This window comes from Hylobates moloch, unplaced genomic scaffold, assembly GCF_009828535.3.
Source record: "Hylobates moloch isolate HMO894 unplaced genomic scaffold, HMol_V3 SCAFFOLD_5, whole genome shotgun sequence".
Lineage (NCBI taxonomy): Eukaryota > Metazoa > Chordata > Mammalia > Primates > Hylobatidae > Hylobates > Hylobates moloch.
This window is the reverse complement of record NW_026652280.1, coordinates 117,971,171-118,024,474: the sequence shown is the minus strand read 5'-3', so window position 1 is coordinate 118,024,474 and position 53,304 is coordinate 117,971,171. Positions and strand designations below refer to the sequence as shown.

The 53,304-nt window shown below is 49.2% G+C and overlaps 2 protein-coding genes and 1 pseudogene across 6 annotated transcripts; 2 read left to right on the top strand and 1 right to left on the bottom strand.

The window, feature by feature from the left end:
- Nucleotides 1-725: 725 nt before the first annotated feature.
- GNAT2 (G protein subunit alpha transducin 2) lies at nt 726-17,161 on the bottom strand. The gene is made up of 9 exons (XM_032155100.2): nt 17,031-17,161; nt 9,934-10,104; nt 7,641-7,683; nt 7,215-7,356; nt 6,020-6,177; nt 3,682-3,810; nt 3,344-3,473; nt 1,316-1,469; nt 726-916 (listed from the first exon to the last, which is right to left on the bottom strand). Exons 2-9 carry the CDS (start codon nt 10,049-10,051, stop codon nt 726-728), a joined length of 1,065 nt encoding a protein of 354 aa, XP_032010991.1. The 5' UTR covers nt 10,052-10,104; nt 17,031-17,161.
- Nucleotides 17,162-17,291: 130 nt separating this feature from the next.
- Nucleotides 17,292-29,488, top strand: AMPD2 (adenosine monophosphate deaminase 2). Of its 5 annotated transcripts, none has more exons than XM_032155096.2 (18): nt 17,292-17,733; nt 22,763-22,893; nt 23,121-23,251; nt 23,614-23,682; nt 23,773-23,881; nt 24,176-24,362; nt 24,624-24,765; nt 24,878-24,967; nt 25,223-25,352; nt 25,533-25,727; nt 25,814-25,945; nt 26,072-26,235; nt 26,541-26,667; nt 26,759-26,922; nt 27,229-27,349; nt 27,666-27,839; nt 28,118-28,228; nt 28,378-29,488. In XM_032155096.2, exons 1-18 carry the CDS (start codon nt 17,724-17,726, stop codon nt 28,585-28,587), a joined length of 2,397 nt encoding a protein of 798 aa, XP_032010987.1. In that variant the 5' UTR covers nt 17,292-17,723; the 3' UTR covers nt 28,588-29,488. The 5 variants fall into 5 exon arrangements, with proteins under 5 accessions (XP_032010987.1, XP_032010985.1, XP_032010986.1 ...); XM_032155094.2 differs by lacking the exon at nt 17,292-17,733 and adding an exon at nt 17,987-18,731; XM_032155098.2 differs by lacking the exon at nt 17,292-17,733 and adding an exon at nt 19,796-19,811.
- Nucleotides 29,489-48,727: 19,239 nt separating this feature from the next.
- Nucleotides 48,728-49,453, top strand: LOC116469647 (60S ribosomal protein L7-like; annotated as a pseudogene).
- Nucleotides 49,454-53,304: the final 3,851 nt, after the last annotated feature.

Below are 53,304 nucleotides of genomic sequence, written 5' to 3'. Positions count from 1 at the left end.
ATGGCAGCTTTTATATAGGATTTATTTCTGTGACCCTAAGCACAAGGCAGGCTTTTTTTTTTTTTTTTTTTGAGACCGCTCTGTTGCCCAGGTTAGAGTGCAGTGGCGCGATCTTGGCTCACTACAACCTCTGCCTCCCGGGTTCTAGTGATTCTCTTGCCTCAGCCTCCTGAGCAGCTGGGATTACAGGCGCTGCCACCATGCCCAGCTAATTTTTGTATTTTTGGTAGAGACAGGGTTTCACTGTGTTGGCCAGGCTGGTCTCAAATTCCTGATCTCGTGATCTGCCCACCTCGGCCTCCCAAAGTGCTGGGATTACAAGCGTGAGCCACTGTGCCCGGCCTGCACAAGCAGTTTTTATGTGCCTTCCCTTCAGTTATGTCCGTGCTCCTCAGAATAACCCTGTAAAGTAGGTAGGGAAGTCATCTTCGTTTTATAGTTGAAAGACTCAAGACTCAGAAATAAAGCATTCACATTTTTCTATTAAGTTGGAAAACCAGTACTGGAACCTGGGGGGTCTTCTAACTACTGGCCTGTGCTCTTTAAGCTGCAATAGCTATCCCACTTTGAAAAGAATGTATGAAACACAGTTGCAGTCATGTATACTCCATCTCCAAAGAATGGATTCATTCTTCATGTCATGGTATATTGACTATAATTTTCTGTTTTTAATTACCCAGATTCCAAACCTGTTTATAGAACTTATACCTGAGGAATGGTGAGGATTAGAAGAGGCCACAGTCCTTGAGGTTTTCTTTGATGATAATATCTGTAACTGCATCAAACACAAATTTGACATTCTGTGTATCTGTAGCACAGGTCATGTGACTGTAGATTTCTTTGACATCTTTTCGCATATTAAGGTCAAGGAACTGGCTCTTGATGTAATTCCCCGCATCATCATAGGAGTTGTTACCTGGTTTTCCAGAAAAATAGTGAAAAAGTAGAATAAATGTACCCTTGTTAGTTGCTGACTCACTTTAGGTGATTGACTTGATCCTTGAAATGTTGTTAGACAACAGCAGTGGGGCCTATTTTTGGAGGTTCTCTATTGCACTCCAGTGTTTCTCACTTTAGTTGAAAAGAAATTGAGGAGAGGTGTCTCTCCACCTTTGGTTTTCAGTAGTTATCATGTGAAGTCAGTGGCTCTCCTGCATCTAATGCCTGCTGTATTCCAGAGTATCTGAATTTAAACCCTGTAACTGTGCCCAAGGTTCTCCCTTAAGTTCCTTTATGTCACCTTGGCCTAAAAAATGAGACAATTGCCACTCACTACTAAAAGGCATTATTATTATTTCCAGCCCCTGACACTTACCATCATACTCTGGAAAACAAATGCTGAGATGGACTTTCTTGATTTTTTCCTCAAAGAGGTCCTTCTTGTTGAGAAAGAGGACAATGGAAGTAGCCGCAAAGAACTTGTGGTTACATATGCTGTTGAACAGATGCAAAGACTCATGCATACGATTCTAGTAAGAGGAAACACCATTGGAAATATCAGATTTGGCTTACAGAATATCTACCTACTTCCTGCTCTTGTTCCCCTTGGAGAGTCCAGTGCTCCAAATGTAAAAAGCAAGACAGAGAACAGCTTATCTCTTTTTAATGTACCAGAGTAAAGCCAGACAGATGTGGGATCGTTTTAGTTCCCTATCTTTCTAATAGCTGTGTGACTTGTGGAAAATTATTGAGCTTTTTCTGAGTCTGTTTTCCTGTCTTATAGGGTTATCATGAAAGCTAAATGAGATTGTATATGTATATTGTCCATGATAGTAGCTGGCATATAGGTCTATAATATGTGTAATGCAGATCTTTAGCAGCCAGGGTGCAACTGAGAACTTTACATTTTATAAGTAGTGCTGATAATGGGTTGAAACAGGCCCAAGTTAGCATGTGCCCATATGCATCTCCAGGATGATTTTGATAGACTTCTTTCATGGGGTCCCAGATCTCAGTTTGGGCTACTTTGGTCCTGCTGCCACATGGTGAGGGTTAGAGAATTTCCCAGTGCCATACCACAAGCATTTCTGCTCTCTCATTTCCTTCTCTGATTGCTACTTAGCGAGAAGTCGTCCTACATATCTGCAGAGGCTGCCCATTGCCCCAGCCCAGCCTGCTTTTAGGGAGCAGGTCTTTAGGGTTTTGAAGTATGCTATCAGCTGACTTGAGTTCAGTCTGCTTATCTAATAAAGCAAGAACAATCCCATTTGTGGCTTTTTCCCCACAATACTCCTGTAAAACCCTTTAAGGTCTCATAGACTTGTTTTATTAATGTCTCATAGACTTTAATAAACCTCATAGACTCATAGACTTTAGGGTTAAAGATGGAAAGTCTTATAGACTCTAATCTTTAGGGTTAAAGATGGGAAGTGAATAGGTCTGTAAGACATTTTGATTAGACAATATTCAGAGTGCTCTAATGTGAAGTTAAAACTACCAAAGGGAAGGGAAGAGAACAAGCTGTGGCAAGGGATAGGAGTATCCCTTTCATCAGCAAGCTGTGGACCTCCATTTGTAAGCAGATGCTTGGGTGAAATTAACGTTTTTCATGCCTCTAACCTTTCCCAAATTCAGAGAAGGTCATCAACAAGCTGTGGACCTCCATTTGTAAGCAGATGCTTGGGTGAAATTAACGTTTTTCATGCCTCTAACTTTTCCCAAATTCAGAAAGCAGATGCTTGGGTGAAATTAACGGTTTTCAAACCTCTAACCTTTCCCAAATTCAGAAACTGGCTGGGCTCTAACACTTGTCCTGTAGAACTCCTGTCCTACAGAATTCTACAGGCTAAAGAGAACCACTCTTGGGTAGTCTTCCAGCTGCCAATTTAATTGGCATGAGAGAAAGCTGGTCTGCAAGTCTCTCCTTACTCCTATGGACAGTACATTTTTAGCCTTCTAAGTGGGGTTACTAGTTCAACCCTTCTATTATGTTGCAATGAAGATTCATATCGTATGTTATTTTCTCTGTTCTGTCATTTTCATCTCCTTCTTTAGGCAATTTGGGAGAGTACTAAGTGTAACTCCTTTGCTTTGCCTAGTTGATGGTCCCTTATCTCTTTGCACTCAATTCCTCTTATGAGCTTTGTGATGTCCAAGTGATACTTAGATGTCTAATTTGAGACCAAGCTCACTCTCAGTAAATTTGGAGCTCTAAAATGCTAATCTAGAACCTGCAGAAGAAGTGGTTTTTCTAGAATTATTTGCATGAGACATTGATTGGTCTGCTGGAGGGCTGCTAGACTGAAATTACCTAAGTTGGGGCAGTAGAGTGACACAAGGCTTAGAGAAAGGGTCATGGGGAGAACTTGTTCTACCAAAGCTGCTTGGTGCAAAGGCCACTCACCACTTCATCATCTTCCACCAGCACCATATCATAGGCACTGAGGGCTGCACAGAAAATGATGCAGGTGACTCCCTCGAAGCAGTGGATCCACTTCTTTCTCTCTGATCTCTGCCCTCCCACATCAAACATCCTGAGGGAAGAAGCAGCTATTTTCATAGGTATGCCCAACATGTGACCTATATGCCTTTGATGGTCACCCCATGAAGTGGGAGAGGAAAACGGGGAGAAGCAGAACAGTAATTTAGATTAGGCTTCACCAAAGGCCAAGAAGCCTGCCTGTGCCCCTTTTCAGGGTTCCACACGTGTATCCGAGATGCCCCAGGGAACCATGCACTTACCTGAAATTCAAGTCTTTGACGGAAAACTTGGTTTCAATGATGCCCGTGGTTTTGACTCTGGATCGGAGCACATCTTGCTCACTAGGGAGGTACTCAGGGTCTGTAATTCGTTCTAATTGGTTCAGGTAGCTAGAGAAAAGTGACTAGCATCAATGACAAATTTTCCACAGACGAGGCTAAGAGACGTAAAAGGTATCTTACCCAAAGTCACACAGCTAATTTGGTGATAGAAATCAGGACTAGAAGCCATATTGTTAAATTTAGGATTCTTTCCTTCAAACCTTCATATGTCATTAACTAGAGGAAATGGAGGATGGACTGAGGGACAAGCCCATTTGAGGCAGGAGTTCCAGTGCATTTAAATCAAGTTAGATAAGTTTTCCTTGGGTTTACCCTGACTGCAAGCTTTTGTAGATTTTTGAATGAGATTTAGTGGTTTCAGTGGGTGCTAAAAGTTCCATCAAGAGGCAGTAAATTGAAAGAGACTTTAAAGACATGAACCAGTGCAACACATGGACTTTGTTTATATCCTGAATCAAACTGGGGAGGAAACATTCGAGATAACTGGGGAAATTTGAACACCGACTTGGTGATATTGGATGCTATTAAGGAATTGTTAACTATTTGGGTATGATTATATTCTTTTTATAAAAGGGGTCAATATTTTAGAGATCCATAATGACATTTTTAGGATGAAATGATACCTGGAATTTGCTTCAAAATAATCCAGTAGGGAATGGAGGTAAAAAGAAATAAGGTTGGCCATGAGTTGATTACTGTTGAAGGTAATTCATTATTTCTACTTTTGTATGTTTGAAAGTTACCTTAAAAAAGAAAAAGTTTTTTTTTTTTTTTTTTTTTTTTAAAAAGGCAGCTGGGCGCGGTGGCTCACGCCTATAATCCCAGCACTTTGGGAGGCCGAGGCAGGCAGATCACAAGGTCAGGAGATCAAAACCATCCTGGCTAACACGGTGAAACCCCGTCTGTACTAAAAATACAAAAAATTAGCTGGGCATGGTGGCAGGCGCCAGTAGCCCCAGCTACTGGGGAGGCTGAGGCAGGAGAATGTCGTAAACCCAAGAGGCGGAGCTGGCAGTGAGCCAAGATCGTGCCACTGCACTCTAGCCTGGGTGACAGAGTGAGACTCCGTCTCAAAAAAACAAAACAAAACAAAAGGCAAGAGGAAGGCAGATGTGAACTGAGATGACTGAGAGGAGGAGGGAAGCACAAGTAACACAAGTGCCTATTGTATGCCAGACATTTTAATGTTCAGATTCTCGTTTAAACTCCTAAGCCATCAAGTTTCATATCCCCATTTTACAGATGGAGAAATTCAGAAGAGTTAAATACTTGGATAGGGTCAAGAGAAATTGTGGTGTATTATGAAAAATATTCAGCTTTGTAGTCAAGCAGCCCAATGCAAGTGCAGTCTCTGCTATGTATCTACATGACCTTGGGCAGTTAATTAACTTCTCTGAACTTCAGTTTTTCCATGTATAAAATGAGGCTAATTAGAAAGGTACCGTCTACCTTAAGGTCTTACTGCATAGATGGGTAAAGGGCCTTGAGATGGTATACACAATACACCTAGCAGTGACTGGGCTTCGAGTGCTCTGGGAACAGTAAGTGATAGCATTATTACAAGATTAGGAGACAGATGGTTAGGTTAAATAAACTCAGGTTTGACTTTGAAGCCCATACTTGTCTATGATCCCATACTGTCTGAGGTAGGATTGATAAATTATGTCCCTTGGCTTTTTGGAAGCAGCTTTGCAATGATGGTACTAATTCCTGACCACCTTCCCTTGGTTTGCCCTTGTAGTTTGTGTCCCCTGCCTTGGCATCGTGCGATAAGATGCTCTAGGTGTAGCAGACTCATTTCTGCTTAGCGGCCTAAGTAGATCCTAGATTACCAGATAGAAAATTTTGCCCTGAAAGAGCCATCATGAATCACATTACTCCTGCGAGAGTGTATGACAGAACTGCAGGGCTATCTTAGGGTTCTGGAATGAGAGGCTTAGTGTACACCTCAATTAAGAGAACAGGGCTGAGGGCTACTAGGCAGAACACCTCTTGAATTTTGCATCTTCAGTCTTGTAGGCTGTAGTGAGCCAGTGTAAAGCAATATAAAATGACAACTGTGGCAGATCTCCCCATAGCATTAAATTCAAAACATTGCTGAAGCCTAACAAAACAGATCCACAGGCTGAATTCAGTCTGGGTCTCCAGCTTTCAATGCCTGAAATTTTGGGTTGGGTGAGATTTCTCCCAACCAGAGAGAAGACTGGCTAGAAGATTGCTTAAGCATCAACCACCCTTTCCCCAGTCAGAGTCTTACTAAGATGCGGAGTCATTGAGCTGGTATTCTGCAGCTCTCTCGAAGCAGGCTTGCACCCCACCATCCTTCCACAACCTCCTAATGACCTCCACGAGCTCAGGAGGCATGGTTCCCTCCTCAATGGAGTCAGCCAGGTTGTTGAGCTGTCGTCCGTCATCCTGTAATGCAGAAACCTGGTTAAGAACTTCACAGGAGTAATAGCTTTCCAGGAGGCTTCTGGGAATACTGCTGAATGGAAATCATTTTACATTACTACGAAGACCTAAGATGGAAGCAGTATCCAGTGAAACTTCTATGTAAGAAAACATACTGATGAATTTTTGAGTATGCTCCCCAGATGCAGAGGGTGGCACTATACCCAGCCCTAGGGTGTGTCTAAAGCGAGGCAGGGGTCCCAGGTATTTCCTCTCTGGAGTTTCTGGCTTCCATCCTTAGTCTGAAAGTTTACTGCCACAAAACGTGGGTCCTCTTGCTGCAGAGAGACTGAAAATGTAAAGGCCAGATTGACCATGAAATAGACAAGATAGAAGACAGGGACCCATCACCTTTGTTCTTCAGCGATTGAAAGCTAGAAAAAGGCCAGTACTAGAAGTAGGGATTTCACTTACAAAAGTTCCATGGCCAGGAACCCCCAAGGGTAGCAATTTAAATGGTAAAATAAAGTAAAAAAGCAGAGGAAGCTGTGAGCAGCTTTATTTTGTAAATATTTGTTATAAAGTAGGGCTTGAGGACAGGCACAGTGGCTCACGCCTGTAATCTCAACACTTTGGGAGTCTGAGGCAGGAGGATTGCTTAAGGCCAGGAGTTTGACACCAGCCTAGACAAGATGGCAAGACCCCTTCTCTACAAAAAAATTTTTAAAAATAGCTGGGTGTGGTGGTGCACACCTGTGGTTCCACCTACTGGGGCTGAGGTGGGAGAATCACTTAAGCCTGGGAGGGTGAGATTGCAGTGAGCCCTGATCACACCACTGCATTCCAGCCTGGGCGAGAGAGGAAGACCCTGTCCCAGTAAAAATAAGGGTGGAGGTTGCTTACTTCTCCAGGACTGCATTAAGAGATTTGAAACTCAGCAGGTGGGATTTTAGTTACTATTTTTCTTACCCATCTTTCCATATAGTTTGTTGGCCTCTGGTATGTTTCTTCTCGCTAGCCTTTCTGCTTCCACCCTTAACCACATAATAGTAATCACATACCGCACAGCTTGGTTCAGCATAGTCGATGCCCAGTGTGGTCATGGCCCGGATGATAGCCAGGATGGACTGCAGCACATTTCCATAGATGATAGCCTTGAACTCCAGGCATTCTTCTGGTGAATAGCCATCCTGGTGAATGATCCTGCAAGGGGCAGACACTCTGTCCTTAGCTGGACCTGAGTAACCAGACCTAAGGGATTAGGAATTTGGGGGTATTTAAAGGATCATAAGAATCCTATCTCTCTGTTGCTACTGCTTTCTCAAAGTGGAGGGTGAGGGACAAGGGGTACAGATGAGGGGCATTGGAATCAGATCCTTTATACCTGGGCTCCTTGAGGCTAAAGAGCCTTTCACTTTGAATACCTCCACTGGCTGTACTGACTTCTTCACCCTATCTCAGTCCTTTGGGGCTTTGTTTCTACTCACTTCATCTGTTTGACGATGGTGCTCTTTCCTGACTCCCCAGCACCTGGAAGGAAAAATGCTTATGCTTTCGATTTCCACCAGTTCTCCTCAGCCTTCCAGGAGATGGCCTGGGAGAAGTAAGAGCCACTGCTTGCTTGGGGGTCTTGTTAGGGGAGAACACATAGGGATGACTGCTGCCCTCAATTTCTGGCAGGCTTGAGCTCAGGCCATTCAACCTGGATTTAGAGCAGTTTCTTAACTTCAGTACTATTTAGTTTGGGCTGTCTCATGCATGGTAGGATGTTCAGCAGCATTCCTGGCCTCTACCCACTAGAGGCCAATAGCACCCCACTTCCCTAGTTATGACAACCAAAAGTGTCTCCAGACATTTCCAAATGACCACGGGGAGTCAAAATCTCCCTGTTGAAAACCACTAACAGATTCAGGGGGAGTCCTTTAACATTTCTCCTCTCTGCCTATTTTTGACTCAGGAGAGTGACCTTGGGGTAGGATTGGAGAGAGCTGGATCATTTCACCAAAATAACTATATTTTCATCACCTTGCTGGTTCCCTTTTTTTTTTTTTTTGAGACAGGGTCTCAGGTTTGTAGCCCAAGTTGGAGTGTAACGGCACGATCTCGGCTTACTGCAGCCTCGACTTCCCAGGCTCAAGTGATCCTCCCACCTCAGTCTCCTGAGTAGTTGGGATTCCAGGTGTGCGACATCATGCCCGACAACATTTTTTTTTTTTTTTTTTTTTTTTGAGACAGTCTTGCTCTGTCTCCTAGGCTGGAGTGCAGTGGTGCCTATCTTGGCTCACCGCAACCTCTGCCTCCTGGGTTTTAAGCAATTCTTCTGCCTCAGCCTCCTGAGTAGCTGGGACTCTACAGGTGCATGCCACCATACCTGACTAATTTTTGTATTTTTAGTAGAAATGGGGTTTCACTATGTTGGCCAGGCTGGTCTCAAACTTCTGACCTCAGGTAGATCCACTCGGCCTCCCAAAGTGCTGGGATTACAGGTGTGCACCACTGCATCTGGCCATTTTTTTCCCCCCCGTAGAGACAGGTTTTCACCATGTTGCTTAGCCTGGTCTTGGATGGGGCTAAGTGGGTTCCCTTTATTGACTAACGTGTCCTAATGTCCTCATTCACACTCTGCTCTCCCCATCAAAAACTCAAACTTTCTAGTACTGAGTTTATACTACCCTAATGCCTTGACGACCTCCTGTTTCGCTTGTGCTTGTTCCCTCTAAGCAGCTTATCCTGAATCTAGAAGAAATCTGCTTAGGCTTAAAAGATCTCCCAGTGGCCCCACCATCTCTGTTTCCCCCTGCATAACCTCCTGGGCTCCTTAGAGTCTGGTCCAGCTTACAGAGATATGCTCCTTTAGTGTGTCCTTATGACTGTGCCACAGATCAGCTGGGGGAAAAGAAGGCACCTTAGCCTAGTGCGTCAGCTCCCAGATCCCTTGTGGGGGCTTGGAAACCCAGCTCAGGCATCTAATCTTCTGCTACGTAGACCCTACCTGCTCCAGCTACCCTACTTCTGTGGTACCAGTGGTTTGTTTTCCTAAGCCATGTGTCTCAGATGTTCTTGTCTTGGTTTTATTTACAGCCATGATCAATTTCTCTGACAAATTGAGGTACTTTTATTTTCTCAGCACAGACCAGTGATCTGCTTAGGAGCTAATCAAGTTGATGAACCTTCCATCTGGCAGGGGCTTTGCAGGCAGCTATTGAATAGAGAGCCAGGAAGGGACTGCTGTACATAAAGACACCATTCCTCCTTCCTCAGGGCCCCCTACTTCCAAAATTTTTACTGAAAACAAGAAGGAACCACTATGCTTGGCAAAAACCAGTGGGACTATCTCTGGGACTGTTGGCACTGACTGTATGGTGGGACTTGTGAGCCTGTTGGTGAGGGAAGGTCCTGTTCTCTTCTGATTTCTTGGCTTAGAGTTCTCTGCAGGTTGGGTACAGTCTGCAAGTCCAGGGTCCTTGAAGCCAAAAGGATGTGTTAGGTTTGGTTAGATTTGGAAATGGGTGGGTTCATGGTGGCCCTTGCACTATTCCTCGCTCAAGAGTAGAAAAACTCTGGAATAGCCTTGGCATTCTGGATCCCCTTGGGGTGGCTGTTTAGGCCCCATATTAACTCAGCTCTAGATCTCCTGATCCCCTAGCCTGAGACTGTGTAGAGGAGAGGAAAAATGACCTGTCACCCCTCCTTCCCATGGGGTGAGGTAGAACCCAGCGACCCTTCAGGAAAGCAGGAAGGACCCCTGCCTTCTCTGACTCATCTTCCCACCTCACTCACCCAGCAGTAGCAGCTTGACAGTCTTGGCTTCCTTATCAGCATCCTCCTGCAGCTTCTTTTCTAGCTCCTTGGACCTCTTGGCCAGTTCTTTGTCCTCAGCACTGGCTCCACTTCCCATATTTGCCGTCTTGTCAGCTTTTTCAGGCCCCTAAGCCTCTCTCGTAAGGTTTCCTGTATGTGAGATGGAAGAGAAGGAAAAAAGTTGGGATTGAGTATCCCAACTTGGCTCCCCTAAAAGCTGGTCTGTACGATGCCAGGTGAGAGAACAGGCTGTAGGGTCTTGCACTCTGCCTACATTGACCGAGACTCCCTACTCCAACTGGAGACCTACTTCTTAGTCTAGGGATTGTAGCCTTTATATCTAGCAATGTCATAGGTCAAGCCAATTAAGAGCTTTGTCAATATGGCAAGGGGTAAGGACTCAAATGTTTCTATAACTAGGGAAATGATCTGCTGGGTTCTGACAGAAGGATAGGGTGCACAACCACTTCCATCCTTTAAGGGGCTCATCCCCTGAAAGTCTCTTGCTTCCTTGGATTTATCTGCATCATAGAGCTAGAGATTACGGGCACATATGTAGGAAGCATTCCTTATGTTGAGCCTCCAGATTATAAGGTCTTGGTTTCAAGGGCTTCAGGGTATCAAAGCATACTCGTTTACCATAGGCTGGTCCTGGCCAGGAAATTTGTTTTGGGTGGTGCCCTTCCTTGGGAAGATTAGGAATATTTCAGCTCCCGCAGTGGCTGCTGCTCCAGGAAGCTACTAGCATTGTTCCTTTGCACTGGCCCCTCTCTTTGTACTTCTGTTATTAGCACTTATCACTTCATATTGTATGTCGTTTTACAAATCTTTTCCCTCACTGCATTTCTCCCCCTGGAGCTCAACGGACCAAATCTTTAAACCTCTCAGAACTTGTAGTTTATTCGTGGATCAAAAGGTTTGGTGAATGAATAAATGTAGGAAAAGGGTATATGGTGAAGAGAATGGGGTTGCTTCCCTTCAGCCCACTAAAGCTAGCTGAGTCCCAACTTCACTTCATAAATGAACTTTGCTGGTATTCAGTGTGGGGTTTGTGCTGCCTCACACAACAAACTCTGCTTCTTTGGGAAATTGGACTCCAGATTCTGGCTTCTCAAAGGTTGGGGCAGCTCTCTCTCCTTCTGGCTCTCATCCCAGCTGCCCTTTCCTGGGGGAAAAATGAGGGTGCAGTCTAGCAACTGCCTCACAGACATTTAGGACTCCACAGGTTGTACTCCTCTATGCCAATTATTTCAGTTTACTTAAATGAGTGTTGCTGGTGGAGCCTCCTCAGGTGGAGATGTTTTAGAATTTTGTTGCCCAAAATGTGGATCAAGAGCCAGCAACATCAGATCACCCGGAAGCTCATTAGACATGCAGAATCTCAGGCTTTAACCCAGAACTTCTGATTCAGAATCCACAGTTTAACAAGATCTCAGGTGACTCTAAAGACATTAAAGATTGGGAAGCACTGCCCTAGGGACCTGTTTTCCCCTAAACTTACCTAATCCTAAGAATCACCTGGGTTGCTGGTTTCTGTGTTTCCTCAAGTCTTAGGTGCCACTGACTAGAAGATCACCCTGCCTTCCGAGATGTTAAAATAGTGTATGTTTTTAAATGGTATGTTAGAATCACTCCAGAGCCGGAGAAAATATTTTAAGCTAATATAGGTAGTTATCACGTCTGTGAAGTTTGAAAAACCCTGGCCTGAAACAGTTCTCAACTTTTAGTGTACAGTGGCATTTACCTGGAGAGCTTTTTAAAAAATACTGATTTAATTGGTCTGGAGTGCAGTCCAGGCACAAGGATTTAAAAACGTCCCCAGCTGATTCTAGTGGACAGCCAAGGTGGAGAACTACTGAGGTCAAAGGATGTAATTTGCTCTTTCATTTTAGAGCTGGACTTGTGCAGCAGTGGCCAGTTGGGACTGGGAAGGTCAGGAGTAGAATCTAGGTCTCCCCGCCTATCAGGTACCCTGAGCCATAGCTAATTATCTTCCTCCTTCGCACCACCTTTCAGCGACTGTAGGGGCTGATGGAGAAATAGGCAGCTGCTGAGGTGCCATGGTAGCCATGTTTTCCCAATCAAATTGGCAAGTGCTTATTGACTTAAGGGAAAACAGGAGAGTCTCTTTGAAATTGTGACTATCTTGGAATCTTGGTTATAAGGTTTCAGTAATTATACCCCACTGCTAGCCCTGCTCTAGCCTACTCACAATACTGGTAACTCACACTGAGGCCAGAGCTATGCTGAAGGCTACACTGTTCAAGGGGCTGCCCGGACCTATTAATAATTATTATGTTATGGTTATTATAATTAATAACTGCTGAACAATGTAAGTGGCACATACCAGTTAATTATCACAATAACTGCTATCGTCCCCAATTTACAGACTAGATTAACTGAGACTTGAGAGTTAAGTAACTCATTTAAAGTCAGCTGGGCACAGTGGCACACGCCTGTAATCCCAGCACTTTGGGAGGCTGAGGTGGGCGGATCACCTGAGGTCAGGAGTTCCTGGCCAACATGGTGAAATCCCGTATCTACTAAAAATACAAAAATTAGGCCGGGCACAGTGGCTCACGCCTGTAATCCCAACACTTTGGGAGGCCGAAACGGGCAGATCATCTGAGGTCAGGAGTTCGAGACAGCCTGGTCAACATGATGAAACCCTGTCTCTACTTAAAAAAAATACAAAAATTAGCCAGGCATGGTGGCAGGCACCTGTAATCCCAGCTACTTGGGAGGCTGCGGCAGGAGAATCACTTGAACTTGGGAGGCGCTGCACTCCAGCCTGGGCAACAGAGCAAGATTCCATCTCAAAAAAAAAAAGAAAAGAAAAGAAAAGAAAAAGCCCAGCATGGTGGCATGCACCCAGCTACTTGGGAGATAGAGGCATGAGAATCGCTTGAACCTGGGAGGCGGAGGTTGCAGTGAGCCGAGATTGCACCACTGCACTCCAACCTGGGCGACAGAGTGAGACTCTGTCTCAAAAACAAAAAAACGAAGTTATATGGCCTAGTAAACAGACAAACCAGTGATCCTTCTATGACTCCCACATAAGTAGCCAGAGAGAGAAAGCACGGACAAATGCATGAACTTGATAACAGCAGCCCTTGTTAAAGGAACCACTAAGTTGTTTCACACATAGGGAAAGTGGGCTTGTTCCTTTTTCTGCTACTACCTCTGCAAACTTCTGTGCTGCTTCTGCTTTGTTCCCTAACTTACTGGGTGGAAGTTCCCCATTCTCACTGCTAAGCTGAGAGAGGGAACTGCTAGCCCTCGCCTGGCCTGAGAGTACAGATCCATTACTGTGCATACATCATCCTGATGCCTGTGACCTCCTGCCTCTGCCTCTGTTGTCAGCTCCTGTGCCTTTCCTGTGGCTGTCCCACTTTATGATCACATTTACGGACAGTTTCCTGATGAAGTAAATAAGGTATGTAGTGCTAGTTCCCTTTTGGAGGTGAGTAAACTGAAGTACAGAAAAGTGATCCTCACATTAATAAGCAAGTTGGTATCAGAAGCCAAGCCAGAGCTTGGGTGTTTTGATTCACAGCCCTTTATAACCATATCATTTGGAATGAAAAGTAAATCACTGTTTCTTAGTGATTTGGGCATGATTCCTGAGTTAAGGGATCTGTCTGACATCCGTGGTAAGCCTTGTCTTAAGTGAATTGTGGGTAAAGACTTGTCTCAGATGGAGTGGGAGGACGTGAAGGATGAGGAACTACCTTCAGGACCTTCCAGTCCATAGGCAGAGGTGGGGGAAATTCACAGAAAAACAAATCAGTTAAAGGGATACTGCAGTAATGCTGGGAAATTCAGAGCTGTTTAAGAGACCTAGCATTCACCCCTTGTAGGAAAGGCAATCAAACACACATCTGACTGTCAGACTGACAAAGTTCTATGGCAGAAGAAAGAAAAGGGTGATTGTGAAATGAATAGACTTTCCACAGAGAAGCAGAATAACAGTGGAAATGGGAGATAAGCGTTTTGGGGAAAGGAAAGAGCATGAAAACAAGAGGTAGAGGCACAAGGTACAAGGTGTGCTCAGAGAAGACTGGGACTTTGATGTGACTGGACTGGAATGAAAGGTGCATGGAGTGGAGGGCTGGGAGGTGAAGATGAAGTCAAGAAAGGGAAATTGGAGCCAGCCAGTGGAGCGCCTTCAATGGCAAGGGGTTTGGCTAAAATCCACTGGGGTCTTATAAACAAGTATAGATGGAAACAGCTGTATGGTGCTATAAACACAATGCTGGGTGACGGAGTTGAGGGGGAGAGGGAGCTGGCTGCTGGGAGAAGCTGAGAAACCAGAGCGGAACAGCTTGTTTCTAGAAGAGCCTAGGCGTAAGGTATGGTTTGGGAAATTGCCTTGGCCAAGGACCTTTTTGGAGCTGCAGATATTCTCTCCCAAGTTTAGTATCTGTGCAGATTGTTCTGGCCTAGCTAGGGAGGCTGACATCACAAGTGAGCTGAAGTCCAGAAGCAAAGAAAAGCAGTTCTTCAGAGAAACAGAAGAGCACCATCATTAGGGAGCTGGGATTCCAGGAGGGCCAGTTAAGGAGCCATGTGGGGAACAGGCTAGGAGGGGAGGAAGCTGTGTTTGGAGCTAGGGAAGATCCCAGAGGCTCAAAGGCAATGAATGTTAAGGCCTCAGTGCGAAAAAAGCCCAGGCCATAGGATGACTCACTCCTTTATTTCCCAAGCTCTGTTCTGTGTAGACAATGAAACCTCACTGAGATTCTTGCTGGTATGGAGTGGGTGGAGGGATTGATGCTTAACTATAATCAGGGCCGACCTCCTAGCAGCAACAATACACCAGATGACCTGGAAATAGGGGAGGGTTGTAGAGTGAAGGGTGTGTTGCAGATGGGACTAGGGGACTAGCATAAAGGGACTAATGAACTGGTTTGCCTGGGCTGGGTGGAGGGCAAGGATTGCCACCTATTGGCTGCTGAGGTAGGTAGGTCTGCATTAAGCAGGATGCTCAAGAGACCTGGCCCAATGCAAGATACTATCTTTAAAACTATGTCAACATTTGCATCTTATCAGAAGATACATGACATTCTATGTAGTTACATGGTGCTTGATTTTTGAGATTCATTTTATTCATTCTTGAGAGCCCATCAGCCTCAAAATCCCTAAGCGCCCCGAGACCAATTCAGTGGACCATAAATGTAAACAGAATAGTTTAAGTCTGGGGCTAAGACCGAGGGAAGGCTGGGTTGGGGGGACTGTGGAGGCAATTACAGATTTTTACAGATTTTTGTTGATTTCTATCCCCTTTATTACAAAAGTTATGGGTATGTATTATAATTTTTAAAATGCAAATAAAGAAAATAAATATAACCATAATTCCATCACTACAGGTAATCATTGGTAAACTTGTTGGTGTGTTTCTTTTCTACCCGTGTATATCACATAAGTAGGACCATACTGTGTATAGTGTTTTGCATCCATTCTTTTACCTAACTTTATATTGTAAACATTTCCACATCATTAAACATTTCTCCAAGAACAATTTTTAATGGCTATATTTCATGGTATGAATATTACATAAACATTCCCCTATTGTTCGACCTTTAAAGTATCTAACTTTTCTATGCAATACACATTGTGGTGCCGAACAACTTTTTGCATACATATTTTTCTGGCAGCTCTTTTTAGAAAAACAACTTCCAGAAAGTTGATTACTGGGTCGAATAACAAGAACCTTTTTTTTGAGACGGAGTCTCGCTCTGTCACCCAGGCTGGAGTGCAGTGTTGCGATCTCCGCTTGCTGCAAGCTCCGCCTCCCGGGTTCACGCCATTCTCCTGCCTCAGCCTCCGGAGTAGCTGGGACCACAGGCGCCCGCCACCACTTCCGGATAATTTTTTGTATTTTTAGTAGAGACGGGGTTTCACCTTGTTAGCCAGGATGGTCTCGATCTCCTGACCTGGTGATCCACCCGCCTCAGCCTTCCAAAGTGCTGGGATTACAGGCGTGAGCCACCGCGACCAGCCAATAAAAACCTTTTTGAAAATTTTGATTCTATATTACCAGATGGCTTTCAGAAAGATTATATCAGTGTTTAAGGCCACCAGTAATGTGTTTGTGCACATGTACGTGTGTGTGTGTCTCCCATCTCACTAACTATACCCTTGCCAACCTGCATTAGCGTTTGTTTTTGGTTTGTTTTTTAGTCTTTGCTATTTTGATTAAGTAAACCTGGTTATCTCTGTTCTCTTTTTAGTTTTATGGATTCTGTGTGAGGTGAAGAGGCCAAGTTTTTTAAAGTTTGTTCAGGGAACAGTAGACAGGGATCAATGGAAGTGGCACCAGATGCAGGTGGAGAAAAGGGTTCAGGGTCCAGAATCCAGCGTGGGGAGAGAAGAGGGAGGCAGAGTTTGGAAAGGAACTCTGCTGTGGGAGTGGTAAGAACTGGGAGGAGCCAGACAAACAGCATTAGAACAACTGGGTGTGGGGGGCAAAGGCCTCCTACAAGAGGGAAAATAGGGAAGAGATTAATTCCTGCTACTGCATTTAATTATATTGAGTGAAGTCTTAGGGACTTCCCTCCACAAGTTCCCTTTAGGTCGGATTATCTACCCCTTGGCAGTGGGGAAGCTTGTTGGATAGGATGTCTGCAGACCCCAGAACGGCTGCAAGTGAATGAACCTGTGAGTGTCAACAGAGAACCAAGGCCAAGGCTAAAGCAATGGTAATACATGAATACTGAGTACTAACTACAGGCCAGGCACAGTTCTAAGCAGTTAACTTATATTAACTCATTTATCTTAACCACCATATAAAGCAGGTACTCTTACACTCATTTTACAGACGAAATAGAAGCACAGAGAAGTTAGGTAACTTGCCCAGTATCAGTCAGGAAGTAGGTGAAATCTGGATTTGAACCCAGACATTCTGGCTAGAGTTAAAGCTCTTAACCACCAAATACAGAAATGTGGGAAGGGGAGCCAGAATTGCAGGGCACAACCTCCTACCTACGCCGGCCAGAAGAAAACAGACGACCAAGTGAGATTGCAGGGGCAGGACTTCTGCTTAAAATGAATCCTGGGACAATAATAACAGCTACCTTTCATTGGGCCCTGACTTCGTGCCAGGCACTGTGTAAAGGGACTTTACGTTTAATCTTCACAGTAACCCCTTTGAGTGAGGTACTGTCATTACCCCATCTTACTGATGAGGAAGCTGACGCACGGAACTGGCCCAAGACCCAGGGTCGGCTCAGGCCAGCCCTACCGCGGTGTGGTGGCTGCCCACGTGGCGCCCAGGAAGAGAAAAAAATGGCGAGGCGGGGTCGGCAGGCGGAGGCGGGGCCAGGCGGGGGCGGGGCCAAGGGCCGCAGAGCCTGGCGCGGAGCCGGCGAGATTTTGGTGGGGTCGCACCTGTTGCGTGACTCCCCCACAGTCCGGCCGCGGGAGTCCGACCCTGAATGCCCAGGGAGTGTTGAGAGAAATCTGGACGAGTTCCGGGTCCCGCTCCCTTGGGAGCACGTGGCCTACCCGCCTCTCGATTGCGGGGTTGGGTGGTCGCGACACCGGGGTCGCCTTGAGGCCAGTCCGGCTGCCGAGGTCTGCAGGAGTCCACCTCCGGCCAGCTGGCAATTTTGAAAGACTGCCTTACTTTCCCCATCTCAGTGCCAGGGCAGGGGCCCTTGGAGTGACTTGGCTGGGGTCTGTGGCCCGACCCCCCTGCCCTTCCTCAGGACCCGGGCTTTCTGCTGTGCAGACCCTCGTGGGTAGCCTCCCCTCGGAACTCGGGCAGCATGGCCTCAGGTGAGTGTGTGTACATGTGTTGGAGGGAGGGTCTCTGGGACAGAGAAGTGCTGTGGCCAGGGTGACAAGAGGGTGGGAGTCATAGCACAGCAGCAGGACCTAGGGAAGGCGGTCAGCTCCTCCCAGGAGGGCCTGGGGAGCAGAGCCAGAGTGTGCAGAGACAGAAGAAAAATCCGAAGAGGCTAGGGTCTCTGTCCCAGACCCCCAGACAAGGGGGTCTCCTGGCCTTCCTGCCTTCCTGCCTTCCTGGGAAGTAGCTATTTGGCGACGGTGGAATTTTCCCAAGACAGGCCCCTCCCTCCTGGGCTGGGATTCTCAGTTCTTCCCCCTCCTCCCAGAGCTGGGCTATCCCCGGAGCTGAGGGTCAGATGTGGAAGGAAAGTGGGTGCTGGGTTTTCACGGAGTATGCCTGCCTTGCCCCAGGAGGACTGTGTTTTGAGCTTGGACTCGCTCGCTGCTGAATTCCTGTTTGTTATTCTTTTTTCTTCCAGGCTAGCTGGAAGGACCAGCTAGCCTGGACTTTGGCTTCTTTGCCCTGGAGCCCTGGCATGATGGGGTGAGGGCTCTTGGTGGGTTAGTGGAGAGCTGGGGGCTGGCCCTTCCCCATCTTCTTTTCTACCCACCCTCCTCCCCCACCCCCGCCAGGCCCAGCCACCATCAGTCACGTCACTCCTGGCACTGAGGAGGGAGGGGAGGGATAAGGGGCAGAGATGGAGGCCCCACTCCCCGAGGTTGCCTAGACAACATGAGAAATCGTGGCCGGGGCCTCTTCCGCCTGCGGAGCCGCTGCTTCCTGCATCAGTCACTCCCGCTGGGGGCGGGGCGGAGGAAGGGGTTGGATGTGGCAGAGCCAGGCCCCAGCCGGTGCCGCTCAGACTCCCCCGCTGTCGCCGCCGTGGTCCCAGCCATGGCATCCTATCCATCTGGCTCTGGCAAGCCCAAGGCCAAATATCCCTTTAAGAAGCGGGCCAGCCTGCAGGCCTCCACTGCAGCTCCAGGTGAGTGTGTGCTTCCTGGCCTCAGGATAGATGCTGCGCTCTGTCTTGCCACCTCTCACCCAAGCTGCTGGTCACCTCAGAGGGGCCACCTCCTCCGGCATCCTCTGTGGTGGTGCCCGTCAACCTCAGTCCCAGGGACAGCCAGCTTGGAAGGTGGGGTGAGGGGTGGCGGGGGGTGGGGGGTGGATCTGAGATATCTGTGCCAGGGATGCTGTCCTCTGTCACAAGGAGTGGGCATGGTGTGGGTGCAGCAAGAGGTGTGTGTGCACACGTGTCAGCGTGTGCATGTGCTAAGAATGCGTGTGAAGCATGTGTGAATGGAGTGGGGGTGTGTGGGACTGACTGTTTTGTGGACTGGCCACTCTGGCGCCTGTGCCTTTACTGGGCAGCCTCAGGCTGTTCTGTGGCCAGTTCCACTTTTTAGGACAACACATCTAGATCCCCCTCACTGGGGATCTGACATCTGGGCACAACCATTGCTGGCTGGCATCCCACAACTGGGGGCTTGACTGTATCTATCGTTTGCTATTTGCTCATTCCTGGTCTATATTGTGAGGCTCCTTAAGAGTATGGGGTGTCCTTGGTCAGGTCCGTGCAGGGTTCAGGCTGGGGCTGCTGCCCGCACTGCGTGTGCTTCTGCACCCTTTGGTTCGTCTCTCACTCTAGTAAGCATCTCTGCATCACTTGGAGCAGGCAGCGAGGTGCAGCAGTCCCTGTCTCAGTGAGGGCCTGGCTGCCTGGCTCTGTGCTTGCAGAGGGGTGTCTGCCTGCTGTCTGCTCTCAGGCCTTGTGGCTAAGGAAAGACCCACCCTGTCTTTGATGACCAGATCATGCCGACTGCCCCCACCCTTGCAGCTGTCTGTAGCTATAGCCCAATTATCAACCTCCTGTATTTTCTTGTTTCATTGAAGATGCCTGGTGCAAGGTCTCTACTGTCCTGAGGGTGTTCTCTGTGCCCAGGTCTGTGCCATCCAGAAAGGGTGTCCCCTGGGTGGGGCCCTCCCTGGCCCTGTTTGGTTCAGCAATAGGGCAACTGATATGGATGTAGCCCAGAGCTGGAGACCCTTCGGTGGTCAGATGGTAAGAGCATCTGATACTTGTGGGGTCAAAGCCGTGGACACCCCTGTGCCTACTGAGGCAGTCCTGGCAGTGTGTGAGGGGCTCCTGGTTGAGAGGGGAGATGGGGTGCTCAGAATCTCAGAGTTGGTGGGAGTGGCTCTGGAGCAGCCCACGCTGGCTTTTGCTTGACTTCTCCGTAAGTGTGGGTGTATGTGTGTGGTGCTGGCCCCTAGAGAAAGGACCAGTAGGCAGCTGAGTCTTCTAGGCCTGGCCCCTGAGAACGTAGAGGTTACTGCCCGTGTGTCACCTTCATTGAGCCTGCAGCAGCCCTGGAGAGAGGCCTGGCAGGCTGGGGGGATGGTGCTGGCTGTTGGAATCTGTCCTGCTCACCCCAGGATTGCTGTGGAGCCCCAGACCCCCCTGCTAGGAGAGGGGGTTGAGATTTGAGCCTTTGACTCAACTCCTGCTGACCCAATATGAACCAGCCATGGAGGTCTGTGGTTGGCCTCCCCTAGATGGAGTTAGAAGTGGTCTGGGGCCATATGTAGGGAGGAGGTGTGTAGAATCAGAGTTCTCGGGCAAGGAAAGATCTTACACTCTGGGGGTGAGGCAGGTTCCCCTCTTTTCTTCCTCTTCCCACTTTGTCTTTTTCCAAGTAAGAGATAGAGTCACCCCATCTCCACCCCTGCCAAGTTCACTTCACTGCTCTTTACTGGCCTATTGCCTTTGCTCTGCGCTGGGCCCAGGGAACCTCCTACTGTCCTCAATGGGCGGGGCTACAAGTAGAATGTATTTTGAGGGTCCCAGGAGTTCATAATTGCAGGCCTTGCCTCAACACAGAGCCTGGTGTTTTGCAGAACACTTGCAGAGCCATTATCTCTGTGAGCCTTATGGCAGTTGTGGCTAGGCAGGGAAGGGACCACTTATCACCCCACTTGTAGATTAGGACCCAAAGCCTCCCAGAGGTAGGTAGAGACATGCTCGGAAGCAGAACAGAATCAGACCCATGTCCTCCAAATTCTAGCCCTCTTTCTTCCAAACTTATTCTGGACAGTTTGTCCTGTCCCTGATGATAGGCTTGGATCAGGGGTTGCAGGTCTAGGGGCCTGCGAACCAGTCCCCTGAGCAGCTGCGCAGCGGGGAAGCCTCAGTGACTGGCCCCTACCTAGAGACTGGGCCATTTCCCCAGCTGCCAGCCAGCTCTTTCCCCAGCAAAGGCCCTGTCTCTCCTGAGGGACCCCATAGTCAGGGCCCAGAGGACAGTGGTGAGCAACAAGGCCACTGCCAGGAGAGGCCAACCTGGGGCTGTGGGTGTGATGAGGAAGGCTGTTCCCCTCCTTTTTCTCCCCTCTTACTCTGTGGCCAGCCAGGCCCTGCCCACTCACTGTCCCCTAGGGCAGTGGATTTTAAGGAGGCTTGGCTCCTCCCTGTCGGCCTGCCCTGCCCAAGTCAGCCTACCCTGCTACTCCCCCTTAGGAGCCTCACATCTGGCTGGGTCTTCCCTGGCACTGTAGAGGTGGAGGCCCTCTTCAGTTCTGGAGTTCGTCTTATCTCCCAACTCTGATGATCCTTCCCTTGGTTTCTGGGCTCCCTTGAACTCCCCTAGCTCTGTGCTCACGGCCATCTCAGGGTCTCCCCTGCTTGCAGCTGCACTTGGTACAGCCTGTGCCAGCCCCTGAGGGACTGGCTGCAGCTTCACTGGCAAACAGGCGGGCAAGGGGCACAGGGCTGCTGGCCAGAGCTGCCTGCACTCTGCAGGTAGGGTTCAGGTAGGGCCCAGGGTGTGCAGGGGACGGGGTCCTGGATCTGGGGCAGGCCCCTCCCTCTTCCCTTTGTCCAGCTTTGGGATCAGTCCTGGAGTATTGGGAAATGGGCGCAGAGACTTTAAGGCCGGCTACCTAGGCAGATCCTGTAATCCTTCCCTAAGCCAGGGTGGAGGGTGCTGGAGGGGAGCACTCCTTACAGCCAGCTAAGAGAGGCAGTTTGGGTGTGGAAAGCTTCCCACTGAGGAGCTGGGGCTGCTGAGCCCAGGGAGGGTCCTTCAAGGTAGGCTGGAAGCCTTGGCAGCCCCCATAGACCAGCAGCTTCACGGCCCTCTGGTGCCAGCCTCCTGGTGGTACAGATGGAAAGTATAGTCTTGATGGAGAAAGACCTCTGGCTTCTGACACTCCCTTCCCCAGGGCCCTCTGTGGTGCCCCCAGCCTAGATCCTGGGGCCTGAGTGGGCATAGACTGTTTGTGGCAGCTCCTTTTGGAGGGGCAGGCTAAGGCCAGGCCACATTTTGGCAGCCCTGGGGCCCTGGGGGACAGGGCAGGCCTCCAGGGAGGAGGTAGGGTTCCCTTGCCAACCAGGCCCTCCACTTCCTCTCCTCTTCCCTTGAGGGCTGGTCCCTAAGTCAGAGCTGAGCGGCAGCTGCGGCTTCTCTTGCTGCTGCACAGGTCTAGGATGTCAGGCACAGGGCCCTGCCCCTTTGAGTGGAGAATCTGCTAGTCAGGGGCGGGTCTGATCCTGGGTTGCCTGTCCTGGGAGCTGCAGGCTGGGGATCCCTGGTGTGGCCGCCTGGTCCTTACCAAGCACCTGGTGTGTGTCTCTGAGGGTGTCTGTGTGCGTACATGCATGTGTGCGCACATGTACACATGTGCACCTGCCTCTGGGAGGTAGTCACGTGGAGATTCTCATGGCCTGAGGCATCAGGCTCTAGTCTCATTTGTGGAGGTAATGAATCTACTGGTTCTAGGGGCAGACTCAGAATCCCCACCCTGAGCCTGGAATGGGTGAGGGGTCCCTGCGTTAGAGGTGAGGGTGAGCCCTTCGGGAGCCACACACACAGGCCTACTCCTCAGCTACTGAGGAGAGACTGCCCTCTTTCCCGACCCTGGGCTCTCTCGGGAGCTGACCTAGGCAGGGCAGGGGCCCAGGGCTTTCAGGGGCTGCCCCTCCACCCTTTGACCCTGGCATCACTGTCTCTGCAGAGGCTCGGGGTGGTCTGGGGGCCCCTCCGCTGCAGTCTGCCCGATCCCTGCCGGGCCCCGCCCCCTGCCTCAAGCACTTCCCGCTCGACCTGCGCACGTCTATGGATGGCAAATGCAAGGAGATCGCCGAGGTATCACCTGGCACCACCCGCACCCTCACCCCGTGTCTCCATGCCCTGCCTCTGCTCCCCACACCCCTCACCTCAGCTGTCCCCTCACCTCACGCTTGGCTGTCTCCTGATCCTCAGCCTCTCCCAGGTACCCCTGGTCCTGCTGCCCTCACCCCATCCCCAGACTCTGTAGGAGAGTGCCCGAGGGCGGAGGACCAGCCATGCTGACCTTCCTTCCCTCTCCCCAGGAACTGTTCACCCGCTCACTGGCTGAGAGCGAGCTCCGTAGTGCCCCGTATGAGTTCCCCGAGGAGAGCCCCATTGAACAGCTGGAGGAGCGGCGGCAGCGGCTGGAGCGGCAGATCAGCCAGGATGTCAAGTGAGCCCGGCAGGCAGCTGTTTAGTCTCCCTCCATACCCTTCCAGACCCTTTCAGGGCCCCTTTTCTGCCTCTTTGCCTCGCACCCTCCCTTGGGGGTCTGCACAGGGAGCATAGAGTGGGCTTTGGAGTCGGGCTGCTGGGTTCTGTTCTGTCTTCAGCCGGTGTGGCTGGGTCATGTTGCTTAACTTACGGGTCTGCTTTCTCATCTCTAAAGTGGGTGAGAACAGCACAGGGTTCTGCAGCTCTGCCTTTGGGGATCACATGTGACAACATGTGCACAGCACCTAGTGCGGTGCTGGGACCTGGGAGCAAGGGCCGTCCCTCGGGATCTGCCTGACTTCTCACCCCTCTTACCTCTAGGCTGGAGCCAGACATCCTGCTTCGGGCCAAGCAAGATTTCCTGAAGACGGACAGTGACTCGGACCTACAGTGAGGAGGGCAGAGGGGCACAGGGGATGCGGAGCTGGAGCCTACCCTTCTGCTGGCTCTAAACCCCTCCCTTGAATGCACCCCCTGCAGGCTCTACAAGGAACAGGGTGAGGGGCAGGGTGACCGGAGCCTGCGGGAGCGTGATGTGCTGGAACGGGAGTTTCAGCGGGTCACCATCTCTGGGGAGGAGAAGTGTGGGGTAAGTATGGGGTGTATGTGGGGCAGGGCCTTGAGTCGCCATCATCTGTGTCTTAGTGGGTTTCCCCCACCCCGGAGAGCTGGGGGTGGGGGCTGGAGAGGGCGTTTCTCTTTCCAGCAGCTGGAGGGGCAGAGGGGCTGGCTGGGAGCCACCTGATGTGCTGGACCAGGGTGATCTGAGTGTTCCTGGGGGTCAGGGCCTGTGGGAGGTGGGGATAGTTTGGGGTCTAAGGCCTCAGGGAGGAGATCTCTGAGTCCAAGACTGAGGAGAGTGATCGCATGTCCTCATCTCCAGGTGCCATTCACAGACCTGCTGGATGCAGCCAAGAGTGTGGTGCGGGCGCTCTTCATCCGGGAGAAGTACATGGCCCTGTCCCTGCAGAGCTTCTGCCCCACCACCCGCCGCTACCTGCAGCAGCTAGCTGAAAAGCCTCTGGAGACCCGGACCTATGAACAGGGCCCCGACACCCCTGTGTCTGCTGGTGGGACCCCCCATCTCTGCCCCATGCCATGTGCCCTAGCCTCCTGGGCTTCTCAGCCTGGTGCCTGGGCACCTCTGCCCTGCCTGCCTCTCCTTACACCCAGGCTCATTCCAACCTCTTGGTGTACAGGGGTGGAGGTTGGGCAGGAGCTGTCTGACCTACTGGGTCTTCAACATCTCTTGCCCTCTGTGGGGCCTTTGGGTTGGGCAGTGGGTGGCTTGGAAGAGCCCTGCTCTGACTTTACCCTCCTCACCCCTGCAGATGCCCCAGTGCACCCCCCTGCGCTGGAGCAGCACCCGTATGAGCACTGTGAGCCAAGCACCATGCCTGGGGACCTGGGCTTGGGTCTGCGCATGGTGCGGGGTGTGGTGCACGTCTACACCCGCAGGGAACCCGACGAGCAGTAAGAGGGGTGTGGTTCTTGTTGGGGGGATGCAGCGTGGGAGGTTGCATTGGCTTGGGAGAGGCCACAGGGCTCGGCTTGCTCTCCTCACCCAAGCTCCCCTCCATGCCAGTTGCTCAGAGGTGGAGCTGCCATACCCTGACCTGCAGGAATTTGTGGCTGACGTCAATGTGCTGATGGCCCTGATTATCAATGGCCCCATGTGAGTCCCCTGCCATCCCAGACACTTAGCTTGCCTCCCAGCCCAGATTCTCCAGCCCCACTTCTGCCCCAGACTCCAATCACCTGGTGTCTTGCCCTTCCTAGTTGCTGAGCCCTCGACTTCCCCGCAGTCTACTGCCCTCTTGGCAGCCTCTATCCTTACCCTCCCACCTGCTCCCTCTGATCTGCTACCCAAGCCCTCCCCAGGTGCCTCCCTTCAGAGCCTAAGTCCCTGCCTTGTTCTCCTCATGCCCAGAAAGTCATTCTGCTACCGCCGGCTGCAGTACCTGAGCTCCAAGTTCCAGATGCACGTGCTACTCAATGAGATGAAGGAGCTGGCCGCGCAGAAGAAAGTGCCACACCGAGATTTCTACAACATCCGCAAGGTGGACCCTCACCCCGCGGCCCTCTCCATGTCCTCATCCCACACCTCTGCCCTGCCTCCCCTTCAAGGGCCAGGCCCCCCACACAGCATCCAGTACAGAGGGTCCTTTCCCATCACACTGCCCCAGGGCCCCAGACCTTCCTGGCCTCTGGTGGATCAGCAGTGCCCTGTTCCACTCCAGGTGGACACCCACATCCATGCCTCGTCCTGCATGAACCAGAAGCATCTGCTGCGCTTCATCAAGCGGGCGATGAAGCGGCACCTGGAGGAGATCGTGCACGTGGAGCAGGGCCGTGAACAGACGCTGCGGGAGGTCTTTGAGAGCATGAATCTCACAGCCTACGACCTGAGTGTGGACACGCTGGATGTGCATGCGGTCTGTGCCAGTGGCGTGGGCTGTGGGACTGAGTCAGTCAGGTGACCAGGAGTCAGGGGTGACCTGAGCCTTCCCATGTCCCCCAGGACAGGAACACTTTCCATCGCTTTGACAAGTTTAATGCCAAATACAACCCTATTGGGGAGTCCGTCCTCCGAGAGATCTTCATCAAGACGGACAACAGGGTATCTGGGAAGTACTTTGCTCACATCATCAAGGTAAGGAGGCAGCCTTCCCTGCCAAGCCTCGAGCCTGAGGATCTGGGGGCTTTTACGGGGTGAGACTCAAGGAGGGTGGGCAGATGACCCCCTGAAGAGCTCTGACTCAGCTCACCTCATGTCTAGGAGGTGATGTCAGACCTGGAGGAGAGCAAATACCAGAATGCAGAGCTGCGGCTCTCCATTTACGGGCGCTCGAGGGATGAGTGGGACAAGCTGGCGCGCTGGGCCGTCATGCACCGCGTGCACTCCCCCAACGTGCGCTGGCTGGTGCAGGTGCCCCGCCTCTTGTGAGTGTCTCTTGGAGTGGGAGGGGAACCTGTGGGGTCATATTCCAGGGGTCAGGGCCTGCCTCCTGCCCTCCTCGGATGGCTGAGCCTCCCTTGTCCCTGCCAACCCCTCTGAGTGCAAGGAAGGGCTTCCTGGTCCCATCCATGGTCTGTCCAGCCTGGCCCACCTGGGTATCCTTGCTTTCCCAGTATGGTTCAGACGCGCCCCTGTGCTCTTGGGCTGAGCCCTGACCCTTACTGGCCCGCTGGGTTTCCTCCCACTGGCCCTGACTTGCACATACTTGCATGTTTTGTCTCACCTGCAGTGATGTGTACCGTACCAAGGGCCAGCTGGCCAACTTCCAGGAGATGCTGGAGAACATCTTCCTGCCACTGTTCGAGGCCACTGTGCACCCTGCCAGCCACCCGGAACTGCATCTCTTCTTAGAGCACGTGAGCAGGCAGCACAGAGCTGGGTATGGGGAGGGAAGCCGGCTTCACGTCCAGCTGCAGCTCTGGGTCTGACCCCAGGGTTCTGTATTAGGTGGATGGTTTTGACAGCGTGGATGATGAGTCCAAGCCTGAGAACCATGTCTTCAACCTGGAGAGCCCCCTGCCTGAGGCGTGGGTGGAGGAGGACAACCCACCCTATGCCTACTACCTATACTACACCTTTGCCAACATGGCCATGTTGAACCACCTGCGCAGGTGCCTGCACCACCCTGTGTCTGCTTGCTGTGCCGTCTCTCGCCCAACAAACCTTACTCTTGGCACCTTGGGCTGGGGCCACCAGACCTCTGACCTACCTGTTGCCTGGACTGGATGGGTTCTTTCTCTGCCCTTGGAGCTACATCTGTCACCCCTCACAGCCAGTAACCTACCCCTGTCCCCCTTATCCCAGGCCTGCATAGTTATTGGCTGGAGGACATATGCGTGCTGGGTTGCGGGTCAGGGGCTCTGGTGAGCCCAGGTGATCCCAGGCTCAGGAGCTGACACCGTCTTCATGTCCCCCAGGCAGAGGGGCTTCCACACGTTTGTGCTGAGGCCACACTGTGGGGAGGCTGGGCCCATCCACCACCTGGTGTCAGCCTTCATGCTGGCTGAGAACATTTCCCACGGGCTCCTTCTGCGCAAGGTCAGGATCTGCATCCCTAGCCTTCCCTCCCAATTGCTCACCTTCCTCTGAACCATTCGGGCCCCTTCAGCAACCGATCCTCCTCCCACCCAGCCCTCAGATTGGATTCTGCCTTCCCAATGTAACTACCCTTCCCCACCCCAGCATTCAGCCTGGGACCCCAACTTGGATTTTGACTAATTCACCCTTTGCACATCAGGCCAAGCCTGGATTCCCCTCCCCCTGCCCTCTGCTGTGGCCTGAACCTCCAGAACCACTGTGCCCTGCCCAGCCTCGAGGCCACCTGACAGGCCCTCCCTCCCTGTTGCCTGCCCAGGCCCCCGTCCTGCAGTACCTGTACTACCTGGCCCAGATCGGCATCGCCATGTCCCCGCTCAGCAACAACAGCCTCTTCCTCAGCTATCACCGGAATCCGCTACCGGAGTACCTGTCCCGCGGCCTCATGGTCTCCCTGTCCACTGATGATCCCCTGCAGTTCCACTTCACCAAGGTCAGAGCCCAGCAGGCAGCCAGGCGGGCGGGCGTTCCAGGACGCTGTGGTCTCTCGGGTTGGGGGAGTGGGGGGGGGGTGTCTCAGGTTGGTGCTGCCCCCTGCTGGTAGAACATAGCAGGCTAATTGGCAAGTCTTATGGAGTTGGGGGGGTTGGGGGGTTAGGGAGTTGGGGGAATGGGGGGGCGGGGGTGGGGAGAGCGACTGGGGAGGCGGGGGAAGGGATGCAGGGGCAGCTGGCCAGGACACACTTGTCTGAGGGAACCTGGCCCGTGCAGGAGCCGCTGATGGAGGAGTACAGCATCGCCACCCAGGTGTGGAAGCTCAGCTCCTGCGATATGTGTGAGCTGGCCCGCAACAGCGTGCTCATGAGCGGCTTCTCGCACAAGGTACTACAGCGCCTGCCTCGACCTTGGCATGGCATCACTCCTCCCCTCCTCTGCATTTGGGGTCCTCACCTGTCCCTGGGACGGCTTGGGGTGGGGCATGACCCCTCAGCACTGGCTGCAGCCCTGCCCATTACCCCTGCTCCTTGCAGGTAAAGAGCCACTGGCTGGGACCCAACTATACCAAGGAAGGCCCTGAGGGGAATGACATCCGCCGGACCAACGTGCCAGACATCCGTGTGGGCTACCGCTACGAGACCCTGTGCCAGGAGCTGGCGCTCATCACGCAGGCAGTCCAGAGTGAGATGCTGGAGACCATTCCAGAGGAAGCGGGTATCGCCATGAGCCCAGGGCCTCAGTGAGCCTGGTCCAGGAAGTGCCCACCACATCGCAGCACTTTTACCACGTTTTGTCCTCAGACCCCTCCCATGCTGTGTGGTCTCTGCATGTCTCCATTCTTCTGTCTCTGTCTTGCATGTCTCCGACCATGTCACTGTCCCTGGGCCACCCAGTGAAAGCAAAGCCTGGGAATCTGCTCATTGTTGTTTGGGCTCAGGTATTGAGCCTGACGGCCCAGGTATTGAGGACCTCCCCTGCTGGTGGCCCTGTCCTGGGATCCTCAGAAGCCTGACTGTCCTATAGGCTTCTCCAGTGTCCACAGGGGCTTGAGATGGTTGTGGGGGGCTGGCCCCTCTAGCCTTTCAGGTCCTTCCTGGGCAAATCTAAGCCTTGGCCAGGGCTGAAGTTTAGGCCCCTGTCTTGTTCATGTAGCCTAGGGGCAGGCGGGGGACCTGTGCACCTCTGCTGTGGGCACGGGGCTGCTGAGGGTCTGTGGAACTCCAGCAGCTCCGCACTGGGTAGAGCTGGGCCGAGAGCTCAGTCACAGCCCTGGGCTTCCTGGCCTGAGTGGGTAGACACAGGCGGCAGAGGTGCTGGACCACATCTCCGCCAAGTCACTGCCCAGCAGCCTTCTCCGTCCTGTCCCCAGCCCACGTGCTCCTTGGGTGTCAGCTTCCTGTGCCTCTGTGGGAGAGGGCAGCTGCCTTGTGTTATGTCTGGGGCCACGGTTGCTGCAAGGTCCTGGATCTGCCACTCAACCCCAGGAGTGGTGTTCCCAGTGTGGCTCCCAGAGCTGTGACCAGATCATGATCCCAGCTGGCCCCTGTGTTGTGTTCTGGACTAAGGCCTTTGCTGTGAACTGCAGTGTTTCATACGACCCATCTTTCCTAGTGCATGAGAAATAAAGATTATTTAAGTAATGAGGCAGGTGGGGTTTCTGTTGGGAGAGGGAACGCCATGGTGGGAGGTGGCTGTGGATAGAGGCACCGTGCATTCTGAGGGAAGGGACTAGGCTTGGGTGATGTGTATGTTGTGCATGTGGAAACTGACAAAGGAAGCTGTGGGAGAGAGGAGATGCCCATCTGACCCTCATCCAGCCTGTCCCCCATGAGGGGGACACCTAGCCCCGGGTCTGCAGCACATCCCTGTCACACCAGCTTGGGGGCTGCTGTCTGTTTCCCACCTTGTACTTCCTCCCCTCTTCCAGCCTCTGAGGGGATGGCCTGGTAGATGGGGAATATGCACCTACAGACAAACCCGAGGCCAGGGTCTTCTGGGGGGTCTTGTTTAGATGGCCCTCTCCAGGCCATACTCTCAGAGATTCTGATTCAATAGGCAGAAGGTGTGGCACAGACATCTGCAAACTCTCGGGCAGATTCTATTGCAAGAGGTTGGAACAAGCCTGTGCATTCCGATTCCAGCCCCCACCCCCAACTCCCACCCCAGCCTCTGTCCCATGTTTAATACACAGTTTCTGGAGCATGTCCCTGGCACAGAGGTTGCTGGAGTCTGTTCCCCAGGTAAAGAAGGAAAGTGGAATAGGCCCTGGGCTGTGCAGGGTCCTGGGTGGGCAGAGAGAAGCCTGTCACTGCCCCTGCTGCTGGCTGGGGAGGCCTGTCCTCCCCTGGCTGGCTGCCTCAGAAGCAATTAGCCCTGGAACAGCATGAGCCTGTGTAATTGAGGGCCTGCCCAGAGCCAGAGCAGCTGGAGCAGGACGGGGAGGCTGGGAGGCCTCTGGCTTCCTCCTCCCTTCTTGTCAGCTGCTCTCCCCCACCCCAGCCTCTTTCAGCAAGCAGGTTTGCACCTGGCCCTGGGCCTCCCAGTGGGTGCCCTGGGAAGAAGCTCTCCTCATCCCTCTCCACTTCCCATTGGCCAAGCCCTCTCCTGGTGAAGACCCAAGGCCCTTCAGTTCAGAAGACACCCCTTGCCAATTCATCCTGGCCACTTACATGTCACAGAATTGAACGTTGGAGCCCAATGAGGGTGGGAGGTGGTGAGTCCAGGGCTCCTCCACCCATGCTGGGCCTTGGCTGCCCAAGGATCCCCCTTAGAAGGGTGAGGGGAACTCACTTTTCAAGTAGGTGAATAATTTAATAACACAAGTGAGCTGTGTCTTGTCTTTGTTTTAACAAGGAAGCAGGATTAAAAGATCTTTCTAGAAGGTCTTTTGGAGGCAAGAACTGCCTGTCCTGTCTGCCAGCACTTAGGACTCCATATTTACTCGTTGAATTTGTCATTTAATAGAATCCTTCAGCTCACTTTCTTGTCTCCTGTTTTTCTTAGTGTGTGTTGAGGCTTAGCTCTAAGAATATTACTAACTTAAAGTTCCTTAGCAGCCTCTTCATGGTTTATTTTTGAAACGAGGTCTTGCTCTATCGTCCAGGCTGCAGTGACCTCCTGGGCTCAAGTGATCCTCCCACCCCAGCCTCATGAGTAGCTGGGACTACAGGCACGTGCCACCTGTAGACGGGGTTTCACCATGCTGCGCAGGCTGGTCCTGAACTCCTGGGCTCAAAGTGCTGGGATTACAGGCGTGAGCCACCGCACCCAACCCACAATTTATTTTTTAAACAACTTGCCTCTGGTTTCTTAGTTTCTCAGAAATTTCTCTTTCAAATATTTATCAAGAGCAAATAATCTTAAAAGCCCTTAATGCTTCTTCCTATCTGAAAAGAAAATCATTTTCAATAAAAAAAATTTGGAAAATATAGAAAAACAGGAAGAAGTAAAAGCCCACTCGTAATCTACCAGTTTCACCAAATATTTGCTGCATGCCTGAGATATATGTAGATATTTTAATACATATCTATGCATATTTATGTATTCTTTTGAGTTCTTTTTAAAATGCTATTTTTGAGTTGAGATCACAAGGATGATTTAGGCTTTTTAAAATTTATTATTATTATTATTATTATTTTTTTTGAGACGGAGTCTCACTCTGTTGCCCAGGTTGGAGTGCAGTGGTGCAATCTCGGCTCACTGTAACCTTTGCCTCCTGGGTTCAAGTGATTCTTCTGCCTCAGCTTCCCAAGTAGCTGGAATTACAGGTGCGTGACACCACACCTGGCTAATTTTTTGTATTTTTAGTAGAGATGGGGTTTCACCATGTTGGTCAGGCTGGTCTCGAACTCCTGACCTCAGGTGATTCACCTCAGCCTCCCAAAGTGCTGGGATTACAGGTGTGAGCCACCGTGCCTGACCCCGGCCTATTTTAAAAATTATTTTAACATACGTCTTTCCACATGTCACTAAAATACTCTGCAAATATAAATGTGAACTACTGTGCACCACCCCCTGGCGAGCCTCCCATGGTTTACTATTACAGCTCTCCTCTGTTAAGAATAACTGTGGCCTAATGTGACCAACAGTGTGCACTCTGGGTTTGACTTTTGTTTCCACTCCTTTCAGGCTGTGTGACCTTAGGCAAGTTACTTCCCCTTGCTGTGCCTCTAGGTCCTCACTCATTTCATGGGGATAATAATAGCACTTTTCTCACGGGTTGATTTTGGATTCATTCAGCCACTGGATATAAAGCACTAAGCAAGAACTCAGTAAATATTAGCTATTATTATCTTTGCATAAATCTCTCCAGATTATTCCCTTAGTCTAGATGCCCCGAGTGAAATCACCAGGTCGAAGGTAGAATTTTTTTTTTACTGTCCTTGATAGAAATGAATCAAAGTATGTGAGCAGAAATAAAAAGTCATTTCCTTGCCCTCGACCTTGCCTGCACCTTCCATGCCAGCCCGCCACCTCCTCTCCTCTTTTGGAGCCCCACCCCCTGCCCTTCCTCTCGACCTGCTGTGTGGGCCTGCGTGTGTAAAGGAGCCCGCATCTTCTTCCTGGTCAGGGGCCAGATCTTACATGGAATGGGGGGGTGAGGGGGAAGGAGGGTGGGTGGCAGAGGGAGTAAATAAAACAGGCAACCCAACCTGTCTCCTTCCAATGTTTGGGACCTGTCCTGAGTGAAGTCGACACTGGGGGACTGTCCCTCATCTGTCCCTAAAGCTTTCAGACTGGGAAGTATGAGGGCTGTGTGCCAGGCCACATCTCACATGCCCTGCACGGGGTCACCTCTCCATGCCCACTCCTGGGGGAGTGGAGGGGAGCAAGTGGGGAGCTATCTGGGCCCCCAGGCTGAGGTAGAGGATGGGTAAGGGTGTTTGGTTAGGGTGACAATAATCCTGATTTCTAAATCCTACATCAGAACATTTACCCTATCAAAGTATTGCCTCACTTATGAATGTATTCATATGAAATTCCAATAAAGGCTTAAGCATTAACTCAGATTTAATCCAATGTTTGACAAATCACTTTATTTTCAAAATGAGAGTGAAATTGCCCAAATTAGGATGCCCTGGACAATCTGGGGTGGGTGGTTTCTGCAGCTGGACCTGAAGCAGGCAGCCTGAAGGTCTAGAAATGGGGACGACCTAAGGGCCTTGATTTTGTGCGCATACCTGTCTTCTCCTGGCAGACCCTCAATGCCACCCCCACCCCCTGGCAACATGGGAGAGCTGAAAGAAAACCTTTGAGGGCTGCAAAATATGGAAAAAAAAAAGTTGAAATTGACAAATGTTTAGTGAAATGCCTTCAGAAAGTAGCACGTCAACTTCAATATTTGTTAAGTCACAAGCCATTATATTTGAAAACAATTTGTAAGTTGGATTTTTGACAAGAGTTCCAGAATATGCAATATGATTAAAGAGAAATCATAGCCAATAGTAAATTAAATGAGTTACTCATAGTCAAGTAATTTCAAAAGCAAATTTATAAAAACCCCTTTAAAGCAAAGCAGAGTTATATTTAATGAGGGGCTGTGGGTGCATTTTAAATGCAAGTGAGGGTGGGGCCTCCAAGAATCAGATGCGGGGAGGACTTACTTAAAATGGCTCAGCTCCGCAGTCCCACTCTGAGCCAGAGGGCTTGGCTCAGATGTTGGTCTTGCCATCACCTTCAACTCTCCTGCCTCCCTAAATAGTCTGGGCAGATTTGGAGCAGCTACTGCTGCCACTGGCATCTTCTCTGAATCTGTGCAACAGATACACACAGCTGGAATTTCTGTCTCCCCTTTGCAGACGAGAGACTGACCTGGGTTTAAACCTGAGTGTTCTGTATATTAGCTGGGCAAGTCAGCCCTCCTCCCTGACTTCCCAGGCTTGGAGGAGATATGCAAAGGGGAGTGGCTACCAATCCATTCCCAGCCAGGGTCCCAAGCTACTGCTGGGGTATGCTGGTGTGTCTACTACGCGTTTGCCATGGTGGGGTAAAATACCTATGAGCACCTGGCATTGGGCTGAGCTCTTTGTAGGTGTGAATGTGCTTCCAGCTCCTAGAACTCTGCATGGTATCTATCACCGTATTCCCTCGCTTCAACAGGGAGAATGAGGTTCGGGAGGTTATGTAACTTATCCAGGATGACTCAGCTAATGAGTGCCAGAGCTGGGATTTGACCCCAGAACTGTCAGGCTGCAAAGTCTTTGTTCCTCCTACTCCATCATGGTCCCTGGGGTACGTGTCTGGTTGAGGGGGTCCCTCTAGGGGTGGGGTGCTCAGGGAAGGGACAGGGTCAGGCTCTGATGAGCAGACGGATCAGTGCGGGTGAGTCTAGAGGCAGAAGGGTCATGGAGGAGGCTCCTGCCACATCCCGGGTGTGATTGACAAGGACCTGGCTGGTGGCAGTGTGGGTGGAGAGGAGCTTTTGTGGGGAGGCTGCTAAGACCAGTGGTTAAGACAGAGGTGGCAGAGGTGGCCACAGGATTGTGATTGGCTGGCACAGCTTGATATGAGATTGAGAATGTGAATGCTCTGAGGCGGCCACTAGCCTGACCCCTCCCGGTTACCTTATACCCATCCCAATCCATACGCTGCCAGAGAGGAACTGGGTTTGTGATTCCCGGGCTCTATCCCACGGCACAGCTGTCACTTATTAGCCATAAGATCCTGAAAATTTCTGGGAACTCTGAGCTTTAGTTCTCTGATCTATCAAATGAGGATATCTGGATCCACGTGTATTGGTTTGCTATGGAGATTAAATGCTGTTTATAAGGCTGAGTTCAAGGACAGGGGACTTGAACAACTATGGAGCTAGGTCAGAAACTCCACTGGGGGGCCAGAGAAGGGTGGGCTAATTCCTTTTTGGAGAAAATAGCAATAATACCATGCTTGCTTTGTGCTTTCTAATTTTCCACATTTAGTTTTTGCAACAGCCTTTTGAGTTGGTCAAGAGTGTGATTATTCCTCCCAGCAGCCTCAAATCCTTTTGGAACCAGGTGTGAGCTAAACAAAAGTTATAAAATGTTACAAGTCCATAATGGATAATGGTACCGAAAGTCAGAGAGTCCCATACTTTGCCTGGTCACAGGGATAGGAGGTGGAGAGTGGAGTGAGGACCTGGCGCTCGACTCCCAGCCCAGTGCTCTTATCTTTGAGCTCCCTTTGGGACCCGCTGGAGATTTGAATCAGAGCCTGGCCAGGCGGTTAATTGGAGGTGGGAGGATGGCTCCAGGTGACTGTGAAGCTGAGGTGGGGATGGCGAGGGTGGAACAGGGTGTGAGGTCTGGGCCTTGATGGGGTCACTAAGACTGGTTATTTATTTATTTATTTATTTTTGAGACAGAGTTTTACTCTTGTTGCCCAGGCTGGAGGGCAATGGCACCATCTCCGCTCACCGCAACCTCTGCCTCCCGGGTTCAAGCAATTCTAATGCCTCAGCCTCCCAAGTAGCTGGGATTACAGGCATGTGCCACCACGCCCAGTTAATTTTGTATTTTTGGTAGACACGGGGTTTCTCCATGTTGGTCAGGCTGGTCTTGAAATCCCAATCTCAGGTGATCTGCCTGCTTCAGCCTCCCAAAGTGCTGGGATGACAGGCGTGAGCCACCATGCCTGGCCAAGACTTTCAAAGGCAAGTGCCCATGTGTTTATTTATTTATTTATTTATTTATTTATGTTTTTATTTTTTGAGACAGAGTCTCACTCTTGTCGCCCAGGCTGGAGTGCAGTGGCATGATCTCGGCTCACTGCAACCTCCGCCTCCTGGGTTCAAGCGATTCTCCTGCTTCAGCCTCCCAAAGTAGCTGGGATTACAGGTGCCCACCACCTGTAATGGCTAATTTGGCTAATTGGCTAATTTTTGTATTTTTAGTAGAGATGGGGGTTCACCACGTTGGCCAGGCTGGTCTTGAACTCCTGACCTCAGGTGATTCGCCCGCCTTGGCCTCCCAAAGTGCTGAGATTACAGGCATGAGCCACTGCGCCTGGCCCCATGTGTGTCTGTTTAACTCCGCTGAGCTCCCTCCTCTCACTCCTCCTACCGCCTTGGTCCCGCGCACCCTCTGGGAGAGCCCCTGCTGGCTCTGAATCCCAGTGCACCTCCTGGGCAGCTGTGGAGGCTCGGCGCCCCACCCTCATCTCAGCTTCTTTCGCACCTGCTCCTGCTCTTCTGCTCCTGGCCCCATCAGCTAAGTCCCATTTATCTCATTTCTTTCCCTGAATAACTGTTCTTCTTAAACTCTCACAGCAGCACTGTGCAGTATGTATTAGCGTTATCCGTATTTCACAGATGGTTATCCTAATGCACAAAGAAATTGAGTAACCAGCTCTGGTCACTCAGTGGGCATCAGGTAGAGCCAGGACTCAGCCCCAGGTCCATCCGACTCCAGCTTCCAAGTGGAGCCATTATGGCGTATCATCTCCAGAGGACTGGCAACCTCCAGAATCCTGCATGACCAGGCTGTCTCAGAGCATCTGAATCTCACATCAGCTGAGACACAGCGACATCCAGCCAGGATACGGCTGAGATGAGCGGCCTTCGGGTTTTGTCACAGGGTAGCAGGGGAACCCAGAACAATACCCAGCGGCCCACCAATTGCTCCCTTGTTGGGGAATATTCCTTGTCTTGTAGCGTGGGTGAGCCTGCTCCTAGCTGGTCCTCCTGCCTTCCTGATGGCTTCCTCGCTGCCTCCCTCTCTATACCCACCTCTTCCTTCTCCTCAGCAGGCCAGGAGGCCAATACCTGCGGCAGGTGACTCGCCTTTCCTTGCAGCTCTTTCCTCAGAGCCTGGAGTCAGGATGGAAGTTGGTTGGGAGAGAAGCAGGTGCTGGGGCGAGGTGGAAGGAGGAGGGGCGAGAGGAGGAGAGGCTCCTCCATGGTGTTCATCGAAGGCCCTGGGTGGACGTATGCAAGATGGACCAGCAGCTGGTGTTCAGGAGGCCACTGGGCAGGCCCTCACTCCGTTCCCTCATGCAAATGTGACTGCCCATAGAAACGAACTCCCTCTAATCCAGCACACAGGAGCTGATAAGCTACTTATCGGCTTACAATAAAGACTCAAAACAACAAGCACGGGATTTTTTTTTAAAAGTCAACCAGAAGTGGCTTGATGAGCAATATGTTGGAACCAGGGTTTTGAAGAGTCTGGGTCAGCCCTGGGCCTCCTTCTCCTCTGCACCCATGTGCACTTGAGCAGAGCCCTTCTGCCCAGAAAGTGCCTTTGTGGGTTTAGAAAAAGATGTCCCTTCCTTGGGTAGACACAGCCTCCTGATGGGGAGCACAGCTTGGCCAGCAGAGCACAGGCTAGCTTGCAGTCTCTGATCACCCAGAGGCTCTTGTGCAGCGTGTAACCCACCTGACATCTGTGTCAGCCTGGCTGGGGGTCTCTGGAGTGCCCACAGCCTGAGGGTGCACGTGTAGCTGCATTCTCACTGATGTCACTAGTTCTTGTGCCTACTCTTGGAGGGTGTCACCTAGCCAGGTCTGAACGTTCCAGGCAGCATCCTACATGAGTCTGTAAATCAACTGAAGCTCCAGCAGCCCCCGCTCCACCCCAGTTGTGTCCTGCAGCTGAATACTTCTCAGTGCCCACAGAGCTGCCTAGGCACCTCGGGTTGCCGTGGGAGTGTGCATATTTATGCCTCGGTGTCCCCAGAGTGGTCGGCCAGAGCCCCATCCTGAAGAAGCCTGGTGCACGGCTCTCTCCTTTCCCTCTGTCACATCCTCTCCCTGTGCACCAGTTACCTTGCTGGGCTGCTTGAGCCCTGGGGTCATGCACAAACCCAGAGCTGAAACACCCTCATGCCACCTTTGTGTGAGTTAGGAAAAGGTGAGCCTTCTGGGCAGATATACCCCTGAAAGCTCAAAGAACGAAGGGCATATTTTGGTAAACAAGAGTGTCTCTCCCTCCAGGTGACTGCAGCTGTGCCGCCTGAGTTCTTGGGTGAGCAGAGCGTAGGCTGGGTTTCAGCTCCTGCTTGCCCCTTGGCTGGTAGTCCTTGTGCAGTACCCAACTGGTCCACAGGGTGGCGGTACCTCCTGAGAACAGCTTCTGCCTGAGGCTGGGTTCTGGGAATGGATGGGCTGGGGCACCCTCTCTAGGCACCCATGCCCACTAATTCGGCAGCGGGCACACTTGGGGCCCCACCCACCAGCCCGGTGGGCAGGCTAGCTCATGTATGATCCCTCCAGTGAGAGCTATGGCTTAGGCTCACGCCAGGATCCCCACTAGGAGAGCTGCACCGCCACTAGCTGAGGCGGACCCCCTTTCTGTAGGGCAAGGCTGGAGCCACATGCACACACTGGCTTTTTGGCTGTTCTGTCCTAAGCCCCCACACCACCCACATTATCTCGTGACCACATTTTTCCTCCAGATATGTGGGCCATATGTGGTTAGGCCATATCTTCTTTTACATCGGCAAAACCTAATGGGGTTTCCAGAATCTTCCTGCTCCTCATGTGGAATGCCTCTGAATTTCTAGATGATGTCTGCAGGCGTGTTTTGTTTTTGTTTTTCGAGACCGGGTCTTGCTCTATAGCTCAGGCTGGCATGATGTTGGCTCACTGCAACCTCCACCTTCAGGCTTAAGCAATCCTCCCACCTCAGCCTCCTGGGCAGCTGGGACTATAGGCACATACCACAACACCCAGCTAATTTTTGTACTTTTTATAGAGATGAGGTCTCACTATATTGCCAAGGCTGGTCTCGAACTCCTGGCCTCAAGCAATCCACACACTTTGGTCTCCCAAAGTGCTGGGATCACAGGCATGAGCCACCGTGCCTGGCCTTTCTGGGGGTGTTTATTTCATCTCTGAGTGGATTTTCCGGTAACTCTCAGAGATTTGAGGAAGCCCTAATTGTCACCTTCATAGACTGGTCACACCCCAGGAGATAAAGCTCCTAAAGGAGATAAAGCTCCTTGCTAGGAGCCCTGGCAGAGGCTTACGTGGGCTGTGGGTAGTCAGGGCAGGGAGGAAGCTCTAGGGTCTGGGGCATGTGGATAAGTCTCCAAGGAGGAGATAGACTTTGAACAGGCGGTAAGGATGGGGAGAGCCTGCATGGAGGAGGAGGAGGGAGGAAGCCATCTGGGGACTGTGTGGGGGGCATCTTCCCATCCTGCTCTGGTGTGGGGTCAGTGCTCCAAAGGCCCATGGTAGAAGAGGATGGCACTGCCCTTCACCCTCAGACCAGTGCCTCCCTGAGATGGAAACCAGAGGATCTCCTTGCCTCCCTCAGAGAGAGAGAGAGACAGAGAGAGAGAGAGAGGCTCTGCTGGCACAGGAAGAGTGTCCCATGACACTTAGTCTAATAATTGTTCCCTTGTGTGCTTAGCCCTGGGAACCCTACTGATCTTGGGTAAGGACACAGGGCCATAGCAGAGCCCAGGAAGGACACTTGGGGCTCCAAGGTTAGGTTCTTAGTATTAAGGTGAGAGACAAAATGATGGCCCTCTGACTGAAGAGATTTGCCCTAAAGAAGGTGACAGGGAGCTCGCCGCGTGGCAGGGGATAGAAAAGAAGATTTGCTGGCCTCTTATGGAGTTAGGGTTGGAGTTGGCATGGGCTACTAGAGGGGAGGTGGTGGGGCCAATAGAGAGGGACAGGCCTGCAGAAAGCACTTTTCTATCCAAGCTATAGGCCTTGGGTTTCTCAGTCTCACCCACCCTATCCACACAAGCCTCAGTGCAACTTTACACCCACTAGGATGACTACAATAAGACAAGAATGGAAAATCAGTGTTGCAAGGATGTGGGGAAATTGGAACCCTCATAATTGCTCGTGGAAATGTACGGTGGTGCAGCCACTATGAAAAACAGTTTGATGGTTCCTCAAAATGTTAGACATACAATTACCACATGACCCAGCAATTCCCCTCCCAGGTATATTCCCCAAAGAAGTGAAAACTGGCACTTCAAAAATATATGTACACTCTCTGGGCATGGTGGCTCATGCCTGTAATCCCAACACTTTGGGAGGCTGAGGCAGGCTGATCACCTGAGGTCAGGATTTCGAGACCAGCCTGACCAACATGGTGAAACCCCGTCTCTACTAAAACAACACAAAATTAGCTGGATTACATGCCTGTAATCCCAGCTACTTAGGAGGCTGAGGCAGGAGAATTGCTTGAACCCCTGAGGCAGAGGTTGCAGTGAGCCGAGATTGTGCCACTGCACTCCAGCCTGGGTGACAGAGAGAGACTCTGTCTCAAAACATAAATAAATAAAAATTATATATATATACACACACACACACACACACTCATGTGTACAGCAGTAATATTCACAATAGCCAAAGGTGAAAATAGTCCAAATGTGCATCAACAAATAAAAGGATTAACAACATGTGTTAAATCCATATAATGAAATATCATTCAGCCATAAAAGGGATAAAGTACTGATGCTTCCATTTAGTGAATGAACCTGGAAAACATTATGCTGAGCAATACAAGCCAGACAAGACACAAAGATCACGTGTTGTATGACTGTATTTATGTGAAATAGCCGGAATAAGTAAATCTGTAGAGACATCTACAGATTGGTGGTTTCCAGAGGCTGGGGAAGTGGGGTGATGGGGAGCAACTGCTTAATGGATATGCGGTGTCTTTTGGGGGTGATAAAAATGTTTTGAAACTAGATAGAGGTGGTGGTTGCCCAACATTGTGAATGTACTAATTGCCACGGAATTGTTCACTCTAAAATTGTTCATTTTATATTATGTGAATTTCACTTCAACGTAAAAAAAAAAAAAAGAAAAAACCAGCCTCAGTGTTCTTACTAGTAAAAAGAGGCTAATAACACTACTTATTTCACGGAGAGGTGGGCCAATGTTCTCCAAATGCTACTTTCTGGGGTTGCACCAAGTGTGCCCCAAATCTCTTGGCCCCTGGAGAATGTGGCTTAAGTTCCTGCGCAAAGAACCGAAAAGCCCAAAGAGCTGAAGCTGCGAGGTGGCGCCTAACGGGCTGTCCCTCTACTGTGGTCAGAGCCGTGCCCCTTGCAGGTGGGTAGCCCTGAGAGCAGAGCAGCGCCCGCAGGACTGGCCTGGGGATCCCGCAGGCGGGAGGGACTCCGCGGGCTTTTCCCTACCTGGGAGGTGCACGGTTGGCCACCAGGGCGCGCTGCTGGAATCTCCCCAGAAATCGGGCGGAGGTTTAGGCCTCAGAGTCACTTAAACTTGTAACCCTACCGGTAGCCGTGGAGTCTAGTAAATGTGGGGTCTGCCGGGGTTCGCCATTCATCCCATGCTGCTGAGGGGCAGGCATAGGGCCTGTTGGCCACAGGAGACCTCCAGGCTTCTCTCCCACTCTTCTCCTGCCTGCACCCCCTCTCGGGTAGAGGCTGCACCTCCTGCTTGGGTTCAGCCACCTCCAAATGCTGCATCAATGGCCCGTCCCTCTGCCCGCGGGGCTGGGCCAGCGCGGGAGAGGCAGGTCGGGGGTTCGGGGAGCTGGGGATCTGCGGTATGTCCTGACCCCACACACTTTGGTGTGTGCCATAAAGCCACAGCCTTTCCTCCCCACCCAGCCCCGTCTGCATGAGAAAGCATCACCTCTGCTTTCTTTTTGATCCGGCAGTTCTCAGCCAGGCTGGAGGCGGCCTGGAATCCCAGATCATCTACTGACACCCCTAGTTTCCCTTGCCGCTCCTCCGGAGGAAGTCCCTAACCCCTGAGGCTGCACCACAGGCAGAGCTGCCAGAACCGCACCACCACCAAGATTGCTACCTGGAGATTCCTGCTTGTCCCCCCAACCCCAGGTCAGACTCCTGCACATATCCATGGCCCAGCTCCCGTGTTCTGGGGCCATCTTTATAACCTGCTGTGCATTCCTGCCAGATCTAACTCATTGCCTCCCCCATGTGACCTCATTCTCTCTTTGTGCACTTTTTTTTTTCTTTTGAGACGGAGTCTCGCTCTGGTCTCCCAGGCTGGAGTGCAGTGGCGCCATCTCTGCTCACTGCAAGCTCCACCTCCCAGGTTCACGCCAATCTTCTGCCTCAGCCTCCCGAGTAGGTGGGACTACAGGCGCCCGCCACCACGCCCGGCTAATTTTTTATGTTTTTAGTAGAGACGGGGTTTCAACGTGTTAGCCAAGATGGTCTCGATCTCCTGACCTTGTGATCCACCCGCCTCGGCCTCCCAAAGCGCTGGCATTACAGGTGCAAGCCACCGCGCCAGTCCTCTTTGTGCACTTTCTTTGTATGTAGGGAAACAGCAACAGTAAACCCCAAAGACTCATTACAGGGACCTTTTTATGCAGCCAATGATGTTTGTGTTCCCTGGTGCACTGCTCTGCAGCTTTCCCACGCATTCGGGCTCAGGTCTCTCTCCAGCATGTCTGCTGCCTTGTTTACTCCCGCCTTAGCGTGTGTTTATAGGATCTACATTACACTGAAATATTCCAGCCTTGTGAAGTAGCATTTCTTGCTGATAATGAAAACAAAAGACACAAAGAATTCTAAGAAATGCCTACAGCGCTTGGCACGTGAGGGCCTCTTGGCCTAGGGCCAAGTTTGTCTACTATCAGCCCCCACGGTGTCTGGAAAGTCTTGGATTGTTGTTGGCTCTTTGGGCCCTGTGGTTTCACCCTGCAGCTTTTTGTAGGCAGTGTGGTGTCCTCGGTAGACTCAGGCCTTGGGGTTGACTGGACTGGTCAGATACAACTTGGTGACTTGCTAGCTGTGTGTCCTTGGGCAAGTTACTTAATTTTCCTTAGCCTCAGTTTTCTCATCCATAAAATGAGGGAAGAAAGAAATAATTCAAAGAGATGTTTTGAGAATTTGGTGAGGAGGTATATGTAGTGGACAAGTCATAGACACTCAGTAAGTATTGGCTGGGATTATTAGCAAAAGCAAATAAGCCCCTTCTTTAAAGGGAACATAGCTTTTTCTAAACACCACTGTCAAATTGGCAATCAAGAAGTTATGTTCCTCAAGACACCCAGGAGCAGAGGCCAGGGAGAAGGATGTTCCAGGGCGCAGGGGAGACCTGGACTGCCACTTGCACTTAGGGATGACCTGCACCTTCAGACGAACAGCAGGAAAAACGACTCTTTTCCACCTCTCCTGGTTTGAGGTGGAGTTGGGCCCCCTGTCTGAGTAGGGTGAGGTGGCTGGCAGAGAGCTGGATGCCCCTTCCAATGGCTGGCCAAAGCTAGCAGAGGCAGGATTGCTCTCAAAGGAATTAGGTAAAAGGCCCGCAGCCAAGTGTGAGATCAAATCTCAGAAGATATCAGTACTGGGCTGGGCATGGTGGCACCGTGCCCAGTCTTAGCTGGACAGTTTTAAACTTTCTTTTCTCTGGGCTTTTTTTTTGAGAAAACAAGAAAAGATTGGTTACTCTAATTAAATATAATAGAGTAGATGGTTAATTGTACTGGATACACTAATGCAGAGAGATACAGGTATGTGTACAGAATAAGGTATGATTTTCTGTTTATTTAGAAAAGTTACAACAGTTTATTCAAAATACATTTAATATACACATATTTTATTCGATTATATTTTAAAGCTATAGTTAAAAGCTTTAAAGTAATTTTTGCTATTGAGTTGTGGGAGTTCTATCTGTATTTTGGATGTTAGTTAACCTCTTCTCAGATATGTGGTTTGCAAATATTTTCTCCGATTCCATAGACTGCCTTTTCACTGTTGTTTCTTTTGCTGTGCAGAAGGATTTTTGTTTGATGTGGTTCCATTCGTCTATTTTTGCTTTTGTTGCCTATGCTTTTGATATCATATACAAGAAATCATCGCTTAGACCAATGTCATGAAGACTTTCTCCTATGTTTTCTTCTAGGAGTCTTATAGGTTTAGGTGTTATATTTAAATCTTTAATCCATTGTGAGCTCATTTTTGAGTATGGTGTAAGACAGGGGTCCAATTTTATTCTTTTGTATGTGCATATTCAGTTTTCCCAAAACCATTTGTTAAAGAGGCCATCCTTTGTCCATTGTGTATTCTTGGCACCCTGTTGAAGATCAGTTAATTATATACACTTAGGTTATTTCTGGGCTCTCTGTTCTGTTCCATTGGTCCTTGTGTCTGTTTATATGACAGTACCATACTGTTTTAATTACTATAGCTTTGTAATATATTTTGGAATCAGGAAGTTGATGCCTCCAGCTTTGTTCTTCTTTCTCAAGATTGTGTTGGTTATTTGGGATCTTTTGTGGTTCCATATGAATTTTAGAGTTATTTTTTCCTATTTCTGTAAAAAAATGCCATTAGAGGCTAGGTGCAGTGGCTCATTCCCAGCACTTTGGGAAGCCAAGATGGGTGGATCACCTGAGATCAGGAGTTCAAGACCAGCCTGGCCAACATGGTGAAACCCCATCTCTACTAAAAATACAAAAATTAGGCAGGCATGGTGGTGGGTGCCTGTAATCCCAGCTACTCGGGAGGCTGAGGCAGGAGAACCGCTTGAACCCAGGAGGCAGAGGTTGCAGTGAGCTGAGATTACACCACTGCACTCCAGGCTGGGCAACAGAGTGAGACTCTGTCTCAAAAGAAAATGCCATTAGATTTTGATAGGGATTACATTGAATCTGTAGATCAAAGTAGCATGAACATTTAAACATTATTAGATCTTTCAATCTATAAACATGGGACGTTTTTCCATTTACTTGTGTCTTCTTTGATTTCTTTCATCAATGTTATGTAGTTTTCTTTGATTTCTTTCATCAATGTTATGTACAAGTCTTTCATCTCCTTGGTTGAGTTTATTCCTAAGTATTTATTCTTCTTGGTGCTATTGCAAATGGGATTGTTTTTTGTAATTTTCTTTTGGGCACTTTGTTGTTAGTATACCAAAATATAACTAACTTTTGTATGTTGATCTTGTATCCTGCAACTTTATGGAATTTGTTTATTTGTTCTAACAGTTTTTTTGTGTGTGTGGAGTCTTTAGGGTTTTCTACATATAAGATTATGTCACCTGCAAACAGAGATAGTGTTACTTAATCATTTCCAATTTGTATGACTTTTAAATTTCTTTTCCTTGCCTAATTGCTCTGTTAGGACTTCCAGTACTATGTTGACTAGAAGTGGCAAGAGCAGGTATCCTTTGCCTTGTTCCTGATCTTACAGACAAAGCTTTCAGTTTTTCATTGTTGAGTATAATGTTAGCTGTGAGCTTGTCATATATGGTCTTTATTTTGTCAAGGCAAATTCCTTTTATACCTAGTTTGTTGAGAGTTTTTACTATGAAAAGATGTTGAATTTTGTCAAATGCTTTTTCTGCATCTATTGAGATGATCATTTGATGTTTATCCTTCATTTTGTTAATGTGGTGTGTCACATTAGTTGTTTTACATATGATGAGCCATCCTTGCAAAGGACTTGAATAGACATTTCTCAAAAGAAAGCATACAAATGGCCAAAAGGTATATGAAAAGATGCTCAGCATCACTAATTGTAAGAGAAATGCAAATCAAAACCACAATGAAATATCACTTCACACCTGTTAGAGTGGCTATTGTTAAAAAAAAAAAAAAAGGCAAACAAAGTGAAACAAACTCCCAACTGGTAACAAGTGCTGTTGAGGAGAAATTGGAACTCTTGTACACGATTGGTGGGAATGTAAAATTGTGCAGCCACTATGGAAAACAATATAGAGGTTCATAAAAGAATTAAAAATAGAACTACCAAATGATCTAGCAATCCCACTTCTGGGTATACATCCAAAAGAACTGAAGGATCTCAAAGAGATATTAGCAGTCCTTTGTTCATTGTAGCATTATTCACAATATCCAAGACATGAAAATGACCTAACTATTCATCAACAGATGAATGAATAAAGAAAATTTGGTATGTACATTCAGTGAAATATTAATCAGTCTTAAAAAGAAGGAAATTCTGAAATATATAACACTATGGATGAACCTGGAGGACATTATGCTAAGTGAAATTAGCTCGTCACAGAAGAACAAATACTGCATGATTCCACTGACATGGGGTATCCAAAATAGGTCAACTCATAGAAACAAAGTAGAATGATGGTTTTCAGGGGAATGGGAGAGGGGGAAATTAAAACCAATCCAATTGTCCACAGACAGTTTTTTTTTTTTTTTTTTGAGACAGAGTCTCGCTCTGTCGCCCAGGCTGGAGTGCAGTGGCGTGATCTCGGCTCACTGCAAGCTCCGCCTCCTGGGTTAAAGCCATTCTCCTGCCCCAGCCTCCCAAGTAGCTGGGACTACAGGCCCCCACCACCACGCCCAGCTAATTTTTCGTGCTTTTAGTAGAGACGAGGTTTCACCGTGTTAGCCAGGATGGTCTCGATCTCCTGACCTCGTGATCCGCCCGCCTCGGCCTCCCAAAGTGCTGGGATTACAGGCGTTAGCCACCGCGCCCGGCCATAGGCAGTTTTTTAAAAATAAACTTAAAGCTTGAAACTCACCAGATCCAGAGAAATACCAGGCCTCTCAAAAGATATCGAGGAACGGAAACTCACCAGATCGTCACATCCAGACAATGAGATGCCAGGCCCCTCATTCATCATGATCGCCTCCTTAGCCCTCCAGAATTCCTGTTTTCCCATACATAGTTACATTTTTTCTCTGCTATATAAACCCCTAATTTTAGCCAGTCAGGGAGATGGATTTGAGACTGATCTCTCATCTCCCCTACTGCAGCACTCTATTAAAGCCTTCTTCCTTGGCAGTAATCATCTCAGTTGTTGGCTATCTGTGCAGCAAACAGCAGGACTCAGACTGAATCCCTGGTGTTTCAGTAACAAAACGGAGAGTTACTATTCAAGAGGTATAAAGTTTCAGTTATACAAGAAAAATATATTCTAGATATCTGCTATACAACACTGTGCTCATAGTTAACAATACTGTGTACCTGTGTACTTAAAAATTTGTTAAGAGAGTATGAGGCAGGAGAATAGGGTCTGGAGGCAGGGACCCTAAGGCTGATTCACACTGACTTTCTAGAACTAAATCGAAAGGAAAATCCCAACTTTCCACGCCTAAGTGACAAAAGGACCAGAACTTACTCCGTTTGCAAACCCCCTGCTTTTCTGCTCTGCAGATGGAAAATGGACAGTTCCTCTGATTGGTTGCTTTCTGCAGCCAATCAGATATTTGCATAGAAGTGTAACTTTGTAACTTCACTTCAGCCTCTGATTGTGGACCACTATTCATTTGCATGGGGTGAACACCAAGTGGCCAATGGCAAACTTCTAGGAGGTATTTGGACCCCAGAAGATTCTGAATCCGGGCTCTTGAGCCCCTATGCTTGGCCTGCTCCCACCCTGTGGAGTGTACTTTCATTTTCAATAAATGAAAATTTGTTTGCTCCTTGCCTTGTTTGTGCATTCTGTCCAGTTCTTTGTTCAAAATGCCAAGAACCTGAACGCCCTCCACTGGTAACAAGCAGATCTCATTTTAAGTGTTTTTAATTACAACTTAAAAAAAAAAAAAAAGCTTTAATTTGTTACCTATTTGTATATTTATATATCTGTGTATGCCTAAATGCATACAAATAAAGGAATATTAATAGAGCCTTTATTATAATCGATTACAAAATTATGTACCAAAGGAGTAAAATTAGAATTTGGCTCTGTCATGTAAAATGACTCAGTTGTTTTACACCCAGATTACTAGAGGTTCTTTTTTTCACCAAATTATTCTGTTAACTCTCAGTGTTTTTCACATGCCCTTAAAACATCTTGTTAGAAATTCCCTTGGATAGCCCTGACCTGATTTTATTTGTTCATATTTTAAAATGCTATCACAGACCTAAATTCACCCTTAAAGTAGAGACCACTCCAGAAATTAAATCAGCTCCAATGACTGAAATAATTGCCCGCATGTGGGTCTGCTGGCTGCTAAAGTGTAAAAGAGTAAGCATATACACTAATGGCAGATGCACTTTTGGGGAGTCTGTGAATTGGGAATGCTTTGGAAATGAAGAGTTTTCTAACCTCCGCAAAAACCTGCAAAAATTGGATGATGGATTAAAAATAAAACTTTCAGCTGCTTTGCTGTTACCTGAGGAAATAGCTGTAATAAAAGTAGACCACCATTCAATGCACAAGTACCCAGAATTTCTAGTAATACTTTTTAGCTGGCCACCATGCTAACCCAAGTAGCATCACCAAGATCAATGCCCCTGCAAATCACACAGAAAAGAGGGGTATTGGAGGATTCAAAGAGGCCATTTTTAACTGTCAGAGACAAACCCCTGATTCCCAAAAGTAGAAAAGGGAAAAAGTCTGGAAGTGGGAAAAGTTTGGATGTTCATGGCAAAAGAGATTATTTGATGCTCTCAGGATAGCTGACACATAATGCCAAATGATTTAAAGTGGAATTTCAGAAAAATGCTTTGTGATATTACTCATAATAGCAGGGATAAACTGGCAACAATACTAAACCAACATTGGTGGGGGTAATTTTAGAGGTATTTCCAAGGATATTTAAAAAACTTGTCCTACTGCCAACAATGCGATCCTAGTAAATGCAAAAGTGGGATGTGAACAAGAACTAAGATCTCGAGGGCCCTTCAGACCTCCAATCACTTTATACAAATGCCTCCTGCAATGGACTATAAATATGTTCTGATTATTATTATTTTTTCTCCTTCAAGATGGATTAAAGCTTTTCCTTGCTGGAGAGTTATGGCTGTTATAACTGTGGCAAACATTTCTGTTTGATTTTGTTTTCCAACTTGGGAATTTCCACTTATTTCTCTAATAATGACAATGACATTCATTTTACTGGTATTGTTATTAAGGAACTCTTTAAAGTTTGCCTTTTACCCAAAAACTTTACTGTCCTTATCTTCCACGGTCCTCAGGAAAAACAGACAGAACTAATGAAATTTGACAGCTAAGATGAACAAAGCTCCCTTAAACTCCAATGGTCTAAAATCTTCTCTTTTCCGGCTGGAACCATGGAAGGTGTTGAAGAGAAGAAGAAGGTTCCTGCTGTGGCAGAAACCCTTCAGAAAAAGAAAAGGAATTTCGCAGAGCTGAAGATCAAGGGCCTCAGAAATAAGTTTGCCTAAAAGATGCTTCAAAAGGCAAGGAGGAAGCTTATCTGTGAAAAAGCAAATAGGCAGATGTATAGAACTGAAATTCGAATAGCGAGGGGGGCAAGAAAAACTGGTAACTTCTATGTACGTGCAGAACCCAAATTGGCATTTGTCATCAGGATCAGAGATATCAGTGGTGTGAACCCAAAGGTCCAAAAGGTGTTGCAGCTTCTTCCCCTTTGTCAAATCTTCAACGGAACCTTTGTGAAGTTTAACAAGGCTTCAGTTAACATGCTGAGGATTGTAGAGCCATATATTGCATGGGGTTACCCAAATCTGAAGTCAGTAAATGAACTAGTCTACAAGTGTGGTTATAGCAAAATTAATAAGAAGAGAATTGCTTTGACAGACAATGCTTTGATTGCTCGATCTCTTGGTAAATATGGCATCATCTGCATGGAGGATCTCATTCATGGGATCTATACTGTTGGAAAACTCTGCAAAGAAACAAATAACTTCCTGTGGCCCTTCAAATTATCTTCTCCACGAGGTGGAATGAAGAAAAAGGCCACCCATTTTATAGAAGGTGGAGATGCTGGCAACAGGGAGGACCAGATCAATAGGCTTATTAGAAGAATGAACTAAGGTGTCTTCCATGATTATTCTTCTAAGCTGTTCAGTTAATAAACAGTACCTGCTCTCAAGTTGAAAAAATAAAAATAAAATAAAATCTTACCTCTAGCTTCAGTGTGTATAAGATCAGCCCCTTCAGGAACCCACAGGTTACCTCCTTGTGAATTAATACGAGGCCAAGCTGGCTGTGGTGGCTCATGTCTATAGTCTTAGCTATTCAGGAGGCTGAGGTGGGAGATTGCTTGACGCCAAGAGTTTGAGGCTGTAGTGCACTATGATTGCACCTGTGAATAGCTACTGCACTCCAGCCTGGGCAACATAGTAACACCCTGTCTCTAAAAAAAAGAAAAAGAAAAATGGCCTGTCCATGTATTTGAAAATTTCACCACCAATCTTTGATTTGGGCCTGTTACAATTATGATGAAACATGATTAAGAATTGCAAGGGCGTCATAGAATACCTTCAGCTTTATCATCAACAGATATGATCTGCATTTCCAAACCACTCACCTATGATTCACAACAAGAGATTTAGTGTTCTGGAAAAGACCTGAGATTAACTGCCTTTGATCCTCGAGGAAATGGACCTTATCAGAGACTTAACAACTGACCCAGCAGTAATACTCCAAAGTATGGATCCTTAGGTTAATTATTTCCTAGCTCAAAAGACATACAATATTTCCTCCTGACTCTTGGACACCGATTCCACTGGAAATCTTCAACTGAGATTCTTAGGTATGCTCCAGAAGATGCTGACTTCAGAGGTGGATAGCTTCTGCCCAGCACTTTGGATAAGGATTAACATTCTGACTCAACACCCTTTCCTGGCTATTATTCTACTTTGAAGCCATCTAAAATATTAATGTTAGCTTCCTTATTTTCATCCTATTACTTTATTTTTATTTTTTTAAAGCCAGGGTCTCACTCTGTTGCTCAGGCTACAGTGCAGTGGCACAATCATAGCTCACTGTAGCCTCAGACTCCTGGGCTCTAGTGATCCTCCCACCTCAGTTTCCTGAGTACCTGGTATGACGGGCACAAGCCACTGTACCTGGCCCTCATCCTGTTACTTCTGACCTCTTATGTTCTCTATCTACCACTTAATAGAAAACAAAATTTTCTTATACATTTTTTTCCCAGACCATTGTTGCCACTTTGAATCTAACAACCCTGCTGACAAAAATTTCACAGCTGTCCTTTTAAAAACTTCACAAGGCAATCTCCCTTTAACTGGCTCTTTATGGTAATTATGTTTCACTCACATCATTCGTCCCAACCTTCAGTCTTGCAACAATTGTGCTTGGACTTCATGCCAACAAATTGCTTCTGCTGAGGCCATTACAAGGCCAATCAATCTGGACTAATATTGGGTCTATTCTGGCTACCATGGTTGTTTGCTTTCTTCAGAGACATCTGAGCCTGCTTTGCAGAAACTATTTAATTCCACTCAAGGAATCTGTCCATCTTGAGGAACACAAAAGTGACTCATTCCTATTGTAATAAATGATACTTAATACCAGTATAATCAGTGCTCCACTAAAATCCTGTTTCTTACATGGCATCAGGCTCATTCTGTCCACTGCATAGTAACTTACCCTGTGATTCCAATGAATTGTTAGAGATTACCAGATATTTAAAACTACCATCCCACCAGGAAATCGTGTTTTCTTAAAAAAGATATCCAGAAGTGCCCAGGCGCGTTGGCTCACGCCTGTAATCCCAGCACTTTGGGAGGCCGAGGGGGGGCAGATCACCTGAGGTCGGAGTTCGAGACCAGCCTGACCAACATGGAGAAACCCTGTCTCTACTAAAAATACAAAATTAGCCGGGCATGGTGGCGCATGCCTGTAATCTCAGCTACTCGGGAGGCTGAGGCAGGAGAATTGCTTGAACCCGGGAGGCGGAGGTTGTGGTGAGCCGAGATCGCACCATTGCACTCCAGCCTGGGCAACAAGAGCGAAACTCCGTCTCAAAAAAAAAAAAGATACCCAGAAGCTTCTAAAATGAGGAAAGCACAGATAATCCTGTAGACCATCCAGGAAGGATAACTGATTTCTCTCATGCAAGATGCAATTCCCATAGTAGGAATAAAACAAGATACATGCAGCAAAATTTGACAGAATTGAAGGGAGAAATAGTTCTACATTAACAATGGGAGGCTTTAAAATCCCTCTTTCAATTATGGAAAGGCTGACACAGAAGGTAAGTAAGGAAATGCAGAATGTGAACACACAATGAACCGGTTAGAACTCACAGACATGCAGCAAATGACCTGACAACAGCGTGCACATTCTTCCCCAGGGCACCACTTCCGCCTCCCTCACCCCCGCTGCTCCCGATCCCTGTCCACAGACCCACTTCCCGCGCTGGTATGATCCTCGTGGCCACTGTGGCCCCTACTTTGGGGATGCTGCTGGTCCAGTCCTTCCCGCCTTCCGCAGAGCTGTACTCCTGCTTCTGAAGAAGCCACCTGGGGCCTGGGCCCCGTCTTCCTGGCTCCTCAGAGTCCTTGCAACAGCAGGCACTGCTTCTCTCTCCTGCACTCAACCCCTCTCCCACTCCACTGCCTCTCAGTGTGCAAAAACACTAAGAAGTGTCCCGTATTTTCAAAATCTCTCCCCTGTAGTTCCCACCTGACTTCTAGTCGTAGGTGGCCAAAGTACAGTGTCTTTGAAGGATTGTTTTATTCCCAGTGCCTGGAATATGGTAGGATCTCAACAACCGTTGTTTCAATAAAGGAATGACCAAATGGGTGAATACTAATGTAACAATATCAGTTCTGTTTCTTTCATAATTATTATTCTCATGAGTGTTAGCTTTCTTAAAAAGTCATTTTCACAATTGGACCTAGACATTTTATCTTTCCCAGCTCAAGATGGATAAACTAAGAATGACAAGCCAGGCACCGTGGCTCATGCCTGTAATCCCAGCAATTTGGGAGGCGGAGGCGGATGGATCACTTGAGACCAGGAGTTCAAGACCAGTCTGGTCAACACGGTGAAACCCCATCTCTACAGAAAATACAAAAAAGTTAGCAAGGCATCGTGGCGCTCGCCTGTAATTCCAGCTGCTCGGGAGGCTGAGGCAGGAGAATCGCTTGAGCCCGGGAGGCAGAGGTTGCAATGAGCTGAGATCGCACTACTGCACTCCAGCCTGGGCAACAGAGCGAGTCTCCATTCCAAAAAAAAAAAGAAAGGCTCAGAATGACAAATTTTTAATGTCTTAATGTATAATGAGAAGTATAACTATTCAGAAGTCCAAGCACTTGTGTGTGCATGGTGCTATCGCCTTCCTGTAGGCAAACCTACATGGGAATCCACCTTGACACACAGGCCACTTCCTGAGCCTGGACCCAGTCTCAGAGCTGGGGAACTGGCCCAGTGCAAAAGGGTCGGGAGCATCTGCAACAGAGACTGAGCTCTACCAGCTTCGGTGACACTGCCTCCATTCACGCTCCCCAACTCAGCAGAGAGAGCACACCATCAGACTTCTAAGACTTAGCAGCCAAGAAGTGTTGAATTAAACTCTCTGAGACCTCTCTTTGGTCTGACCCTGGCAGCTCGAATTAAACTCTCTGAGACCTCTCTTTGGTCTGACCCTGGCAGCCTCAGTCTCCCACAGCCTGTGGGAACTCGGCAGCCGAGAGGCAGAAGGCTGGGCGAAGTCCGGAGAAGGAGCGGGGGAAGAACTTTTCTCTTAGGATCTGGCTTGACTCTCGCGGGCACAGCCAAGTCCCTGGGGACCCAGCAGAGGTCAGAAACGGAGCGGAGCGGGGCGGGGCGGAGCGCTCCGGGGCGGGGCTACGGAAGCTGGCGAGGTCGAGCCCCGCCTAGTGCTTCCTGACTTTGCTCCCTGAACACTCGG

Bases quoted from the DNA above. Each gene is read 5' to 3' on its own strand.
- GNAT2 (XM_032155100.2), bottom strand. From the start codon at position 10,051: ATGGGAAGTGGAGCCAGTGCTGAGGACAAAGAACTGGCCAAGAGGTCC. The intron at 6,178-7,214 runs GTATGTGATTAC...TCTGCATTACAG, and splicing joins ATGCTGAACCAAGCTGTGCG to GATGACGGACGACAGCTCAA. The intron at 3,474-3,681 runs GTAAGTGCATGG...TTCTTCCCTCAG, and splicing joins GTCAAAGACTTGAATTTCAG to GATGTTTGATGTGGGAGGGC.
- AMPD2 (XM_032155094.2), top strand. From the start codon at position 18,479: ATGAGAAATCGTGGCCGGGGCCTCTTCCGCCTGCGGAGCCGCTGCTTC. The intron at 23,252-23,613 runs GTGAGCCCGGCA...TCTTACCTCTAG, and splicing joins CAGATCAGCCAGGATGTCAA to GCTGGAGCCAGACATCCTGC. The intron at 24,766-24,877 runs GTAAGAGGGGTG...CCTCCATGCCAG, and splicing joins CGCAGGGAACCCGACGAGCA to TTGCTCAGAGGTGGAGCTGC.